The sequence below is a fragment of the Staurois parvus genome, unplaced genomic scaffold, assembly GCF_062004578.1.
Source record: "Staurois parvus isolate SC_StPar_1 unplaced genomic scaffold, SC_StPar_1.0 ptg000151l, whole genome shotgun sequence".
Lineage (NCBI taxonomy): Eukaryota > Metazoa > Chordata > Amphibia > Anura > Ranidae > Staurois > Staurois parvus.
In genome coordinates, this window is record NW_028317947.1 from 16,947,039 (window position 1) to 17,019,127 (window position 72,089).

The following is a 72,089-nucleotide window of genomic DNA, read 5'->3' on the forward strand; positions in this document are numbered from 1 at the left end:
AAGCCTCAATAAAGTGAAGTGTGGTCAGGTGCTGGGGAGTGGGGAGGTTATACATGAAACTAGAAACATCAAAACACAAAGCAGATATGTTACATACAAAAAATACAAAATTCCCCTTTTAAGAGCAACCCAGCTTTCATATACTCATATAATGTAATTTGAAAATGGAAAACCATTTGATTTGGATGGAGGAATCCTCCACTGAGCTATTGTATTCTGACAACAGGTTGACCTCTCCGCCATCAGAGTACACTGATCAGTGTTTCAGGCTATAGCCGGCAGTGCTGATCAGGGAAGTAAAAATCCGACAGGGGGGTTGTACAGATGTCAATTGGTAAATTGTGCCATGTAGTGCCCAAACGTGAATCGAAATTCAGCTGGTTTCTGCTGAACCAGCTGAATTTTGCTCCATGGACAGCCAGATTAAGGGGTTCTTTACATGGGTAGGCAGGCTTCTGATCATGTGATCACTAACTGGCTATCACAGTGGTCAAATGTTTGGTCACAAAGCTGGAAATGCTGAGTGAGCATGCTCCTGGCACAGAAGAGTGATGCCAGTTGTATACATGCATGTGGCAGCTTGATGCTAAAGCCCACTAATGTGCTGCCACATATACAGTATGTGTACAGCCAGTGACATCAGGTTAATAAAATACTTGATTTAATCTTTTTTTTTAATTCACTGTCCCATCTCAGTGCTGCTGATCCCCTGCAGCCACTTTCCTTCTAAAAACACACCAACAATGGCTGCACAGTAATTCTCAAAGTGTTGAGAAGTGATGGTGACACCAGAGGACAGGGGCGGACAACTCATGGGGCCCCCGGGCAATAGGGGATCATAGGGCCCCTGTATCCTTGCCCAAACTCAAAAAAGCCTATGAAAAAGGTACCAGGGGCATCTCATGGGGCCCCCTACTGACCCCGGGCCCTCGGGCAGTGCCCGAGTTTCCAAATGGTCAGTCCGCCCCTGCCAGAGGACCATGTCTAATGTGTTATGAAGTGGCCACTTGTAGTCTTCATTGGAAGCTCATGTAACAGGCTGACAATGCATTTGGTAGTTAGAACCCTGGAAAAAGAAAAATAATAATTATTTCTGAGATTTTTTAAAAATAACATCAGTGTAACATCATGGGCGCATTCAGATGCAAAGAGCACTTAGTTGTGTTCTATCTCCTCTGCTAATGAGCTTATCCAGAATTAGTTGTCAATACAGATGCTTCATAGTTCATGTCTGCCAGCATTTTGTAAAGCAGATTTCCTGGCAAGAAGATATATCAATTGACCCCACTGTCCTAGAAGTGTCTACAGGCATAACCTGCTCTCTTCCAGATCATCCCAGTAGTTCCCAGTAGTCTCTAAATCCAAGGAGCTGCAATACGCAAATACCATCTTCATCCAGCTACTTCAGCTCAATGCCTCCCAAGGCTTGCTATTGGCTGTTAAAGATCATGAGTGCTCTGACTGACCTATTACAAGGTCAGAAAAGTAGAAGTAAAAGGGGACAGTTGAGCTGCTCTGGAAGAAAACCAACTCTGAATTTAAAATCCAGATGCTAGCTTACCATACTCAGTCCGAGGATACAGGTACACTTCTTCAGGGAACTTTCTAAAAAGTCAGTCTTCCTTATACCCAGGCAGTTCTTTGTCTTCTAAGCAGATTTATTTAAGCTTTTTTTTAGAAATAAAATAATAATACAATGACAAGTCTTTTTTTTCACATTATATAAAGATTTGTATGGGCAAAAAGTATTGCACAAAAGATAGAAAGACAATATTGTACAAATGACTATGTTTAGCAATAAACACTGTACGTTGTGACCCAAAAAAGGCAAGCAGGAGGAAAGGCAGACAGAGGAAAAAGGACTAGTCCTCAGTATTACATGTGGTCTCCCTGCAGATGATCTTTTCCCCATTACAAGCTTTCCATGCCTTGTTCTGCACTGTGTCTTCATATGGAGGTGGCCATCCTGGTAGGGGCAGGGTGTTGCTTCCTCACATCAGAACCTCCGGTAAGGAGAACTATGAGCATGGTAGTGACATCACCAATCCTCACTCCAGATCTCTTGAAACTAGAAGTCAGAGGCAGCAGTGTCGTAGATCTCGCACCGCAGATATACAGCATTTAGGCTGTAGGCACAGGAGTGTCTAGGCATCGTCACATCCCAAGAAATTCACTGCTGTTTTTCTGGAGGAAATAAAGACAAAGGATCAGTTACTGGTACTAGTTAGGTATAATTAACACTTCTAAATGTTCCCTATAGCATAGCAAATCTTCATTTTTTTGAGTGCTAGTTCAGCTACACAGGTTCAGTTACCCAGAAGACCTTCTCAGGTACTATATAATACCTCTACTGCTCCAGCCTGTCTTGACCCACCTTTACAAGCCCCAAGACAAAACCCAAATATCCAAGTGTAGGGCAACTCTCCAGATTTCCTCCCTGCCTGAGAAACCTCTTGCCTTGCCCAAGCAGAGTCACCTAGTAGGATGTACCTAATCATACGCAAATTCTGGGTTTCAAAAGAGTCAGTATTTGCATAGCACCTTTGGGGATAGCAGGCAGAATCCCAAAGTTACTTTGAGACACCTGAGAATGCCTGCTGTGCACTTTGCCTTGTGTGACCTCATGGCATGGCTATTTGAAAAATGAAAATGTCATATATACAGTGGGGAAAATAATTATTTGATCCCCTGCAGATTTTGTAAATTTGCCCACTTACAAAGAAATTAGGGGTCTATAATATTTTATCATAGGTGTATTTTAAATGATAGAGACAGAATATCAACCAAAAATCCAGAAAAAACGCATGATACAAATGTTAGAAATGGAGTTGGAGTTCAGTGAGTAAAATAAGTATTTGATCCCCAAGCAAAACATGACTTAGTATTTGGCGGAGAAACCCTTGTTGGCAAGAACAGAGGTAAGATGTTTCTTGTAGTTGGTTACCAGGTTTGCACACATCTCAGGTGGGATTTTGGTCTACTCTTCTATACAGATCTTCTCTAAATCCTTAAGGTTTCTTGGCTGTTGCTTGGCAAATTGAAGTTTTAGTTCCCTCCATAAATTTTCTATAGGATTAAGGTCTGGAGACTGGCTAGGCAACTGTATCACCTTAATGTGCTTCTTCTTGAGCTTGAGAAGCTTGAGCTTCTTTGTTGCCTTGGTGGTATGTTTTTTGGTCATTGTCATACTGGAAGACCCATCCACTACCCATCTTCAGTGTCCTGGCTGAGGAAAGAAGGTTCTCATCCAAGATTTTACAATGCATGGGCCCGTCTATTGGCCCTTCAATGCAGCAAAGGGACCTGTACCTTTAGCAGAGAAAGAGCCCCAAAGTAAAATGTTTCCACCACCATGCTTGACTGTAGGGATGGTGTTCTTAGGTTCATAGTCAGCGCTTTTCTTCCTCCAAATAAAGCGAGTCGAGTTAATGCAAAAGAGCTCACTTTTGGTCTTATCTGAGCACAGCAATTTTTCCCACCGATCCCATTGATACCAACAGTAGGGCACTATTCCTCCCACTAAAGCTAATGATGGGGCACTATTCCTCCCACTAAAGCTAATGATGGGGCACTATTCCTCCCACTAAAGCTAATGATGGGGCACTATTCCTCCCACTGATACCAATGATGGGGCACTATTCCTCCCACTGACACCAATGATGGGGCACTATTCCTCCCACTGATACCAATGATGGGGCACTATTCCTCCCACTGATACCAATGATGGGGCACTATTCCTCCCACTGATACCAATGATGGGGCACTATTCCTCCCACTGATACCAATGATGGGGCACTCTTCCTCCCACTGATACCATTGATAGGGCACTATTCCTCCCACTGATACCAATGATGGGGCACTATTCCTCCCACTGATACCAATGATGGGGCACTGTTCCTCCCACTGATAACAATGATGGGGCACTCTTCCTCCCACTGATACCATTGATAGGGCACTATTCCTCCCACTGATACCAATGATGGGGCACTATTCCTCCCACTGACAGCAATGATGGGGCATTGTTTATTCCCACTGACGCTGGGGCATTTTCTACTCCCACTGGTCACTGTCTGGTCCCCTTAAAACTTAAAGGGCAGTAAACTGCCCCTTTGTTTAGAAAGTTTGGAGACCCCTGACTTAGGTGAATGATATGTACCTGGGGATGGCCCAAACTTTTTTTTCTTTAAAAAAAAAGGTAATAAATTGATTAATTAAAACAGTGCTATTTCAGGAGAGGAGGATAGAACTAAAGGTTGCCTGGAGAGTAAACACTCCAAGATGAAATTTGTGATTCTTGGAGAATTCATTTAAAACCAAACGTTCAGCAAATGGGTTGAATTTGCTGGGACAGCCAGTCTTGTATAAATTAGCAGTTGTATGAAATCAACGCCACTTGTAGATTATTTTCTTTACTGATTGATTTTAAATCATTGGCAATCTTTTTTAAATTCCTTACCAGAATCATAGACATCCACAATTTTCTTGCTGAGGGCCTTAGAGGGCTATGTTGATCTTGGTATGAAGACATCACATACCTCAATAGCAAAGAGAACACCAGACCAGGGGCAGACTGACAACTCATGGGGCCCCCGGGCAATAGGGGATCATGGGGCCCCTGTGTCCTTGCCCACACTCAAAGCACACCCAAAAAAGCCTATAAAAGGTACCAGGGGCATTTCATGGGGCCCCCTACTGACCCCGGGCCCTCGGGCAGTGCCCGAGTGATCAAATGGTCAGTCCGCCCCTGCACCAGACCCTAGGGGGTTTATTTACTAAAGCTGGAGAGTCCAAAATCAGACTCCTTTCTGCATAGAAACCAATCAGCTTCTAACCTCAGCTTGTTCAATGAAGCTTTGGCAATAAAACCTGGAAGCTGATTGGTTTCTATGCAGAAGTGAGTCTGATTTTGCACTCTCCAGCTTTAGTAAATAAACCCTTAGATGTCTGAAGTTTAAATACCCCCTAAGGAGGTTCTAAACATCGGCACATATCTAGAACACCGTATTCTAATTTTATGGATTTGAAGGTGATGGTAATTGTAGAGCTGTACGTTCGTTATGCCCAATCTACACTTTTGTTAATTTTTGATCATTGTTCTCTAGGCACTGTTCGAATCAAGATCTGTTGTTCAAATATGTTGAAAAAGTCAACAATTTCCATGGGTTGTGCTTACATTTTCCTACGACTAAAGAACTGGCCTTTGAAGCAGGGTACTACATCTCCCAGCATGCACAGCAGACCAGCTGGAATGGCAAGGATGGTGGGTGGGCTATGGTAGACGGAAGGGTTAGTGGGGTGGGGGTGGATGACTCTGCTCTGTGTTGCATGGTAACAGGTTTGTAAGCAGAGCTGACAGCAGGAAAATGAGAGCCGAGGCACTTCGGGAGAATTGCACGCGCGTGTCTTCGCTGCATGTTGAGCACTCTGCAGTGTAGGTGTAGGAACATGCCTACTCCTTAAAGGAAAACAACAACGTAAATACGGCGACTTAATCAGGGAACGGAATTATTGCAAGGGGGGGGGGTTGCTTCAACGATGGGATGACTTCACAACATTGCATTTAAAAGAATAACAGCGCAGAGATGCTCGCCATTCTATTATTCTGCCATCACATGGCATCTTGTTATTTTATTGTTTTTCATTTTCTACTGTTTCAAAGGCTGAAAGATATCATCCACTTTCTTCATTTTTGTAGTGATCTGATGGCCCCAGAAATGTAGCGTGGAAATGGAGTTTGGGTACAGCCACAGGCTATGTTAAGAAGAATATTAGGCAGGAACGCGTAGCAGCCAATCAGAAACCAGTCTAGCATAGCCAAAGCAATTAAAGCTGATATCTTATTGGTTGGTTACTCTCGGTAGCTTTATAACTGTCACTGATTCCAGTCATTAACCTCTCTAGCGGTCTGATTATGTCAATATTTCTGTGCTCAAAGCGGTACTTTTTTTGCATGGAAATATGTTGTTTTTTTATTGTAGGCCTGTAATTTTTAGTAATAACTCACTGAAATCTGTCCAAACAAGAGTCTAGTAAACATCCCGGGTATTATAAAATTTGAAACACGAAATCATAAATTATAATATAATAAATGATCATAAAAAATATTATAATCATAATAAATGTAATTCAATAATATAATCAAACCAAAAACACTGAAATTTGAAATATAGCGCCAAGTTTGCACATCACTGAGCAAAGTCACAGAATCGTTTTCAGTGTCTGATGACGAATTTCCCCCACGAATCATTATCACTCAATTCTGCAAGTGGTTCTGATTTACTATCGCTGTTCTCTAGCTGGTCTAAAACCACTTTTGACCTAAAGGGACGCTTTTTGGATGCCACGGACGTTTCTCAGTTTCCAGGCAGAAAGAACAGTAAAAGTGCAGGCAGGGCACAGGACAAAGCACTCGGGACAAAATGTATGTGAAATGGTTTGATACAGGAATGTTTTACTATGTGATTTTAGTGTATTTTAGTGATTAAATAGTATCCACTTGAAACCATGAAAGGTGCTTTGCTTGTGAATTCCAATGCGTTTCGTGGGACTCAGCTCACTTCTTCAGGGAACAAAACAAAACATAAATTCCTACAATATACCAAAACAGAGCCAAAAACATATAAACAATAAGTAATCATAAATAAATGATACAAAACTAAATAAATAAAATAACAGCAATTACCAGCTGATGATACCGGCACATTCTCAGATAGCTCCTGCTAGATATAAATCAGTAGTATCTGGATGAACAAGGAGGGGCCTCCAGCAACCATAAGAAATGATCATCGATCAAGAAAGAGTCCAAGTACATTTGAAGACTTGTGGAACACACTCTCATCATTCTAGGGGATCACAAAACACAATTGATCAAAAAAAGAAAATAGTAAAAAGTCACCCCCCATACACAATACCAACTACACCCCTACTCCCCATATTCAATATACTATACATATTATTGGCTCACAGTGCAGACACTCCCACTCTCAGCCTGATTTCTGATGTTCAAAAGATTACAGGGAGCTAATATAAAGACAGGTATTAGATAGTTATATTTGCAGCATTTATTTATTGTAAATTAATTATTTGTTGGACTAAAAGAAGCTTTTTATCATGTTTGCTTGGAGTTTCTTCTGTCCATGTCTGTAGCCACGTACCCTTGAGGTTCTCCTCCCCATATTGAATCTTTCTAAGTAATGCCACCAGCACAATCTAATTTTCATACTACAGGCTCCTATACACACCCCACAGGCGGTTCATTCAAAAGTTAATTAACCTCAAGTATGTGGGAAGAAATCAGCGCAGATCAAATTAATCAGACAAGACACAGGCTCACAGGACACACAAACATACAGACAACAGCTCATTTCACAAAGAAAAAGCTACAACAAAGAAGCACCAAACCCAAAGAACTGTAATATACAGCAAACCCAATCCTGATCTTCTTCCAGTAAAAAAACAAAACACAAAACAGTGAACCTGCTCTTTGTACATGCTGAATAAAGCGACAGGATCACTGAAAGCCTAGCCCTAGCCATGTTTTAAAATAGAGTGGGGAAGAGATAAAGTTGAACTTTAGCCAGAAAAAATTTCATTTAAATTTATTCCACAATAACTGTAGAGCAGTGGTTCTCAACCTTCCTAATGCCGCGACCCCTTAATACAGTTCCTCATTTTGTGGTGACCCCCAACCATAAAATTATTTTCGTTGCTACTTCATAACTGTAATTTTGCTACTATTATGAATCGTAATGTAATATCTTACCTCCAATACTGCTGCTTTCAACACAGTAGCTGCTTTTAAGAGAGTAGCTGCTTTCAACACAGTAGCTGCTCTTTACACATGTGTGACTGGTCCACATAAGTACATTACGGCGCCAACCCTGTTAATACACCTGTATTTGTATGGGGTGTATGCGATGGGGTTGGCGCAATGATGTCATCATGCCGGGTACTCGTATGTGGGCATATCTGCACGTGGGTGGACCCGCCTTGAGACGGATAGAGGAGCGGTGTCTCGGTTCCTAAGACCATCGGAAATATGTGTTTTCCGATGGTTTTAGGTGACCCCTCTGAAAGGGTCGTACGACCCCCAAAGGGGTCGCGACCCACAGGTTGAGAACCGCTGCTGTAGAGGATATAAATCCACTTTATGTGCACCAAATGCAAACTTAGATATTACCTTGTAAATGTAGCAGTGACATCATCATTGAAGTGTATATACTCTCTGCAGAGAGCAGAACTGTAGGAGGGGCCCAGCAGGCTCCACCCACTACAAGTTGTCTGTACAAAACTACAGGATAAGGATATTCTTTTACAGTATAGTGCATTGTACTGTATATTATTTATAGAATAGTGCATTGTATACCTTTAGTTCATTGTATATTATTTGTAGAATAGTGCATTGTATACCTTTAGTTCATTGTATATTATTTGTAGAATAGTGCATTGTATACCTTTAGTTCATTGTATATTATTTGTAGAATAGTGCATTGTATACCTTTATTTAGTGCATTGTATATTATTTGTAGAATAGTGCATTGTATACCTTTATTTAGTGCATTGTATATTATTTGTAGTATAATGCATTGTATACCTTTATTTAGTGCATTGTATATTATTTGTAGTATAATGCATTGTATACCTTTAGTTCATTGTATATTATTTGTAGAATAGTGCATTGTATACCTTTATTTAGTGCATTGTATATTATTTGTAGTATAATGCATTGTATACCTTTATTTAGTGCATTGTATATTATTTGTAGAATAGTGCATTGTATACCTTTATTTAGTGCATTGTATATTATTTGTAGTATAATGCATTGTATACCTTTACAGTGGGGAAAATAATGATTTGATCTCCTGCAGATTTTGTAGGTTTGCCCACTTACATAGAAATGAAGGCTCTATAATTTTTTAATCATAGATGTTTTTTAAATGATATAGACAGAATATCAACCAAAAATCCAGAAACAACGCATGATACAAATGTTATAAATTGAGTTGCAGTCCAGTGAGTAAAATAAGTATTTGATCCCCAAGCAAAACATGACTTAGTACTTGGTGGAGGAACCCTTGTTGGCAAGCAAAGAGGTAAGATGTTTCTTTTAATTAGTTCCCAGGTTTGCACACATCTCAGGAGGGATTTTGGTCCTCTCTTCTTTACAGATCTTCCCTAAATCCTTAAGGTTTCTTAGCTGTTGCTTGGCAACTTGAAGTTTCAGCTTCCTCCCTAAATAATTTTTAGGATTAAGCTCTGGAAACTGGCTAGGCCACTCCATGACCTTATTGTGCTTCTTCTTGAGCACATTTCCGTTGTTGCTTTGGAGATATGTCTTGGGTCATTGTCATGCTGGAAGACCCATCCACAACCTATCTTCAGTGTTCTGGCTGAGGGAAGAAGGTTCTCATCCAAAATTTTATAATGCATGGCCCCATTCATTGGCCCCTCAATGCGGCAAAGTAGGCCTATACCTTTAGCAAAGAAACAGTCCCAAAGCATAATGTTTCCACCTCTGTGTTTGACTATAGGGATGATGTTCTTAGGGTCATAGTCAGCATTTTTCTTCCTCCAAACGCGGCGAGTCAAGTTAATGCCAAAGAGCTCAACTATGGTACCACAGCACTTTCTCCCAATCCTGCTCTGAATCATTTCGATGTTCATTGGCAAACTTCAGACAGGCCTGTACATGTGCCTTCTTGAGGAAGGGGACCTTGCATGTGCTGAAGGATTTAAATTCATGGCGGTGTATTGTGTTACCAATGGTTTGTTTGGTGACTGTGGTCCCAACTGCCTTGAGATCATTCACAAGCTCCTCCCATGTAGTTCTGGGCTGAATCCTCACTGTTCTCATGATCATCCTTACTCCATGAGGCAAAATCTTGCATGGAACTCCAGACCGAAGGCGATTGATGGTTATTTTGTATTTCTTCCATTTGCGAATAATGGCTCCAACAGTTGTCTCCTTCTCACCAAGCTTCTTGCTGATGGTCTTGTAGCCTATTCCAGCCTTGTGCAGGTCTACAATCCTGTCCCTGATGTCCTTTGACAGCTCTTTGGTCTTGCCCATGTTGGTGAGGAAGAATTCAATTCTGTGGACAGGTGTCTTTTATACACATAACGAGTTGTCATTAGGAGCACCTTCCTAAATTGACAGGACTAATCTGTGTACCACATGAGCACATCGCCAGTCTGTGAGAGACAGGATTATTGTTGGTTGGTATGGGATCAAATATTTATTTTACTCACTGAACTGCAACTCAATTTATAACATTTGTATCATGTGTTTTTTTTTAATTTTTGGTTGATATTCTGTCTCTATCATTTAAAATACACCTATGATAAAAATTATAGACCCTTCATTTCTTTGTAAGTGGGCAAACTTACAAGATCTGCAGAGGATCAAATAAATATTTTCTCCACTGTTTATAGTGTATTACATAATATTTATAGTATGGAGCATTGTATACCTTTTCATAATGCATTGTATATTATTCACAGTATAGTGTATTCTGTAACCTTATATAGTGTTTTGTATGTCCTTGTACAGTATAATGCATTGTATATCCTCTTATAGTATGTTGCACATCTTTATAAAGTGCTTGTATATCTTTATACAATATAGTGCATTGTATATTATGTACAATATAGTTAATTGTATATCCTCATACAGTTTAGTACATTGTATATCTTTATATTGTGCTTGTATATATAGTGTATTGTATACCTTTATATAGTGCATTTTATACATTTATATAGTGCATTATATATTCATTACAGTTTAGTACATTGTATATCCTTATAAAGTGCATGTATAACCTTATACAGTACAGTGGATTGAATACATTTATGTAATGAATTGCATATTCTTTACGGTATAGTACATTGTATATCTATATACAGTATAGTGCTTTGTATATCTTTATATAGTGATTGTATACCCTTATACAGTATAGTGCTTTGTGTATCTTTATATAGTGCTTGTATGCCCGTTTACAGTATAGTGCTTTGTATATCTTTATATAGTGATTGTATACCCTTATACAGTATAGTGCTTTGTGTATCTTTATATAGTGCATTGTATACCATTATACAGTATAGTGCTTTGTATATCTTTATATAGTGATTGTATACCCTTATACAGTATAGTGCTTTGTGTATCTTTATATAGTGCATTGTATACCCTTATACAGTATAGTGCTTTGTATATCTTTATATAGTGATTGTATACCCTTATACAGTATAGTGCTTTGTATATCTTTATATAGTGATTGTATACCCTTATACAGTATAGTGCTTTGTATATCTTTATATAGTGATTGTATACCCTTATACAGTATAGTGCTTTGTGTATCTTTATATAGTGCTTGTATACCATTATACAGTATAGTGCTTTGTATATCTTTATATAGTGCATTGTATACCCTTATACAGTATAGTGCTTTGTATATCTTTATATAGTGCATTGTATACCCTTATACAGTATAGTGCTTTGTATATCTTTATATAGTGCTTGTATACAGTTATACAGTATAGTGCATTTTGTATCTTTATATATTGCATTGTATACCCTTAGGCTGGCCATACACTATACAATTTTCTAACAATTTTCTGCCCAATTTCCTTTAGATTTACGTTCAACTATGTAGAGCAAGGGCCTGTCTAATTGGATACAATTGAAAGTGTTATTTATTTTTGACCTCATATTATATGGTTTTTGGTAAATCTAAAGCAAAAATCTCAAGAAAATTGTATAATGTATGGCCAGCCTTATACAGTATAGTGCTTTGTGTATCTTTATATAGTGCTTGTAGACCCTTATACAGTATAGTGCTTTATATATCTTTATACAGTATAGTGCTTTATATATCTTTATACAGTATAGTGCTTTTTATATCTTTATACAGTATAATGCTTTGTATATCTTTATATGGTGCATTGTATACCCTTATACAGTATAGTGCTTTGTGTATCTTTATATAGTGCTTGTATACCTTTATACAGTATAGTGCTTTGTATATCTTTATATAGTGCATTGTATACCATTATACAGTATACTGCTTTGTGTATCTTTATATAGTGCTTGTATACCTTTATACAGTATAGTGCTTTGTATATCTTTATATAGTGCATTGTATACCATTATACAGTATACTGCTTTGTGTATCTTTATATAGTGCTTGTATGCCCTTATACAGTATAGTGCTTTATATATCTTTATACAGTATAGTGCTTTATATATCTTTATACAGTATATTGCTTTGTATATCTTTATATAGTGCATTGTATACCCTTATACAGTATACTGCTTTGTGTATCTTTATATAGTGCTTGTATGCCCTTATACAGTATAGTGCTTTGTGTATCTTTATATAGTGCATCGCATACCCTTATACAGTATAGTGCTTTGTGTATCTTTATATAGTGCTTGTATACCATTATACAGTATAGTGCTTTGTGTATCTTTATATAGTGCTGTATGCCCTTATACAGTATAGTGCTTTATATATCTTTATATAGTGCATCGCATACCCTTATACAGTATAGTGCTTTGTATATCTTTATATAGTGCATTGTATACCCTTATGCAGTATAGTGCATTGTATATCTTTATATAGTGCTTGTATACCCTTATACAATATAGTGCTTTGTGTATCTTTAAATAGTACATTGTATACCATTATACAGTATAGTGCTTTGTGTATCTTTATATAGTGCATTGTATACCCTTATACAGTATAGTGCTTTATATATCTTTATATAGTGCATTGTATACCATTATACAGTATAGTGCTTTGTGTATCTTTATATAGTGCATTGTATACCCTTATACAGTATAGTGCTTTATATATCTTTATATAGTGCATCGCATACCCTTATACAGTATAGTGCTTTGTGTATCTTTATATAGTGCATCGCATACCCTTATACAGTATAGTGCTTTGTGTATCTTTATATAGTGCTTGTATACCCTTATACAGTATAGTGCATTGTGTATCTTTATATAGTGCTTGTATACCCTTATACAGTATAGTGCTTTGTATATCTTTATATAGTGCTTGTATACCCTTATACAGTATAGTGCTTTGTATATCTTTATATAGTGCATCGCATACCCTTATACAGTATAGTGCTTTGTGTATCTTTATATAGTGCTTGTATACCCTTATACAGTATAGTGCATTGTGTATCTTTATATAGTGCTTGTATACCCTTATACAGTATAGTGCTTTGTATATCTTTATATAGTGCTTGTATACCCTTATACAGTATAGTGCTTTGTATATCTTTATATAGTGCATTGTATACCCTTATACAGTATAGTGCTTTGTGTATCTTTATATAGTGCATTGTATACCATTATACAGTATAGTGCTTTGTATATCTTTATATAGTGCATTGTATACCCTTATACAGTATAGTGCTTTGTATATCTTTATATAGTGCATCGCATACCCTTATACAGTATAGTGCATTGTATTTCGTTATGTAGTGCATTGTACATTCTCATCCAGTATACTGCATTGACATCATATACTGATATACAACAGAGTCCATTGTATGGCCTTATTGTTGAATAGTATGAGTTATGGTTAAACCCCCTGTGTTTTGTTTATTTTTTCTCAGCCTGTGCCCTGTTGGAGAGATTTCCCTCCACTTGTGCAGCCACAACAGGAAATGAGAGCAAATCTCCCCCTTGTGAGGGTAAATCGGAGAGGTGACAACCCCCGCACCAGTGGGGGGTCTTAGGTGCATATGTGACATTTCCTGGTTTAGCAGCATTCTGTAATTCTCTGTCCTCGCTGTCAGCAGAGGATTACTCAGCTCTGTAATAATTAGTCATGGCTCAATCCCTGTTCACAGCACAATCACAGCTCTGTTTAATTGTGTAATGCCTTCACTGCAATTAGGATGAAAAGTAAGAGTTCTAGGTCAAGTCAGTACACCATCTTCACGAGACTGGGCTGTACGCAGTTTTCTACTTAGCAATGTTCCCCCTTTTAAAGGATCAGTCTGCCCAAAAATAATATTTAAGTTATAGGTGGAGTCTGTTGCTATGAGTAATCCCCTAGTGTCTTATATATCTTGGATATTCCAAGAGGGGGATCTCTGTTCCCTAATTCCCAACTTTTCCTGTCCACCTGGGAGTTTGGCATTTTAGGGGGATGGACTCATGATCCAAACCCAAGCGATCATCTTACTCTCTGACATCATCAGGAACTGGCTGTCTCTTCCTGGTTCTTGCAGCTGGCCCCCTGATGGCATACATGCGCCTTGGAGCACTGTCAGGGGACCGACTGCAAGGACAAGGAAGGAAAATCTAGCCCCATGCAAAGACACATGCACATTTCTCATTGTTGACACAAAGCCTACTTGGATGCGTGGCAAATAACTCAGGAGGCCATGGGAGCTTGAGGTTTTTTTTCCGCAATTCTGTGAAAGCAGGGTAGGAGGGTGACATGCATGGTGGCATATTATTAGTGGGCTGGCTGCAAGGACAAGGAAGACAAAGCCAGCCCCATGCAAAGACACATGCACATTTTTAATTGTTGACCCTCAACCTACTTGGATACATGACTAGTATCCCAGAAGGCCATGGGAGGCCATCATCCAAACCCAAGCGACCATTGTACTCTCTGACATCATCAGGAGCTGGCTGTCTCTTCCTGGTTCTTGCAGCTGGCCCCCTGATGGCATGAATGCACCTTAGAGCACTATTAGGGGGTGGGCTGCAAGGACAAGGAAAGAGAAAGCTAGCCCCATGCAAAGACACATGCACATTTTTAATTGCTGACCCTCAACCTACTTGGATGCATGACTAGTGTCCCAGAAGGCCATGGGAGGCCAGCATCCAAACCCAAGCGACCACTGTACTCTCTGACATCATCAGGAGCTGGCTGTCTCTTCCTGGTTCTTGCAGCTGGCCCCCTGATGGCATGCATGCACCTTGGAGCACTATCAGGGGGCCAGCTGCAAGGACAAGGAAGGAAAAGGCAGCCCCGTGCAAAGACCTATGCACATTTTTCATTGTTGACCCAAAGCCTACTTGCATGCTTGACAACTTGACAAATAACTCAGGAAGCCATGGGAGATTGAGTTTTTTTTCCACAATTCTGTGAATGGAGGGTAGGAGGATGACATGCATGCGTGTTGGCACATTATTAGTGGGCTGGCTGCAAGGACAAGGAAGAGAAACCCAGACCCATGCAAAGACACATGCACATTTTTAATTGCTGACCTTCAACCTACTTGGATGCATGACAAGTATCCCAGGAGGCCATGGGAGGCCATCATCCAAACCCAAGCTACCACTGTACTCTCTGACATGATCAGGAGCTGACTGTCTCTTCCTGGTTCTTGCAACTGTCCCCCTGATGGCATGCATGGAGCACTATCAGGGCGCCTGCTGCAAGGACAAGGAAGGAAAAGCCACCCCCATGCAAAGACACATGCACATTTTTGATTATTGACCCAAAGCCTACTTGGATGCTTAACTGGAGGCTGTGGGAGCTTGAGGTTTTTTTTTTGTAATTCTGTGATAGGAGGGTAGTAGGATGACATTCATGCACATCATTAGTGGGCCGGCTGCAAGGACAAGGAAGACAAAGCCAACCCCATGCAAAAACACATGCACATTTTTGATTGCTGACCCAGATTGTACTTGGATACATGACAAGTATCCCAGGAGGCCATGGAAGCTTGAAGGGTTTTTTTTGCTGTGAAAGAAGGATGGAAGGATTCATATTAGGGAATGTAGGTTTGGGGAGTGAGGGTCTGCTTTAAGGGATGGTTCACACCAGAACGTGGTGTGGGAAAGGCGCATTCCATGCTCATTCCCGCTGCGTCTTCAAAATGCACTTCCTTTGCAATCTGCTGTGGGTGCCAATACATTATTCTATGCATAAAAGTAAAAAAACCTTCTGTGTGCTGCTCCCCCCACACAGCCCAACCCAATACTCACCTAAGCCCCCTCTCGATCCAGCGGTGTGCATGGGAGCCTCAGCTGTCCCAGGACTCTCTCTCCTCATTGGCTGAAACAACAGCAGGAACCATTGGCTCCCACTGCTGTTAATCACAGCCAGGGAGACAATGATTAGAGAGCAGGGAGTGAGTGGGGCTCTGGAGCGAGCACGCACCAGTTTCCTCTTAGCAGGGGTGTGACGATCACGGCATCAGACCCCTGCCCTTCTCACCAAACTCGTGACTGAAAGACTAGCCAATCTAAAACCGTGCTGTCACGTGCGTAACAATGCCACGCCCTGCTGCACCCTGCACACAGATTTTCCAGCTAATGGACCACAGTCTGTGTAGCGGCAGCCTGGAAGCGATTGTTACTGGGTCAGGTTAATTATGCAATTAACCCTTCACACTGCCACCACCTCCTTTTTATACAGAGAAAGAGGAAACTCAGCAATATCAGCAATAACACTATGATGGTTGAAATAATCGTCTGTATACCACTGTCACTGCAGGCATGTTATACAGAGGGTTAAACACACACAGTAGCGCTCTTCAGCGGCAGGAATTCGTAGTTTGCATTAAAGGCGTTAGAAACAGTTCAACACTTTCAGAACGTAAGATTTATTACTAAAAGGTCAAAAGGGTGCAATAAAAAATTAGTTACAGAAAAAGATGTAGCCAATATATATATATAAATATACAGGGAACAATAGCACAGCAAAGAGATAACAGAAAGGAATTTAGAGGGTTAAAGTACTTGCCAGTCAGCCTTGGTGTAAGCAGCTTCAAGTTTCATAAGTCAAAAGGATTTCTTGTCTCTACTGTCAGTTTCGATGTTAAACAGGAGACTCTTCTTTTCTCTCTCACACACACCAAGCATAACAGCCTTTTTCTAGGATCTCAGCAGGACTTCTCCCTGGAGCAGTGAAACCAATCATCTCCTTTGGGGAGGGAAGTGTAGATGGAGCCCTAAGTTATGACTAGAAACTCTCATAACTCATTCTCGGGGCATTTTCCAGCCTGGGCACTAGTATATTAATACTCAGCCGCATCTGCGGAATGGTTAGAGATGAAACATCTCATATCTACTTGAATGGTTCAGGAGATATAATTTTCTGCTCTCTTGTCAGATAAGGGGTGCAACATACCAGGAGAATGGTCTCAAATTGAGCCGTCCGAATATGGGCTCCATGTTTAGGTAATTATGTCCTATGTGCAGACATCAACTTATATGAAAAAGTGAGTTTTTAAAAGTAAGTTTGTTTTTACGACCCCTTGGAAGGTCTTTTGAAGTTCAGTGAGGGACTTGGTTTACACTTTTACGATATCCCAGATTGCACAGCTAACAGACAGCTAGGCACCTGTTGGTGAGGTTTTATAGCCAGGATGCCCTCCCACTGGGTTTCGATGCCTTTTTGAACTCTGCATCAAACAGACCACATGCCACTCAACAGAGAGGGAGGGGGATGAGGAAAGAGGGAGAGAGCGATATGATTGTACAAGATGGACGGTCCTTTGCCAAAATGGAGGTTCATATCGGTCTCTGTGATTGCTACAAGGGGGACTTGCTATTGGGGGCACTGGTCAAAGGGGAGGAGCCAGGAGTGCCTTTGGGGGACCCGAGAAGAAGAGGATTGGAGCTGCTCTGTGCAAAACCACTACACAGAGCAGGTAAGCATGACATGTTTGTTATTAAAAAAGACAAACACACAAATCTTTAATATCACTGTAAGTGCCCATTCATGCTGATGCAGATGCAGTATGGCTTGTTCACAGATCCACACCACTCAACCATGACCTAGTAAGGAGCTGGAATAGCTGGTGCCCACACTTCAGTGTCTCCACACTTCAATGGGGTTATAGGCGCATTGAATAAAGAAGCTTGACAAAGGAGAGCGCATGTCCATTCAGGACCTCACGCTTGCTCTGAAACGTGTTGCAGCCCTGGTGACGTCACAACACAGATGCTTGTGGTCCACGGTGCATTCCATCTTCTGGCCTCCAGTGACAGAGGCGCTTTAGCGCAGCAAACTTTAATGCGCAAAAAAATGTTACGTTACATCCGTTTATGCGACGAGTCGTGTGAATAGGCCTTCAAAGAGCGCGATTTTGAATCTCTCGCACCTCTCGGTAGTTACATTCTATTATTGCATAGTACTTTATATTCTGATGCAGAATAGAGTCTGATTTCTCTGTATGCTAATGATCCTTAAAATGATGGATATTATAGTATATACCTTTAAATTGTACCCAGCCACACTACGCTGTACACACCCTCCCTTCTGCTCTTTGTTTAATGCATAGTCATTACTGTCCCCCCCCCCATCTTCACATTTATCCTCACTGGCTGTCAGGTCACATGCAGGTTAATGTCACTTTGCCTGGGGACATTGTAGTTGTCAAGTGACTGTGTGCCTTGTCCTCTGCAGGGGGTGCTGATAATCAGGGAGAGAGGGGAGCAATCGGAGGGAAGCCAGGGAAGTAATGGTGGAGAGCATCTTAGAGGGCAGCGGCAGATTTTAACCGCTTGCCCTCCAGAGGATTTACCCTCCTTCCTGACCAGGCCATTTTTTGTGATACTGCGCTGCATTACTTTGACAATTGCGCGGTCATGCAACGCTACACCCAAATGAAATTTACGTCCTTTTTTCCCACAAATGGAGCTTTCTTTTGGTGGTATTTATTATTATTATTATTCAGGATTTATATAGCGCCAACAGTTTGCTCAGCGCTTTACAATATAACGGGACACAATACAGCAACAATACAGATCAATACAAGAGGGATAGGAGAGCCCTGAAGCTTACTTGATGACCTCTGCGTTCTTTTTTTTGTGCTATAAACAAAAAAGACCAACAATTTTGAAAAAAAACAACAATATTTTTTACTTTTTGCTATAAAACATGTCCAATAAAAACATTTTAAAATGGCCAAAATGTATTTAGTTCCATGTCTTTGCTAAAAAAAATCCCAATACGTGTAAATTTATTGGTTTACGTGAAGGTTACAGTGTCTACAAATGGCGGTATAGATACTGGATTTTTATTTTTATTTTTTTATACTAGTAATGGCAGAAATCAGTGGGACTGTGGAACTGTGGTGGGCATGCTGACACTGGGTGGGAACTAATTGCCACTGACATCCCCAGTGACACCAATACAAGGATCAGTGCTAATAAAAAGCACTGACACTGTATAATGGCACTGGGCAGGAAGGGGTTAACATGTGGGGCGATCAAAGGGTTAACTGTGTGCTGTGTATCTTAGGAGACATGCTGCTTTGTAACCCTCTGCTGTGCAGAGAGATACGTTTAATGCCCGCACCAGTCCCACAGTCCCGCTATAAGACGCTGATTGCCGCCATTGCTAGTAGAAAAAAAAAATCATATATACATAAATATATATACCGCCATACACCAGGGGCGGCTGACCATTTGGGAACTTGAGCACTGCCCAAGAGCCCGGGGTCAGTAGGGGGCCCCATGAGATGCCTCTGGTACCTTTCATAGGATTTTTTGGGTGTGGTTTGAGTGTGGGTGAGGACACAGGGGCCGCATGATCCCCTATTGCCTGGGGGCCCCATGAGTTGTCAATCCGCCCCTGCCATACACATTAGCTTTCTCGGCTACGATTAAGGCTGAAACGCGTTAGTGGACTGCAGCTCTTTTAAAGTGTGCGGCAATTTTAAAATACAGCATTTTGGAACAGAACATTGGGAACAGAACATTGGAAACTCGGGCACTGCCCGAGGGCCCGGGGTCAGTAGGGGGCCCCATGAGATGCCCCTGGTACCTTTTTCATAGGCTTTTTTGAGTTTGGGCAAGGACACAGGGGCCCCATGATCCCCTATTGCCCGGGGGCCCCATGAGTTGTCAATCGGTCCCTGCTGGGAGCATTATATATATATGTTTAACAATGGTTCTTCTATGCAAGCACCCCTTCCCTACCATGGTGTCGATTTAACAACCAAGTTGAGCAGGTTTCCTTCTATTCTTTCTGAATGAGAGTAATCATTTGATTCCCCGATCTACACTAAACAGCGTGGATGGAAGAATCTCACCTGCTGGTTACTGTATTGAGACAGCCACAGCACCCACCGCTGCCTGAATACCCAAACAGTGATGCGATTTTTTAATCGACCTTTGTGCAGTCAGGTGGTGCCAAAAGGATCACCCACAGCCAGGGACGGACTGACCATTTGGAAACTCGGGCACTGCCCGAGGGCCCGGGGTCAGTAGGGGGCCCCATGAGATGCCCCTGGTACCTTTTTCATAGGCTTTTTTGAGTTTGGGCAAGGAAACAGGGGCCCCATGATCCCCTATTGCCCGGGGGCCCCGTGAGTTGTCAGTCCGCCCCTGCCCACAGCTCAAATTTTAGGCCCTTTCAGTGGCTGATGTATCTTTTAAGTCCCATTCCTAGCTTTGCATAGTGTTCCCCCTATGCGATTTTCATAAAGCGATTTTCTGCAAATCATATGGGGCCAGCCCATTCCAGTAAATAGGCTGGCCCTATGCGTGTTTTTCGCCAAAAAAAAGAAGCTCCTATGCAGTTAATAAAGGCAGGTTTTTGCCACAATTGTTGCGCGATCCTGCCATGTGGCAATCATGGCAAAATTGCATTGCATTTGGAGTTCCGTTAGGCCTGCGTTCGCATACATGCGGTGCGGTATATAGCATGTGATTCGCACTGGAACCGCACTACATTCCTGTGCAAATCACATGCGATTTGTGTGCGGTGCGATTGGAGCCGTACATTTTGTATGGCTCTAATCGCACTGCACCCGCACCAAAAACATGCAGGACCCTTTTTTGGTCCGCACTAGAATCAGATCGCATGGGTATTCACACCTATGTGATCCGATTCTGCACATCGCACGCATTTTGTGGACCGCTAACATACACACTAACAGCAATTCACATGAATGGGGTGCTATTCTGATGCGGTGCGGAATTTGCACTGAAAACGCTGAGAATTCCGCACCGCGTCAGTGTGAACCAGGGCTAAAGGATAATGGCACCCAAATGCACATCACATGTGCATTTTGCAGCGATTGCCACGTGATTTGGAATCGCAGGCAGAATCAAGGCGATTCTGCCTGTGATTCCAAATCGGGAAGTGTGAATAGGGCCTTAATCCTTTCCTGTGTTTCAGTTTAGGCTGGTGCCATGACTGCTGTGCCAAGTGTCCTGTTTCAGGGTGGCTCCTTTCTCTTTCAGCATTCCGTGGAGCCACAGTTACATGCAGGGACTAGAGTTGTATCTCCCTACACTGTGTGCGTCAATAGAAACACACAGCCCTGTAGTGTAATGGAAACTATGGGAATACCAGGTAAAACTCCGGACACGAACTTGAAGAACACAAACCTTTTATTTACCAGCACTGGTTGACTTAGCAAGAACACGTGTCTGCAAGCTAAGTGTCTTGAAAAAGCATCTTGTAGGGTATACATATCAGCAATTATGTCACAATGCATATATTTCCTCTTTCACTTTCTGTACATTTAAAAGACTTTCTAAGCAGCGCAGAATATGCCCTTGCTAGATAAATTATCTTCACCTGAAAATAAGGGTACCAGCAGGGGCGGACTGACAACTCATGGGGCCCCCGGGCAATAGGGAATCATGGGGCCCCTGTACCCAAACTCAAAAAAGCTTATGAAAAAGGTACCAGGGGCATCTCATGGGGCCCCCTACTGACCCCGGGCCCTCGGGCAGTGCCCAAGTTTCCAAATGGTCAGTCCACCCCTGGGTACCAGCTACAGACTGAAACACATTATTCCGCAGGAAATAAGGGAGGGGGGAAGTAAGCTGATGACCTTGGTTTTCAAACAGATGCTGTTAGAAATGTTAAAACTTAAGGGGAACTCTGCAATATTTGGGTGCTGCCACAGTAGCCTAGGATGGCAAGACCTCCTCTGCTCCTCCCTTCTCTTCTCCCCTCCTTTCTCCAAGCTAATAGACTGACTGTAGACTGCGCTGTCCACTGTTAAAGTATAAATAAAGGCAAAACTTTTTTTTATGTTTTGGATAGAGTGGAGAGGGATTAGAATAATTGTCAGTTTCTATTGCTGTCTGTTCCCCCATTAAGGAGATTCACCCTCCCCATTTGTCCTGTTTACCATTATCATTGGAAGGGAAAGTAAAAGAAAATCCCGAATTTTGGGCTGTCCCCCAAAAAGTAATAGAGGGAAAATCCTCCAATGAGGACACTGGTTCTGGTGACCTGGAAAAACCTTAGTTTGCAGAGATTTCCTCTCACTTCCTGTTTGGCTATGGGACAGGAAGTGAAGGAAAATCTCAGCTATGGGACACAGATGGTGAAAAAAAAATCTGACAGGGGTTACAACCCTCCCTTACTCCATGCAAAATGGAAAAAAAAAGCTTTGCCAATAGTTATGCTTTAACTCTTTCCTGTGAAGACTGGATGTTCAGGGAAGCAGCACTGACAGAGCAGGATCCAGCAGCATTGAAAGTTGTAAACTGCTAGTGTCAGGGTAAAAATTTTACCAGTTTACTGGAGAATTTTTCTTTTATTGTGCTCAGTGCGTTGGATTAAAAACAACTGACGTTTACCACTACTTGAAAAATGATTTCTTTTCCTGTTTGGAGCTTTCTGTAACATTATACATTCTGTATGGTATAGTTAGGTGCCCGGGGTCAGTAGAGGGCCCCATGAGATGCTCATGGTACCTTTTTTGGGTGTGGTTTGAGTGTGGGAGAGGACACAGGGGCCCCATTGTTATCTATTGCCCGGGGGGCCCCATGAGCTGTCAGTCCGCCCCTGGGTATAGTATATCACTGTTTACCAGCAGTTGTTTTATTTTGCTTTTTGTGTTTTTTTTCCTATGTAGACTTTATTCAATTCAATAGTGATCCTTGGAGTAGATACTGCACATCCTATAGGGAAACAGACAGTGATACAACAGGCAGGATATTGAGCAGAGCTATGGCACACAGGAAACGCAGGAAAAGTTACAAATGAATGATCTGACAGCTGTCAGTGGGACTGCTCATGTGACATTTTTCATTTCATAATGTACCAATTACTGACACATTGGGCTGATATCTTAGTCACTCTGTGACCTTCACTGGTTACAGCAATGTCACTGCTTGTTCCAGGAGGAAAAATGGATTTCTTTCAAGAAATAATATCCGCCTAGACCAAACTACGGACCATGGGCCACTACAAGATTGTATCATTTTTAGAGTGGTATATCCTCTATTTGCACAGATTGAGGATTCGTGTCAGCAGAGGTTGCCTATTATCTTTGCTTCTCCCCCAAACAACCCCCCCCCGCTATCTTCGTCATTAGTTGCTAGGACTGCAGGCATCCTAGCAACCAATGTTGCGCTTGACCTAGGATTCGCAGGTGGACAGAACTCCCCCTGTCCAACCTACTCCACCTCCTGCTCTGCTGCTGTACCCATGCTGTACGCTTTACAGTGACTCTGATGGGGACAATGATGTAAGAGTGGGACCATAATCAGGATCCTGATGTAAGGGGAGGGTCTTATACCAATGATAATGGTAAACAGGACAAATGGGGAGGGTGAATCTCCTTAATGGGGGAACAGACAGCAATAGAAACTGACAATTATTCTAATCCCTCTCCACTCTATCCAAAACATAAAAAAAAGTTTTGCCTTTATTTATACTTTAACAGTGGACAGTGCAGTCTACAGTCAGTCTATTAGCTTGGAGAAAGGAGGGGAGAAGAGAAGGGAGGAGCAGAGGAGGTCTTGCCATCCTAGGCTACTGTGGCAGCACCCAAATATTGCAGAGTTCCCCTTAAGTTTTAACATTTCTAACAGCATCTGTTTGAAATCCAAGGTCATCAGCTTACTTCCCCCCTCCCTTATTTCCTGCAGAATAATGTGTTCCAGTCTGTAGCTGGTACCCAGGGGTGGACTGACCATTTGGAAACTCAGGCACTGCCCGAGGTCCCAGGGTCAGTAGGGGGCCCCATGAGATGCCCCTGGTACCTTTTTCATAGGCTTTTTTGAGTTTGGGCAAGGACACAGGGGCCCCATGATCCCCTATTGCCCGGGAGCCCCATGAGTTGTCAGTCCGCCCCTGGTCATCAGTCATTATTACTAAGGAATGGAGGACAGTTGAACTTTTAAAAAAAAATCAAAAAAGAAACGTACTTATGTATTTAATGAACATTTAACATCCAAGTGTCTCAATCTGTCCTGATTAGATTGTAAGCTCCATGAGCAGGGCCCTCCTATTCCTTCTGTACTGAAATGAATACAGGCGTACTTCGAAAATGAACGCCTCGGTTAACGTCATTTTTGGATTACGAATGAAAATCCATTAAAAATAATGTCTCGGAATTTTTTTCGCAATACGAACAGATTAATTGGTTTTCAATGCATTTACAATTTTTTTAATCATGTCCCTGTACAGTAGTTATGCCTTTAAAGTGCACTTTATAAAGAGTTTTGAACAGATAAGACTTTTTTTTACTTTTTTTCTGACCTCCGGAACGGATTAATTGGTTTTCAATGCATTTACGTATTTTTTTTAATCATGCCCCTTTATGCCTTTAAAGTACACTTTATAAAGAGTTTTGAACAGATAAGACTTTTTTTTTACTTTTTTCTGACTTCCGGAACAGATTAATTGGTTTTCAATGCATTTATTTATTTATTTTAGGTACTTATATAATGCTGTCAATTTACACAGTGCTTTACATATATATTGTACATTCACATCAGTCCCCAACCCTCAAGGGGCATACAATCTAAGGTCCCTAACTCACATTCATATACAATGGCCAAATTAGGCAGGATCCAATTAACCTACCAGCATATCTTTGGAGTATGGGAGGAAACCAGAGCTCCCAGAGGAAACCCACACAGGCACAGGGAGAACATGTGAACTCCAAGCAGGAGGTGCCATGGCTGGGATTCAAACCAACAACCTTAGTACTGCCAAGTAGAAGTGCTAACCATTTAGCCACTGTGCATTTACATTTTTTTTTAATCATGTCCCTTTATGCCTTTAAAGTGCACTTTATAAAGAGTTTTGAACAGATAAAACTTTTTTTGACTTTTTTCTGACCCATGGAACGGATTAATTGGTTTTCAATGCATTTACTAATTAATTTTTAATCATGTCCCTGTACAGTATTTATGCCTTTAAAATGCTCTATATAAAGAGTTTTGAACAGATAAAAGACTTTTTTTTACTTTTTTCTGACCTCCAGAACGGATTAATTGGTTTTCAATGCATTCCTATGGGAAACCGTGTTTCTGTTTACAAATTGTTCGCGATACGAAAAGTCCCGAGGTATGCCTGTATTGTAATTGTCCTGTCTTCCTTTATATTGTAAAGCGCTGCACAAACTGTTGGCGCTATATAAATCCTGTATTATAAGAATAATAATAGCAGCTTTCTGTACTGATTAGTGAGGGCAGGGCTGGGAGCCAATCAGGCATTGGTGCAGTGAACAGGTACTGCCAGGGGAAATGAGCAGGGGGGTGACCTCATCTGACCCCCTGCAACACTTTTCCACCACTTCCTGTCTAGGTGACACCACAAGAAGTAAGGATACCCTCCCAGTAAGGACACAGACCACAATCAAACTCTGTCCAAGGTTCTTACTAATCAACATAAGTGGCAATCCGTAGTTTTCCTCCATAACTTCTAGCTCTAAATTCATTCAATCCATAAGTCCCGGTTCTGCTAGGTGCAATGGCTAAACCTGGTGACATTTCCACAAAATGGACCACAGCAGTCCTGCTCAACTTGTGTAGGAGACAGGTACACTTTAGGGGGGGCAGCAATATGTTGTGGTTAGAAAGTGGCATGCCACTATCACTGTGTCACCGGCGTCCAGCTCTCTCCTCCCCTCCCCTCCCCTACCCAGCTGCCATTGTCACTCTGCCCCTTCCATCCCCTCCGCAGTCACAGCAAATATGGCATCTGGGAGAGTGACTCTAATAACAGGCATGGGACGTCTATACTGAGTGTTTGTATATGTTTGTCTGCATGGTGCTCCTACCCCACCCTGAGGGTCCCGTCACCCTGCTATGTCTGCATGGCCCCCAATCTCTATATGTTTGTCTGCATGGTGCTCCTACCCCACCCTGAGGGTCCCGTCACCCTGCTATGTCTGCATGGCCCCAATCTCTATATGTTTGTCTGCATGGTGCTCCTACCCCAACCTGAGAGTCCCGTCACCCTGCTATGTCTGCATGGCCCCCAATCTCTATATGTTTGTCTGCATGGTGCTCCTACCCCACCCTGAGGGCCCCGTCACCCTGCTATGTCTGCATGGCCCCCAATCTCTATATGTTTGTCTGCATGGTGCTCCTACCCCACCCTGAGGGCCCCGTCACCCTGCTATGTCTGCATGGCCCCCAATCTCTATATGTTTGTCTGCATGGTGCTCCTACCCCACCCTGAGGGCCCCGTCACCCTGCTATGTCTGCATGGCCCCAAAACTCTATATGTTTGTCTGCATGGTGCTCCTACCCCACCCTGAGAGTCCCGTCACCCTGCTATGTCTGCATGGCCCCCAATCTCTATATGTTTGTCTGCATGGTGCTCCTACCCCACCCTGAGGGCCCCGTCACCCTGCTATGTCTGCATGGCCCCCAATCTCTATATGTTTGTCTGCATGGTGCTCCTACCCCACCCTGAGGGTCCCGTCACACTGCTATGTCTGCATGGCCCCCAATCTCCTCTCTGAACACTTTCCTTCATCCTCCTTGTCCACTGATATGTACTATTCTTATTACCCTGTCTCTCTTTTCCACCCTACTCACTCTTTTCTGTCTCCCTCTCGCTCTGTTTCATTCCCTCTCTCATTTATCTCTCTCTTTCTTCTGCTCTCTTTGTCCTTTTTTTTCTACAATTTACATATTCTCCCCCCTCCATTCTCTTCCCCCCTTCTCCCCTATCATTCTCCCCTTTCTTCCCCCTCTCTCTCCCCCAGTCTCACTCTCTTTCTCGTCTCCCCCTTTCTTCCCCTGTCTTTCTCCCCCCACTCTCTCTCATTCCCCCCCCTTTCTCCCTTGTCTCTCTCCCCCCACTCTATCTCTCCCCCTTCTCCCCTATCTCTCTCCCCCACTCTCACTTTCTTTCTCATCTCCCCCTTCTCTCCCCTCTCTCTCTCTATCCTCCCCTTCTCTGCTGTCTCTCTCCTGTCACTCACTCTCTCCTCCCACTCTTTCTCCCCCCCATTCTTCCCCTGTCTCTCTCCCCCCACTCTCACTCTCTTTATCATCTCCCCCCGCTCTCCCCCTCTCTTTATCTTTCTCTCTTTTTTCCACTGTCTCTCTCCCCCACTCTCTCTCTTTCTCCCGTCCCCTCTCTTTATCTTTCTCCCTTTCTTCCCACGCCTCTCCCCTCCCCTCCCCCCTTTCCTCCCTGTTTCTCTCCCCCACTGTCATTTACTCATCTCCCCCTCTCTCTCTTTCTCCCCCTTTCTTCTCCTGCCCCCCCTCTCTCTACCACACTCTCACTCTCTTTCTCATCCCTCCCTCTCTCTCCTCCTTTTTCCCCGTCTCCCCCCTCTCTATCTCTCCCCCTTCCCCCCTTTCTTCCCTATCTCTCTCCCCCACTCTCACTCTCTTTTTCATCTCCCCCTCTCTCTCCCCTTTTCTTCCCCTGTCTCTCCCCCCCAATCTCTCTCTTCCCCCCTTCTCCCCTATCTCTCTCCCCCCACCCTCTCTCCCCCCATTCTCACTCTCTTTCTCATCTCGCTCCCTCTCTCTCCTCCTTTCTTCACCGTCTCCCCCCCCCCACTCTCTCCCTTCCTTCTCCGGTGCCTCTCTCCTCCCAATCTCTCTCTCTCTCTCTCCTCCACTCCCACTCTCTTTTTCATCTCTCCCTCTCTCCCCTTTTCTTCCCCTTTCTTTCTCCCCCCACTCTCTCTCTTCCCCCCTTCTCCCCTATATCTCTTCCCCCACACTCTCTCCCCCTTCCCCCCTCTCCCCCCCCCACTCTCACTCTCTTTCTCATCTCCCTCCCTCTCTCTCCTCCTTTCTTCACCGTCTCTCTCCCCCCACTCTCTCTCCCTTCCTTCTCCGCTGCCTCTCTCCTCCCAATTTCTCTCTCGCTCCCTCAGTCTCACTCTCTTTTTTATCTCCCCCTCTCTCTCCTCCTTTCTTCACCGTCTCTTTCCCCCCACTCTCTCTCTCCCTTCCTTCTCCGCTTCCTCTCTCCTCCCAATCTCTCTCTCTCCCCCAGTCTCACTTTCTCATTTCCCCCTCTCTCCCCCCCTTTCTTTCCATCTCTCTACCCCACTCTTTCTCCCCCTGTCCCCTCCCCTCTCCCTCACCCCCCCTTTCCACCATTTCTCTCCCTCACTCTCTCTCCCCCCCTTCTCCCCTGTCTCTCCCCCCACTCCCCCCTTCTCCCTCATCTCTCCCCCCACTACCCCCCCACTCTCTCTTGCTCCCCCCTTTCTCCCCTGTCTCTCTCCCCCCACTCTCTCTCTCTCTCTCTCCTTTTCCCCTCTTTCTCCCCACACTCCTTCTCTGTCTCCCCCCCTTCTCCCCTCTCTCTCCCCCACTCTCACTCTTTCTCCTCTCCCCCTCTATTTATCTCTCTCCCCTTTCTTCTTCTCTCTCTCCCCCACTCTCTCCTGCTTCCCATTCTGTATTTCAGTTTTTTTCCCCCCTATGTCTGTGATTTGACAGTTCAGCTCTATATATATACATCAGAGATATAAATACATGGCAGTGTGTGTGTGGGTGAGTGTGTATATTTATAAGTATCTGTAGGAGAACCTTTTTTTGGTCTCAATCAATTATAAATGTGTCCTACGTGTGGAATGTCATGCTTTTGTATCAATGTGGCTGGTGGACTCCAGGTTTCTCTGCATATGTTACAGCGGTATAGATGGAAATGTGTGTATACATCACCCAATCATCTGCTGTCTGAGTCATCTGTAGCACATTCCACTGGAAGGTCTAATAGCGAGGCAAGACCCCCAGAGGCTGCAGCGGGCCTGGGGCTACAGATCTTCTATTTGACAGCACTGGTGCCTCGTGTTTGGGCAGAATAGGAGTCCAAAGCCTTGTGTGGGTCAGTTTGGAGCCAACACAGGGGTTTCTTTCCCTGGCCCTGGCCAAACAGATTGGTGCAGGAGCTAGGAAAAGTGAGAGATGGTGCGAAAGAGAGAGAGAGAAGGGAAAGATAGGTCGAAGAAACAGAGTGAGGGGGAGAGAAACCAAAGAGAAATTAAGAGAAGGGATATCCAGTAAGAAAAATGTCACTGGGCTAGTTCTGTCACTGGTCACCAGCGATGGTGGTCAATGGCTAGGGGCTGCAAAATGGGCAATACCTGCAACCTCATGAGGAACGGAGGTGCACTTTGGCCTTTTCTCCTTGGATGCTAAAGAACCTTGTCCCAGCACATTTCTGCACCCCCAAAATTCATACCATCATTTTTTTTTCAATCCACACCTGCCTGTGGAAAGAGGACCAAGTGCTCATATTATGGAATGTTCAGATATAATGGAGTTCTTTAAAAAAAAAAAAAAGCCAAAAAACTGCCGTATCAACAAAATATATATAATATAGCAATAAAGTTTTCAATAAACATGGTTGACGCGACAGTTCTTTGGTCTATTATTTGAAAATGTCTTAAGCTAGGTCATTGACAATATGCCTTCGGAAATAGAGTGTGGATATAATGGAGCTGCGTGAACCTGTTGTGTAGACATAATAGAGTTGCGTGATGGCAGCTTGAGGAACGCTGCTTATGATAGACAGTCTACACTAAGGGGACAAATCCAGGGCCAGATCTTCTACTATAAACCTCCAGGAGGTTATCTCTGTCATTGGCTTCTCATCTGTCATGTTCACACTCGGTGATTTTTTATTGTCTTATATTCTGTGAAATGTCACAAAAGTCTAATAGCATAAAGAAGAACTCTGATCTGGTACAAACAGGAGAGCTGCTGAAATGCAACCGATTAACCATTTTATCTCCTATTCCCGTAATACCAGAGCTTATAATATGCAGCCTACCACCAGTAACCCTGGCAAATTTTGCTTCCACCCCCATATGCTACATCATGCCGACTGACCAGTTCAGCTGTGTGACATACTGGGTAAGAGCGGCCACATACAGGCCCCATATTTTTAATCCTTCCTTATGTAGCTTTACAGAGCTGGCAAGTCACTAGAGCGGGGGATCTTCAAACATTCGAAACAAAGGACTAGTTTACTGTTCTTCAGACCTTAGGGGGCCACAATATGACCAGTGGGGAATAGGAAATGTCCCAGGATTAGTGGGAGTAGACAGTCTTAAGCTTGGTAGTCAGTTGGAGTACAAAAAAAATTTTGGCGCCTGTGGTCAGTAGGAGGAACAGTGCCCCATCAATTGGTATTAGTGGGAGGAATAGTGCCCCATCAATTGGTATTAGTGGGAGGAACAGTGTCCCATCAATTGCTATTAATGGGGGCAACAGTGCCCCATCAGTTGGTATTAGTGGGAGGAATAGTCCCATCAATTGGAATTAGTAGGAGGAATTGTGCCCCATCAATTGGTATTAGTGGGAAGAATAATACCCAATCAGTTGGTATTAGTGGGAGGAATAGTGCCCCATCAATTGGAATTAGTAGGAGGAATTGTGCTCCATCAATTGGTATTAGTGGGGGCAGTAGTGCCCCATCATTGGTATTAGTGGGAGGAATAGCCCCCACCAATTGGAATTAGTAGGAGGAATTGTACCCCATCAGTTGGTATTAGTGGGAAGAATAGAGCCCCATCATTGGTATTAGTAGGAGCACTAGTGCCTAGTCATTTATATCTGTGGAAGGCAGGGGCGGACTGACCATTTGGAAACTCCGGCACTGCCTGAGGGCCCGGGGTCAGTAGGGGGCCCCATGAGATGCCCCTGGTACCTTTTTCATAGGCTTTTTTGAGTTTGGGCAAGGAGTCTTCCACTGATATAAATGACTACGCACTATTCCTCCTACTAATACCAATGATGGGGCACTATTCTTCCCACTAATACCAATTGATGGGGTACAATTCCTCCTACTAATTCCAATTGATGGGGGCCGAGTTCCCAAATGGTCAGTCTGCCCCTGGCAAGGACACAGGGGCCCCATGATCCCCTATTGCCCGGGGTCCCCATGAGTTGTCAGTCCGCCCCTGGTGGAAGGAACTATGCCCCATTGTTGGTGTCAGTAGGAAGAATAGTGCCCAATTGCTGGTGTCAGTGTGGAAACAGTGTATCGAGGGCAGGATAAAGGCATGAAAACCACCAAATCCAGCCTGTGGGCCACAGTTTGAAGACCACTACACTACAGAAATCAATCTTTTGATTCCTTTTTTGGCAAAGTCTAAAAGCAATCGAAGACATACAATTATGCATTATTGACTGCAAGTGGATGTGCTTGAAATTGGGCCACTCGAACCTAATGGAAAAATCCAACTGCTTTCAATGAAATTGCAATTATTTTAACTTTTTTTCTATTAGATCTGTTCATAAATGTTATTGTAGCTGTTAATATATTTCCCAGTTTCAATTTCATAATCATCCAAATTCTGATGTTCGATCGAAGTCTTAGTAGGTAGATTGCTTTGTTTCTGACAATTACAGTTCATATACAGTATATATATGCATTTCCATGGTGTACCTAGCTGTTTGTCTGGAGTCCACCTTTAAAGGAATTATTTATAATTCAGCATTTTTCCTGATTTGGCATTATGCTTTTCCCCATTCAGTATTTTTCTGGCTGTGTTTGTTTGGAGGCCTTTGTGATCAGAATGTCTATCCTAAAGTGGGCACCCTCTTTGTGCACAAGCTGGATGCTGAGGATTACCAACAACAATTCCTGAATAAATCAGGTAAGTGCTGACTATTGATATAAGTTGGCTTTCAGATGTATTTCTAACCCTTTATCGGAAATGTTAAGTGTAACCCACCCCCCCCCCCATATGTAAATTTTCAGTATAAAATTTGTGATACCTGTAACACACACTCTACAAAGAAAGACACCATCCACCAGGAGATCACTCTATTTAAAACTCTATTCAAATTATCGGAGATAATAATTTTTCTTCTGGAATTCTGGTTCTTGGGAAATGGTCTGGTTCTTGCTCTGAAGGGTATTGGCAAGGAAAGCAAACCCTCTAAAAATTAGCACAAAAAGCAGACAGTAACAAACAGTGGCATAACCCAACTCTTCTTCGCTTCGGTAACAACAACCTACCTCTACAGATCCATAGTTCAGCTTAAGACTCGCCTCTCTTATACATGGACAGTCTGGATGCTGGCCACCACAGTCTCCACTCTCCATTAAAAATATGAAAGAACATCAGCCACATTTTGCTTAGCTCCTTTTACCATATTATTTAATAGTCAATAAGTTGACTGCAAAAAACAATGTCTCCACCTAAGAACCAACCTTCCCTGACTGGTTTCAGCTCTCCTGGCTTATTCACAGTAAGATGTTCTTTCATATATTCAACAATCTACCTCTACTTTAGGCAGTTGAGGGTCTTCTTGCTCAGTGTTCTCACCACTCACACCTTGAGCATAGGCGGTCCTTGCCCTTAGGCAGTCCTCAATCTGCCCGTGTTTTCATCTTACCAAGGCAGAAAATTACCCTGAACAGTTCATGCATACCATTAGAGAGGGCATCAGATAACTTGCTGACTTAACACAAAATGCCTACTGACTCCAAGAAAAGCTACAAACATTCAGTATCATGACACTTAACATAATTAATTTTGTCTAATTGCCCCTAGATCTGATGCCAGCCCATCTAAGAAATACTTGGTACTTCCAAGTAAAGAGGAAAACATGACATTCCTCTGCCTCCGAACAATGTGACCTCTGGTGCCTTAGTGGCCAGTGCTCGAGCTCTATTAAATGGCAGTTGTGGGAGCATGCACAACCACTATGTAAGTATCAGCTTGCGTGGCCCAGGAATTTTGGAGAACCTGGTAGCCCATCAGAGCAGCAGGAAAATGACTAAAATATAAAAATGTGCTTCTTATACACAAAGTGAATTTATTACTTTGTCTAAAATGGGCAAAGTACAGGTTTAGGCATTGGGTAGGTGCTTAACACACATGACCATACATAGCTAGAGCTAGATATAATGCTCAAGCTCAACGTTTACATTTCAACCACCTACGTTAAAATAATCCTATTTCTTCTTCTACTCAATGTTGTGTTCTCCATCTCCAGGTAATGAGCGAATTCAACCTATCTCTGTTCATGCTAACTTGGAAGGGTTCCCAGACTTGCCTGGATGGCTGCGTTATACCCAGCGTTCCCCATGGCACAGTGGATATCTATATGGCTCCCCAACTAACCCAGGGAAACAAGTCATAGAAGTATGTTTATATTATAGAATCGCATCTTCTTCACAGCCCGTATAAATTGGTCATCTGCATCATTTTTATCTGTTTTTTTAGATCAAAGTGTATAATAAACACACATTTGAAATGCTTCGAGAAAAGATCATTTTCCATATCCGTTCTGCAGATGGTAGGTGGTTTATAATACTCTTTCATGTGTAAGCCAACAATTTCATTTCCTATAGTAATGGGGTGTTCCTGTGTCCCAACTGAAGAATACATATCTGTCCAAGACTATACAATATTGATACATTGCTATGCTTTGTTCCCTGTCTTTTCATGTTCTCTGGAGTGCCTGCATTTGAAGAGAGCAGTGGGAAGAATGGGGTTTGCAAGATATCATTCAATTAAATCAGCCATTGTACCTTGGCTACTTCAGACGATATTATTTCATATGGCAGTATTGGAGCGTTGCCATGGCCTTGGCCAACACTGTGTAAATTGAGAGCACCCTTTTTCTTTTTGAAAATATATAACAATATTGAAGCATGATATTGTACTCGTCTTCTACCGTACTAACAGTAATGAACTTGGTGTAGAGCTATTCCCCCTGAGGTCATCACAGAGGACAAGGGGGCACTCTTCACGTCTGGAGGAAAAGAAATTTAATCTCCAAACACGGAAAGGTTTCTTCACAGTGAGAGCTGTGAAAATGTGGAATAGACTCCCTCAAGAGTTGGTTCTGGCCAGCTCAGTGGATTGCTTTAACCACTTCCCGTCCGGCCTATGTAGATAAATGGCCAGACGGGAGCAGTGTAGGAGCGGGTGGGCATTTATAAATGGGTTCTGCATTCACTGCCTGAGCTCGCTCCCTGGGAGTGCATGGCACCGCGATCTGGTGCCCACTGTGACCGATCGCTGTACGGGACCTCTGTGTGAGGTCCCGATTCATGTGGTCACTGATTGGCTAATCAGTGATCACAGGAACAGTAGTAAGCAAGATGTCACTTCCTGACATCATTGCTTACTACATGTGAAATCTGTGAATGATCACAGAGATCACATGGTACAAAGCTATTCACAACAGCTTTGTACCATGTGACAGGCTGTGACCAATCACAGTTCACACGGTATTTCTCAATGGCTGCAAGAATGCAGCCAGAGAGAAGGAGAAATGATTGCTTTTACAGCCCAGTGGAGTCCCGAGGCAGATGCGTGGGGTTCGCGCCGCACCGGGTGACACCTACCACATGGGGTGACTCCAGACCAGCTCCACGAAAAAAGGTAAGTTGTAAAGCAAGCCGGTGTCATCCCGTATTGGTTGCATGCCGACGATCCCTACAGGATGGATCGGATCTGCGGATTGGGGAGCATAATGGATCAGACTCCGATCCAATATGCTCAATCCGCACATCCGATCCATTCTACGGGGATCGTCGGAGGGGATGTCACCAAGTGTTATCGCACCGGGTGACACCAACCCTAGGGAGGCCCCTGTTACAACCTTTATGGGTGTAAAAGCAAACAGTGTAAAAAAAGAAAAAAAAACCTTTCTCACCCCCCCACAAGTATGGTCACTGTGGGGGGGTGAGAAAGTGGTGACACTGTACTGCTAGGATGACGGAATGTTAAAAAAAAACATAATAATATAAAAAAATAAAATAAAAATGTAAAAAACATTTTTGAAAAATTATAATTTTTGGTTATAAACTAATTTTGGTTACTATTTTTTAATAAAAAGATAGATGAATACATTTTGGGCAAGATTTATGAAGAATATTATTATTTATTTGCAAAATTTTATAAGAACAACAATTTTTTGTCATTTATATAGCAAGAAAATAAAAATCCCAACGGTGAATAAATGCCACCAAAATAAAGTTTTATCTGTCTCAAAAAAGTTCTAAAAAATTCAAATGGGTACAGTGTTGCATGACCGTGCAATTGTCATTCAAAGTGTGATAGCACTGAAAGCTTAAAATTGGCCTGGACAGGAAGGGGTGAAAGTGTCCGGACTTGAAGTGGTTAAAAAGAGTCCTGGATTCTTTCTTAGATACACAGAATATAACTGGATACTAACATTTATAGGTAAAGTCAGGGGCGGACTAACCATTTGGGAACTCGGGCACTGCCCGAGGGCCCGGGGTCAGTAGGGGGCCTCATGAGATGCCCCTGGTACCTTTTTCATAGGATTTTTTGAGTTTGGGCAAGGACACAGGTGCCCCATGATCCCCTATTGCCCGGGGGCCCCATGAGTTGTCACTCCACCCCTGGGTAAAGTTGATCCAGCGAATATCTGATTGCCTCTTGGGGGATCAGGAAGGAATATTTTGGATCATGCTTTGCTGGGTTTTTTGCCTTCCTCTGGATCAACTGTGGGTATAGGATTATAACTTTTTTTTTTTTTTATGGTTGAACTGGATGGACTTTTGTCTTTTTTCAGCCAGACTAACTATGTAACTAACAGGCAGTAGCAGAGTACTAGTATTAGGTGTACACAGCACAGTCTAACGCAGCTAACCAGTTAACTACAGCATAGGCTAAATGATTTACTAAGCAAACAACAGAATTATTAGTCAGTTACAGATAACTGGTTCAATAGGCAGCTGATATGGGGAACATCTGTGTACTGATATCTCTTTGATAAAATGGGGATTTTTGGCGCTGTTATGGTGGTAGGGTGCTTTAGAAGCAGGCACTTGGCACTGAAATTTTTGATACTTGATGATCAGAAGAATATACAGATTAGAAGGAGTTAACATAGTGGTTAGGCTATACAGGTAGGGTTTGAGCATACAGTAACTATACCCAAAACCAAAACTAAACTAAATCTTACACCCTAAATTAACCCTTCCCATTTTCTAACATTTGCCCTGAAGGTACCCCTCAACCGTGCCCTATCATTTCACCCGTAACCTAAAGGAATCCCAAAAGGTAAACCCTACAGAAAACTTTTTATGTGCCCATACAGCTCACTTTTCTGCTGGTCTCTGAACACAGTGATGAGGGACTAAAGAGAAGGTCAGTATAAGCATCTTAGTGGTGTCACTTGAAGAAAACTTGTTGCGTTGCATTGCATGGGCAAAAAACAGGTTCAAGTTAACCTCACTTTATTCTTGAACCTTTTTTTAACCCTAAAAGTTAACTCTGAAGGCCATGTCACATTGCTAAGAGTCCACTTGCCTATGGTGTCTCTCTCACTGGCTGGACCAGCAAGATGTCACTTCATGGGTGGTCCATTAGTTAAAGTTGCTGGTGGCAGAAATGTTAGTGTGACATTCACTTTAGGGTCAGTCTAACCCAGCGATTCTCAAACAGGGTTTCTCCAGAAGTTGCTAGAGGTTCCTTGACCTCCCTTTTGATGGTGCCACCATAGTTGCAGGTCCAATGCCACTGGGCAGAGTCAGCAGCATGACACCCATGATCTTTTTAGCTGTTTGTAGGGGTGGCATTTTAGGGTCACTCTAACCCATCCATTCTCAACCAGGGTTTTTCCAGAGTTTGCTAGAGGTTCCTTGAGAAGTAGCTGCTTGATCTCCCATTTGATGGTGCCACCATAGTTCAAAGTCCAATGCCACTGGGCAGAGTCAGCAGCATTACACCCATGATATTTTAGCTGTTTGTAGTGGAGGCATTTTAGGGTCAATCTAACCCATCCATTCTCAACCAGGGTTTTTCCAGAGTTTGCTAGGGGTTCCTTGAGAAGTAGCTGCTTGACCTCCCATTTGATGGTGCATCCATAGTTCCAGGACCAACACCACTTGGCAGAGTCAGCATCATGAAACCCATGATCTTTTTAGTTGTTTGTAGGGGTGGCATTTTAGGGTCAATCTAACCCATCCATTCTCAATAAGTGTTTTTCCAGAGTTTGCTAGAGGTCCTTTGAGATGTAGCTGCTTGATCTCCCATTTGATGGTGCCACCATAGTTCCAAGTCCAATGCCACTTGGCAGAGTCAGCAGCATGACACCCATGATATTTTTAGCTGTTTGTAGCGGCATTGTGGCATTCTGACCACTACAGTAAGGAGGACATTCTTCCAGCTGGTCATCAATGTCAGAGGCATCGTACCAATGATGAAGGTTGAGAAAGGCTGGTCTGATCATAGAGCTTGGTGAGATAACTTTACTTTCTCAAATGTTTTATGACAATGAACCCAACTCAGAGAACAAACAGGTAGCAGGGTTTCTGTACCAAATACTAACATACCTTTCTTTTTGGGTGGAACATCTCATGACAGCCAGATTAGCCCCTTTGTTATCTTTTGTATATAATTTCCTCAAAAACATTGTATTTGTGGAAGAGCCATTCCCGTTTTGAGACCTGAAAATTATTTTAAGGGTCCTTCTGGGGTAAAAGGGTTGAGAAAGCATGGTCTGACCATAGGACTAGTTGAGATCACTTTACTTTCTCATCTGTTTTTGGTAATGAATCTAGCTCCAAGAATTACCAGGTATCAGGTTCTCCTTACCAAATTCTTCTGTACCTTTCTTTTTGGGTGGAACATCTCATGACTTAGCCAGATTAGCCCTTATGTGTATTTTTCTCTAAAATGTATTTGTGAAAGAGCCACCCCATTTGGAGGCCTAATGGACCTTTTTGGGTGGAACATCTCATGACTTCACTTTACTTTCTCAACTGTTTTTGGTAAAGAACCCATCTTGGAAAATTACCAGGTGTCAGATATCCTTATCAAATACTAAAGTACCTTTCTTTTGGGTGGAACATCAGATTTCCAGTTCATTAGCCAAATACTTGTATGTACCTTCTTTTTGGGTGGAAGATCTCATGACTGAGCTAGATTAGTCCCTTTGTTATCTCATATATGTATTTTCCTCTAAAACTTTGTATTTGTAGAAGCGCCACCCCCGTTCCGAGCTGAGTTTTTGGTTGAAAACATGGACGTGGAGGAGATGCTGCCACCAGAAGCTCAGCACAACTTTCAGGTTCCCCTACTGGCGGTTTGGGATACCCAGAGACTGTCTATCATTAATATCACATCAGCATTGGACAAAGGAGGAAGGGTACCTCTCCCACTTCCAGGACTTAAAGAAGGGTAATTGATATGCTCCTACTTTTCTCATCTCACCGTTTTCTTTGTTCTTAAAAAGATTTACACTTTTAGGTAACAAAAAACCTGGGGGTCTTCATTAAAATGGAGATAGTTTTCCCAAAAGACTTCTGGTTGTTGATTGGTTTCAAAGGATTAGCCATCTGTAATAGAGAAATGAAGATACTCTTTGTGTTGAAAGCAGATCTGTGAAGTTTTCCATTGTTAACCTTTCTTTCTGAAAATGCTAGTTGCCTTCTCATGCTGATCTAAAGGATTTAATAATTCAATAATAATTGAATTTCTGATGCTCAGACTTGAAACACACTGAGGTGTAGTCAGAAACAGCCAGAGGGAACTAGTTGTAGAAGAAGGTCAGCAATGGTAATCTTTGTATTCTCTCTGTACGGGTTTCCTTTAATTCTAATGACATTTTCTAATAACCACCTGTTTTCATTATATAACTTTTTTTTAGACCTTGTGATGTCATCACTGGGTCTCATTGCTTCTCTCTGTCTTCGTAAACCTCCCAAGAGCCCTCAGCCCTAATTCAATCAGTGGAAGAGTTATGCAAATATCAAAATGCCTTGATTCCTGTATTTCAGTCTGGAGGAGGGCATTAGGACCATGCATTTGCATGCAGGACACCAAGGTAATGCCCACATCCACATCATGCCTCCCCAATTGAAAGAACTAGAGGAGGAAGCTTGGGTGAAGAGTGCTAGATGATGTTGGATGTCCTCCAACTAGGTAATGAGGTGGGCAGTGCAATCAGACTAAGCGGTCTCAGTACGGGAGAGGAGGCTGGAGTTCAGCATGAAAATTTTTTTTGAGCTATACTGACACCCTAATGGGTTTTTTTCAGCGTGAATGCGGCACCTCCAGCTCTGATAGTATGTAATGTCAAGTGGTGCTGGGATCTAGTGGAGGGTCAATTGTTCCTGGCTGCTGGGGGATCTATGGCTGTAAGCAAAGGAGGGGGGGGGGAGTCAGTGGTTGCTGGGGAGGCCAATTGTTGCTTGTAGGGATCTACTGTTGCTGGGGTCTTATGTTGCTGGAGGGGGGCTCAATTGTTGCTTGGATCTATGGTTGATGACTTGGTGACTTCTGGAGGGTTTATTGAGGCTGGCTGCTGAAAGATCTATTGTTGCTGGTGGGGTCTATTGGTTCTGGGCGCATCTATTGTTGTTGGTGGGATCTATTGGTCCTGGGGCGGATCTATTATTGCTGTGGTAAATTGCTGCTGGGAGGGAACTACTGTTGAGGGAAGGGTCTATTGTTACAGAGGGGTCAATGGTTGCTGGATAGGTTTATTGTGACTGTTACTCTGAGGGATCTGCTATTGATGCAGGGTCTATTGTTGCGCAATGGAAGGGGGAATCAGTGGTTGCTGGAGAGGTCTATAGCTGCTGGTGGGGGATCTACTGTTGCTGGAGGGGTTTTGTGATGCTGGAGGAGGGTCAATTGTTGCTGGGAAGGATCTATTGTTAACATCTTCTGGAGTGTTTATTGATGCTGGCTGCTGAGAGATCTATTGTTGCTGGTGGGATCTATTGTTGCTGGGGGTAAATTGTTGCTGGATGGATCTATTGTTGAGGGAGGGGTCTATTGTTGTGGAGGGGTCAATGGTTGCTGGAGAGGTTTATTGTTACTGTTACTCTGAGGGATCTGCTGTTGATGCAGGGTCTATTGTTGTGCAATGGAAGATGGAATCAGTGGTTGCTGGAGAGTTCTATAGCTGCTGGTGGGGGTCTACCATTGCTGGAGGGGTCTTGTGTTGCTGGGGTCTTGTGATGTTGATGCGATGGATCTACTGTTAAGGAGGGGTCTATTGTTGCTCGCTGCTGGATGGTCTATTGATGCTAGCTGCTGAGTGAATTATTATTGCTGGAAGGGGTCTATTGCTGCTGGGGGGGATTTGTTATGGTTGGTGGTCTGTTGTTGCTGCAATGGATCTATTTTACTGCTTTACTTGTTATCATTTACAAATTTCTATACAAATGAATTAGTACCACAAAATGATACTTACTTCTGTATTCTCTAACAGGGGTGGTACTGGGAGGTCAGTAGGGGTGGTACTGGGAGGTCAGTAGGGGTTGGTACTGGGAGGGCAGTAGGGGGTGGTACTGGGAGGTCAGTAGGGGGTGGTACTGGGAGGTCAGTAGGGGATGGTACTGGGAGGTCAGTAGGGGGTGGTACTGGGAGGTCAGTAGGGGATGGTACTGGGAGGTCAGTAGGGGGTGGTACTGGGAGGTCAGTAGGGGTTGGTACTGGGAGGGCAGTAGGGGGTGGTACTGGGAGGTCAGTAGGGGGTGGTACTGGGAGGGCAGTAGGGGGTGGTACTGGGAGGGCAGTAGGGGGTGGTACTGGGAGGTCAGTAGGGGGTGATACTGGGAGGGCAGTAAGGGGTGGTACTGGGAGGTCAGTAGGGGGTGGTACCAAGGGACGGTGCGCTTTAAAGTAAATCAAGCCACAGTTGACAGCCATTTATTAGAAATTCACTGGTTCCATGTACTGCTCAGGGATTAGCCTCACTGTCTTGCAGATGTGCATGCTCTGCTTTTCTCCCGCTAGACAGAACTTACTGGCATCTGGTTGGCTTTCACCCAAAATTGGTGCTACAATATCCTGTGTGCTTTTAAGTGTAGCAAGGACATTGTACTGTTATCTCTTTCAGTAACAGGGACCAATGCCCATGTTTTAACATTTCCTTTATAGCACTATTAATTATATTTTTTATATAATTAGCTACAATTAATGTTTTAAATATTATATGTTATTATAATATTATTATGAATAAGAACAACAATAGTAATAATAATAATTTATGTCATAATAATTATAATTATATAAGTATATAATATTTATATAATATATGAAAAATAATGGTTTAAATATCATATATTATTATAAGTATTATTATTATTCTTATAATAAAATTAATAATAACAATAATAATAATTATTATTATTATTTAATTATGTATAATAATAATTATTATTAAAATAGTTATATTAAATTAAGTATTATTAATGTTGTTGTATTTTATGATAACATTATAATATAAAATAATAAAAAATATATTTTGCTATGCTGCTCTACAGTATGAAAATTTGCTAGAAAATAGAAATAGTATTTCTACACTACCTGCCAATAAAAAAGCAAGCTTCTAGTCTCCACTATAGAATTAGGGGAAGATTTCATTATGGAAAGGGTGGTAACTGGTGGTAAATGCAGCAGAGGATTAGTTGCTGGAAACAGAAAAACATTATTGCAGCACAGATGTTGTTGATGTAAGGATTAAGTTGGCATCCTCCTGTTCTATTAACCTCTTGCATTGTCTGTTACCGTATCTGCGGTGGAATCAGAGGCTATCTGAGGTCAAGGCTACAATTTTTAAAGCCAAGGCAAACAGCTAATGTATTTATATATTCATTTTAGTCTTACCTGTCCCAAATAATCCTCACTAATTTCTGCTAGGCACTTCACAAGGTCCTGACCATGTACATTCCCCTAGAGCAGCACAGCATCCTCTGAACTGTGATTGAATAATAAAGGAGCAGCAGCCTACTGATGAAGTTGTCTCTCTGATCTCTCCTAAAGTCAGTGAGCCCCCCTTGTTAGATTCACAGTACTGTACAGTGCAAAAAAAACTATGGTTGATTACAGTGGTGCCCCTCCCTCTCCCCGGATGTGCAAAGGTTTACAGGAAGGCTAGAGGAGAGGTAGATTTGGATATTATTAATCAAAGTATTTTATTTTAATTTATTTTATATTATTTAATTGAAGTATTTTATTTAATTTATTTTATATGATAAAATTGAAGAAAAATATATTTTAAATATAGTGTAAAAATATTCTTTATTGACATATATTTGAAATACTACAATTTTTTTTTTCACAATATATATTGAAGTATTTTATTTAATTTATTTTATATGATAAAATTGAAGAAAAATATATTTTAAATATAGTGTCAAAATATTCTTTATTGACATATATTTGAAATACTACAATTTAGATTTTTTTTTCACAATATATTTCAATATATATATATAAATATATATATATATATACACATATATATATATATATATATATATATATATATATATATATACAATCTCCTAGATTGTAAGCTCGAAAGAGCAGGGCCCTCAATCCCCTCGTGTTTTGCATTGTATTGGTATTGTTCTGTCACATGTACTGTCCCCCTCTGTAATGTACAGTGCTGAGCGAACTATTGGCGCTTTATAAATACTGTATAATAATAATAATATATATATATATATATACACTGTATGTTGAAATGTGTTTTTATTACAAAATATATGAAAAATGTGTTTAAAAATAAATTTTCAATTATACTGTGTGTCTTTAAAAATACATTTAATCTACATTTTTGGAATGCATTCACAAATAGATGCCAAAATATATGTTAAAATTACTTTTTATTTGTAAAATGAAGAATATATTTTCAAAAAATATATATTTAAAAATATTTTTCATCTATTTTGACTTTCTGGACTTCTAGGAAACAACATACCTATATGGTGTAAATTTTAAAAAGTAGATTTCTAGCCTTACAAAGGAAAAAAAAAATATTTACAACTCTCGGACGTCTTTTCTTCTTTTTCTTTGCAGGGTCTTTGTAAATGTGGGATCTGTTGTCCCTTTTCCAAAGTGCTTTACAGACGCCCAAAGTCCCGAGATCCGACAGAAGTGCCAGCAGGGACAGAAGCCGATGTTCTGCCAGGAACTTCTACGAAACGACTTTGTCATAGACTGGTGCAATGTGAGCTTGGTGAGTAGCAGATGTACTACCAGAACTGAACAGCAGGTGGCATAAGTAGCCATGATAATGCAATGGTTGACCCGCTGAACAGCAGCTGCCATGTGCACACATTTATGTCATTGTCATGTTTTGCTCAAATTCGATGAATTTGATTGAATCTGCTGAAGGATACGGTTACCGATGCTCAATATTGTCCTATAACCGATTAATAAACAATGCAAACAAGACCCGATCTGGATCCTGAAATCATTGGCCGCTGGAGACGTTGGGATTTGTTGTCCAATGTTTTAGTAAAGGATAGTTGTACATTTAAATTGCATTTACGCTTTGAATATATATTCTGCTCTCAAATGCTGGTTTATGCATAGACATACCTCCTTAGACCCAGTCTACCCAGATAGTATAGTCTCCTGCTTACTTGCACCATCCACAGGCAGCTTTACTCTTCAGCAAGAATTTAGAATATAAAGCCAGCCGTAAATGAGGCGAAAAGGGAACGTTCTGTCAATCAAAAAACGAATATAGCTCATCCGATTGTGTCATCATATGTCTTTGTTTTTTTAAAAAAAAACCCAAAACAGCATGTTGGATCGGGCACTTTCCATAGCGGCAAAAAAATAGCGTGGTACACTAATGATGTGAAAAACTAATGACTCGAAGATCTGCACGGGTTTTCAACTCATCTATGGCCGGCTTAACACTGAGCAGGGCTAAGCTGGTTGCAATGACTTTGATTTGGTTCACATCAACATTCGCAATTTGCAAACTTGTTTCACACTTTTCAAATTGAACACACACAGGTCGATTTCCAAAAAAATTTTCTTTAGAAAATCGGAAAGTTCGTGCATTTTTGTAACCCGATGGTGCCACCATTGATTCAACCAAACAAGCCTTCAATTGCACCCCTTGTTGCTCCAGAAAAGAATTTTCATGGCCAAGAATTTTCTTTTCTTTCCAGTTCACAGCTCACCCTCATTTCTTTTTCGTTTATATTTCCCGCACAATTCTCCCATCATTGATTCGAAATTCGTTTGTTTTTCAAAAAATTTCCAATATGCCCAATCACTCAAATTTGACCAACAATGGGGCACAGTTCATCCCAATGATACCAAGAATGGGGCCCAATCACACCAATGATGGGGCACAATTCCCACCAATGACACCAACAATGGGGCACAGTTCATCCCAATGATACCAAGAACGGGGCCCAATCACACCAATGACGGGGCACAATTCCCACCAATGACACCAACAATGGCGCACAGTTCATCTCAAAGATACCAAGAATGGGACCCAATCACACCAATGATGGGACACAATTCCCACGAATGACACCAACAATGGGGCACAGTTCATCTCAAAGATACCAAGAATGGGGCCCAATCACATCAATGATGGGGCACAATTCCCACTAATGACACCAACAGTGGGGCACAGTTCATCCCAATGATACCAAGAATGGGGCCCAATCACACCAATGATGGGGCACAATTCCCACCAATGACACCAACAATGGGGCACAGTTCATTTCAATGATACCAAGCATGGGGCCCAATCACACCAATGATGGGGCACAATTCCCACCAATGACACCAACAATGGGGCAGAGTTCATCCCAATGATACCAAGAATGGGGCCCAATCACACCAATGACGGGGCACAATTCCCACCAATGACACCAACAATGGGCACAGTTAATCTCAATGATACCAAGAATGGGGCCCAATCACACCGATGATGGGGCACAATTCCCACCAATGACACCAACAATGGGGCACAGTTCATCCCAAAGATACCAAGAATGAGGCCCAATTACACCAATGATGGGGCACAATTCCCACCAATGACATCAACAATGGGGATGAACTGGTGTGATTGGGCCCCATTCTTGGTATCATTGGGATGAACTCTGCCCCATTGCAAAAACACTGCAAAAATCATCCGATGCCATTGCCCCACTAACAGTGTGAAAATTTTGAACGAAAAATCGGCCAATGAACGAACCGTCTATTGCCTGCATTAGTCTGGCTGAAAAAAAGACAAAAGTCCATCCAGTTCAACCATAGAAAATAAAAAAAAGGAGGTATCTTTTCTCAGTCTCCCCCCCCCCCCCCCCGGTGATCACTCAGACTGTACACTGTAACTTGGCAGCAATTTACAAGGTAAGAGGCTACAGCAGGGTCTGATCTGTGTCAGACTTTTGTGTACCCTGCCACAAAGCATACAGGATTTACATGACTGTGAGTCTGCATCTCAGTCCAGAAAGTAGGTGGGGACTCTGGATAATGCCAGAACAAAATGGCCCCCTCCTGCAGTGAAAAAGATAGAAGACATTTTCAAAGGCAGGCATATTACATACATGGATTTGGGGGTTAGCATACACTTTAAATAATACATCTCTCTATAGGTCTGTGGACAGTGCAAAACTTAGGTTTACATTCAGTATTCGGATACATTCAAAAAAAAAGGAAGGGTAATGTATTTTGCAGTATCAGTGCTGGCTCCCTCTGAATTCACACTGCTGGCTCCATGATGTTTCAGGACTGCTCAGTAGTGAATATATAGGGCCCTCCTTTGTCTGATGAGGTGAATATATAGGGCCCTCCTCTGTCTGATGGGGTGAATATATAGGGTCCTCCTTTGTCTGATGGGGTGAATATGTAGGGCCCTCCTCTGTCTGATGGGGTGTATATGTAGGGCCCTCCTTTGTCTGATGGAGTGAATATGTAGGGCCCTCCTTTGTCTGATGGGGTGAATATATAGGGCCCTCCTTTGTCTGATGGGGTGAATATGTAGGGCCCTCCTTTGTCTGATGGGGTGTATATGTAGGGCCCTCCTTTGTCTGATGGGGTGTATATATAAGGCCCTCCTCTGTCTGATGGGGTGAATATGTAGGGCCCTCCTTTGTCTGATGGGGTGAATATATAGGGCCCTCCTTTGTCTGATGGGGTGGTTATGTAGGGCCCTCCTCTGTCTGATGGGGTGTATATGTAGGGCCCTCCTTTGTCTGATGGGGTGTATATATAAGGCCCTCCTCTGTCTGATGGGGTGAATATGTAAGGCCCTCCTCTGTCTGATGGGGTGAATATGTAGGGCCCTCCTTTGTCTGATGGGGTGAATATATAGGGCCCTCCTTTGTCTGATGGGGTGGTTATGTAGGGCCCTCCTCTGTCTGATGGGGTGTATATGTAGGGCCCTCCTTTGTCTGATGGGGTGTATATATAAGGCCCTCCTCTGTCTCATGGGGTGAATATGTAGGGCCCTCCTTTGTCTGATGGGGTGAATATGTAGGGCCCTCCTTTGTCTGATGGGGTGAATATGTAGGGCCCTCCTTTGTCTGATGGGGTGAATATGTAGGGCCCTCCTTTGTCTGATGGGGTGAATATGTAGGGCCCTCCTTTGTCTGATGGGGTGAATATGTAGGGCCCTCCTTTGTCTGATGGGGTGAATATATAGGGCACTCCTTTGTCTGATGGGGTGAATATATAGGGCACTCCTTTGTCTGATGGGGTGAATATATAGGGCCCTCCTTTGTCTGATGGGGTGAATATGTAGGGCCCTCCTTTGTCTGATGGGGTGAATATGTAGGGCCCTCCTTTGTCTGATGGGGAAGTCACATGCTGCACTTGGGGAGTATGTGTCAATTTTTCCATTGTGTCTATGCCGGCTGGAACCTGGGGATCTAATGTCTGCCTTGTGAGGCCATCTAGTGGATAAATATGTATTTGCAGAGAGGTTGGCTGACAGCAAGATTCACAAGGAGGGATCTTCCTTCCCTGAGGCTGTAGGGGTGTTTGCTTTGTGTCAGAATTCATTCATCAGTCATTTAGATGTTCAGACTTGCATGGCAACCCTAGATAAAGGCTGCTCTAAAAAAAAAAAGAAAAAAAAGAAATGACTTCCTATTTAAGGATTAAGATTTAATAAAATGCCAAGCACTATCATAGGGATTAGGTTATCTCTTAGATTGTAAGCTCCAAGGATCAGGCCCTCCTATCCCTCTTGTATTGAACTGTATTGTTGCTGTATTGTCTCCCGTTATATTGTAAAGTGCTGAGCAAACTGTTGGCGCTATATAAATCCTGTATAAGAATTATTATTATTATTGTTATTAGTGTTATTATTACTGTTCTTATTATTATTATTATTATTTTTATTATTACTGTTATTATTATTATTATTTTTTTATTATTGTTATTATTACTGTTATTATTATTATTATTATTACTGTTATTATTATTATTGTTAATATTACTGTTATTATTGTTATTATTATTATTGTTATTATACAGGATTTATATATATATTAACAGTTTGCTCAGCGCTTTACAATATAAAGGGAGACAATACAGCAACAATACAGTTCAATACAAGAGGGATAGGAGGGCCTGATCTTTGGAGCTTACAATCTAGGAGGGAGGGGCTAGTGGTACAAAAGGTAGTAACTGTGGGGGATGTACTGGTTGGAAGAGTAGAAGATTCAAGTCTTAGCTGAGGGCAGGATAGGCTTCCCTGAAGAGATAGGTTTTCAGAGACTATTATTATTGTTATTATTGTTATTACTGTTATTATTATTATTGTTATTATTGTTGTTGTTATTGCTGTTATTGTTGTTATTATTGTTATTATTATTCCAGGTAACCAGTGAAACCAGTCATAATAATAATAATAATGTCTTATGGGGTGAGGGAAGGCTAAGGGTGACATCATTAAATATATAAAGGAGTGGAAGATAGAGACAAAAATTGCTCTCCATATCCTTGTGAACAGGGTATTACTGGTGCCACACCCCTAATGAGAAATGTATTGAATAAGACGCTAACCAAGAAAAACTAATGCGGCTACCAGATCATATACATTTTCTTCAACGGTGTTCAATTTTATTAATTGTCTGTATATATTTATGTATAATCAATCTTGATTATATGGTTTGGTACCCTAAAAGCCCCATTAGTTTTTCTTGGTTAGGGTCTTATTCAATACGGGTCAAATCATGTTGGGGGATATTCTTTTTTTTTTTGAACACTGAGAAGCCATGCCAAATATTTCCTGCGCCATATTCTCAGCACCAAAACATAAATCAAAGGCAAATAGACTGTGCACTTTTTATTTAACTTTTTTTCAGGTACTTACTGTATATATGTGAAAGTACAGTATATCCACTGAATACCAAGGATGGGGCACAATTCCCACTAATGACACCAACAATGGGGCACAGTTGATACCAAGGATGGGGCACAATTCCCACTAATGACACCAACAATGGGGCACAGTTGATACCAAGGATGGGGCACAATTCCCACTAATGACACCAACAATGGGGCACAGATGATACCAAGCCATCAATTTTTGCAGTGCCCCATTCTTGGTGTCATTGGTGAGAATTGTGCCCCATCCTTGGTATCAACTGTGCCCCATTAGTGGGAATTATGCCCTGTCATTTGTCATTGGTATCAACTGTGCCCCATTGTTGGTGTCATTAGTGGGAATTGTGCCCCATCCTTGGTATCAACTGTGCCCCATTGTTGGTGTCATTAGTGGGAATTGTGCCCTATCATTGGTATTCAGTGGATATAATGTACTTTCATATCAGTCCCTAACCCTCAAGGGGCATACAATCTAAGGTCCCTAACTTACATTCATATACATACTAGGGTCAATTTGGACAGGAACCAATTAACTCACCAGCATGTCTTTGGAGTGTGGGAGGAAATTGAAGTTCCCAGAGAAAACCCGCACAGGGAAAACATTTAAACTGCAGGCAGGTGGTGCCGTGGTTGGGATTTGAACCAATAACCCCAGTACTGCAAGGTGGAAGTGCTAACCATTTAGCCACTGTGCTGGAGTTGCTCCAGTGCTTAATAAATGAGATGAAGCTTCACTTTGTGAAATATCCAATCACAGGAAAATGTAAAAAAAAAAATTTTTTGCTTGCTCATGATTAGATGATGGATATCAGCAGAGCTTGCCCTCGTTTACTAAGCTCTGGAGAAACTGCACTTGCAAAGTGTACAATTAGGGTGGCCGAAATGTTTCAGCCGAAAACACCCCTTTTGGCCATTGGCCAAAATGAAAAAAAAAAACACTGATAAAAAAAAAAAAGTTTAAAGGGTCTCCATCCCCACATAGTGGTGAACGCATACGTAGGCCATGCCCACATATGTAAACGGTGTTTAAACCACATGTATTTTAGATGTGCAAGAAGAATCCAAAGATCGGGGCCGGGGTGCATACTCTGGCATGTCCACCTTGACTACCCAACAATGTCCTACAACTGAGTAGACTAGTTCATGTTTCGATCTCAACTTTAGTTGTTATCTAGAGTTTCCATTTCAATCGGCCATGTTCATTCAAGGCAATGTTCATCACCTCCCCTTGTGGTCGATTATAAACACCATTTCATGTCTGCGACCGCTGTGAGATTTGGAACAAGATTTCAATTGTTCTATTGAATTTCCAAATGTTTGGCCAGCTTGAACCTGTCATCAGATGCAGCAAGCTATGTAATGCTATGTCTACACCTTGTATCAACCTTGTAGCTGTATATATTTTAGATGTGCAAGAAGAATCCAAAGATTGGGGCCGGGGTGCGTACTCTGGCATGTCCACCTTGACTACCCAACGATGTCCTACAACTGAGTAGACTAGTTCATGTTTCGATCTCAACTTTAGTTGTTATCTAGAGTTTCCATTTCAGTCGCCATTGTTCATTCAAGGCAATGTTGATCACGTCCCCTTGTGGTCGATTATAAACACCATTTCATGTCTGCGACGGCTGTGCGAATTGGAACAAGATTTCAATTGTTCTATTGAATTTACAAATGTTTGGCCAGCTTGAACCTTTCATCAGGTGCAGCAAGCTATGTAATGCTATGTCTACACCTTGTATCAACCTTGTAGCTGTATATTTTACATGTGCAAGAAGAACCCAAAGATCGGGGCCGGGGTGCGTACTCTGGCATGTCCATCTTGACTACCCAATGATGTTGTCCTACAACTGGGTAGACTAGTTCATGTCTGCATCTCAACTTTAGCTGTTATCTAGAGTTTCCATTTCAGTCGCCATTGTTAATTCAAGGCAATGTTGATCACGTCCCCTTGTGGTCGATTATAAACACCATTTCATGTCTGCGACCGCTGTGCGATTTGGAACAAGATATCAATTGTCCTATTGAATTTCCAAATGTTTGGCCAGCTTGAACCTGTCATCAGGTGCAGCAAGCTAAGTAATGTGTCAGGCCTCATTCACACTAACTGAACATGGTGCTGCAAGTATACATGTGGCCAGGATCCCAGGTGAACAAAGGGCTTCCTTGTGCATACGGCATCAACACACCTTTGTCAGGCCAATTGACTTACTGACCTGAAATACGTATGCAGCTCAGAAGTCCTAAAACTTCTCTGGCTAGTGACTTCCAAATCTGCAAAGGCAGCTCCCATATTTCCAATCTGGTAAGTTCCCTTTAAAAATAGGTCTTAATTTATTTATTACAGGTACTTATATAACACCATCAATTTACGCAGCACTTTACATATATATTGTACATTCACATCAATCCCTAACCCTCAAGGGGCATACAATCTAAGGTCCCTAACTCACATTCATACACATACTAGGACCAATTTAGACAGGAGCCAATTCACCTACCAGCATGTCTTTGGAGTGTGGGAGGAAACCAGAGTACCCAGAGGAAACCTATGCAGGTACAGGGAGAACATGCAAACTCCAGGGAGGTGGTGCTGTGGCTGGGATTCAAACCAGCACCCTGAGCACTGCCAGGTGGAAGTGCTAACCATTTAGCCACTGTACTGCAATAAGTGGATTGTTCTTGTATGATGATTTTGTGATTGCTATATTTCGTCCTCAGACACAGATTAGATGAGACTCCTTATTTCTTGTTGCAGGTTGATAAATTGGAGCCATCTCCCTCTCCTCCTATCTATAAAGCCCTGGAATTCGAAGGAGACTTTAATCCGCCTCCTGACACCCTGGAGGAAATCAACTACCTCCCTGCTTACCTGCTCACCCTTTTACTTCCCACGCTGATCGCTCTGCTGCTGTGTCTGCTGCTCTCTTACATCATGTGCTGCCGTAGAGAGGGGGTGTAAGTATTACACAGATATGGCGTTCACCTAAATCCTGGAAATCAAATTCCTTTTGGCCACTGTGAGTTTGTCCGTAGCACTTAAACTAGCTCTGTTTATTGAAACCGGTTGTAGGTCCTGAGTTCTCTGCTCGTTTGAACAAGTTTGCGTTTCTGGATGATTAAGAATAGGGGTGAGCAAATCCATTGAGGTTTCAGTCACCAAGGTTTCGTCAAATTCATACCAAAATATGTGAACCGCAAATTCTGCTGCAAACCTCATTATAGTCAATGGGAGGTGAATTTTATTGAGAAATCATGACCCACTGTAGGGCTGCTCGGCAAGATATTGCCAAACAAATGCCATAGGGAGGCTGACACTGCTGTGGGGGATCTGAGCCAATGCAAAAAAATAAATTTACACAGAGAAGAGGGCCTATCTATTTGGCTTTGAGGGCACCATGGTAAATGCCATAAAGTTGTACATGGTGTTTCGGGACAACTCGATTTTCATAGACCTCCTCAATAATAGAGTAATTTGGCAGGCACATGTGAATCTGACTCTTGCACGTTTTTTGCGAAACCATGGTTGGTGCAAATCTGAACTTCATCCCTAAATTAAGAACATGATATTTAGGACATTGACTCTGAATGTGTTATTTAGTGATGTAGATTACACTATGTTATTTTTTTTACCTAAAGAGAGAAGAGAGATGCCAATACAGCTGAGTAAGTTCCAAAACCTGTGTGTCCAACTTTTGCATTGCATGTGCACATTGTACTGGTAGTGTTTTTCCTGTTGTTCCTTCGTTTATAATTCTCAGTAGTGTACATCTGGACTGTGGGCCTAGATATGCCAAACGTTTAACTCTACTCAAAACTTTGGTTTTGAGTGAATGTTGGCAGTAGTGAATTATGACCACTAGAACTCCAAGGACTGCTGATGGGTCACCCCTCACACCCAAAGTCCCTTTTTCTTACTTGTTTCTGGTCAGTGAATCCAAGTATTTTGATGTCAGAAGGCCTGCATAACAATCAGGCCATGTGCAGAAGAAGAGGCCAATAAAGGCAACCTGCTAGCTGCCTTGATGCCTAAATCGGTATGGCTGCCGATGTGCTCAATTTTTAAATAACAAATTTGAGTTTTCAAAAACGCAGTATTCCCTGTCTCCGAGCTCTGGCTTCCATAGCACCCAGAGAGACAGTAATCACTGTCTCAGAGCTCTTCCCTTTTGTAAATGCCAAAGAAGTCAGTAATCCATAAGTCTCAGCTCTGCCTTTGGTAGATTCCAAACAGAGTCAGTATTTCCTCTCTCTGAACACTGCCCTTGGTAAATCCCAAAGAGAGTCAATATTCCCTGCCATTGGTAGATCCCAAAGAGAGTCATTATTCCTTGTCTCTATGTTTTGCCCTTGGTAGAGCTCAAAAAAAGCCAGCATTCCCTGTCTCTCAACACTGCCATTGGTAGATCCCAAAGAAAGTCAGTACTTCCTGTCTCTGAGCTGTGTTCTTGGTAGATCCCAAAGATGTCAGCAATCCCTGTCTCAGAGTTCTGCCCTTGGTAGATCCCAAAGAGAGTCGGTATTTCCTGTCTCTAAGCCCTGTCCTTGGAGGATCCCAAAGAGAGTCTGTATTCCCTGTCCTTGGTAGATCCCAAAGAGAGTCATTATTCCCTGCCATTGGTAGACCCAAAGAGAATCAATATTCCTTATCTCTGAGTACTGCGATTGGTAGACCTGAAGAGAATCAATATTCTCTGTCTCTGAGCTCAGCCCTTGCTAGATCCCAAAGAGTGTCATTTCTTGTTTCTAAGCCCTGGCTTTATTAGGTTCCAAAGAGTCAGCATTCCCTTTCTCTCTGCACTGCAGTTGAAAATGCAAAAGAGCGTTGGTATTCCTGTCTCTGAGCTCTTGCCTTGGTAAATCCCAAAAAGAGTGAGAATTCCATACCCCTGGTAGATTCAAAAGAAAATCATTATTCCATGTCTCTAAGCCCTAACTTTGGTAGATTTCCAAGAGAGCCATTACTCCTTGTCTCAGCACTGCCAGAGAGAGTCAGTATTTCCTGTCTCTGAACCCTGCCCTTGGTAGATCCCAAAGAGAGTCATTATTTCCTGTCTCTGAGCCCTGCTCTTGGTAGATCCCAAATAGAGTCAGTATTTCCTGTCTCTGAGCCTTGCTCTTGGTAGACCCGAAGAGAATCAATATTCCTTGTCTCTGAGTACAGCCATTGGTAGACCCGAAGACAATCAATATTCTCTGTCTCTGAGCTTGGCCATTGGTAGATCCCAAAGAGAGTCAGTATTTCCTGTCTCTGAGCCTTGCTCTTGGTAGACCCGAAGAGAATCAATATTCCTTGTCTCTGAGTACTGCCATTGATAGACCAGAAGAGAATCAATATTCTCTGTCTCTGAGCTCGACCATTGGTAGATCCTAAAGAAAGTCATTAGGTCCTGTCTCTGAGCTATAATCTTGGTAAATCCCAAAGAAGTCAGTAATCCCTGTCTCTGAGTTATGCCCTTGGTAGGTCCCAAAGAAAGTCAGTATTTCCTGTCTGAGTCCTGCCCTTGGTAGACCCGAAGAGAATCAATATTCCTTGTCTCTGAGTCCTGCCTTGGTAGACCCAAAGAGAATCAATATTCCTTGTCTCTGAGTACAGCCATTGGTAGACCCGAAGACAATCAATATTCTCTGTCTCTGAGCTCGGCCATTGGTAGATCCCAAAGAGAGTCAGTATTTCCTGTCTCTGAGTCCTGCTCTTGGTAGACCCAAAGAGAATCAATATTCCTTGTCTCTGAGTACTGCCATTGATAGACCAGAAGAGAATCAATATTCTCTGTCTCTGAGCTCGGCCATCGGTAGATCCTAAAGAAAGTCATTAGGTCCTGTCTCTGAGCTATAATCTTGGTAAATCCCAAAGAAGTCAGTAATCCCTGTCTCTGAGTTCTGCCCTTACTAGATCCCAAAGACAGTATTCCCTGCACTTGGCAGACCCAATGAGAGTCAATATTTCCTGTCTCTCAATTCTGCCTGTGGTAGATCCCAAAAGAAAATCATTATTTTCTGTCTCTGAGCTCAGCCCTTGGTAGATCCCAGATAGAGTCAGCATTCCCTGTTTCTGATCTGTGTCCTTGGGCTGCTTCTGCACCCAGCTGGACATTGTCAGAGGAATGGGAAAGAGTCCCACAATACAAACAAATGAGCAAAGTATAGGTTCATTTTAATGGCTTTCAAAGTCTCTGTGAAATGGGACATGTGAAAGCATTAAAAAAAAATTTGGAGCTGTGAGGGGCCTCTCCTAATTTATATATCATCAGCGTTTGCAGCATCAGAAACTTTAATAGGTGTAGAGATCTAAATGCAGCCTTGACATTACAATCCATGGAAGTGTTATGGCTTAGGCTGCCATTCTACTTTGAGATAAATGAAATGCACTGACTTTAGCATGTCTGCAGATTTTACTGATGTACGAGCAGCTTCCTGGCTGATTGTTCTTGCTGTCTGTAGTCATTCTTTCCTGTTTGTATTTGATCTGGCTGATTACCTATTTTTTTTATGTTTTTAGGTACAGAGTGTGAATTCTATGTTTGCATGGTGATTGCTATATGCTATACAGGGGCGGACTGACCATTTGGAAACTCGGGCACTGCCCCAGGACCCGGGGTCAGTAGGGGGCCCCATGAGATGGCCCTGGTACCTTTTTCATAGGCTTTTTTGAGTTTGGGCAAGGACACAGGGGCCCCATGATCCCCTATTGCCCGGGGGCTCCTTGAGTTGTCAGTCCGCCCCTGATGCTATATTTGCTTGTTATAGCATGCTATGTTCTCTATTACAACACAGTATGATGGATGTCTCTTGTCTCAAGACAAAATCACAACATTTTATATAGATAGAGAAATTGCATTAAAAGCCATGGACATGTCACCAAGAGAATCTGCAGAGCTTTGCAGGTACGGGCTAGAATAACATTAACCTCTTATTGTCCACGTAATGCATTTGTGTGGCGGCAAAGATGGTGGGCTTTAATGCCCACACACCCCACATAGGCATTCATGGACAGCCGAGGTTCCTCTGCTGACAGTGCGCTCAGTGCAAGCTCTCAGCACAGTGACTGAGCTGTCATAGACAGCTGTCAGTCTCTATGATCAGGAGTGGAGTCTCTATGATCAGGAGGGGAGGGACAGGCTCCTGATCATGTGATCACTTTGACAGCCAATCACAATGGTCATGTGATTGGGAAGTTTGTCCCACCCCCTTGGCATAAAGACCCATTTAAAAAGATGCCAGTGCTGGGCAGGAAGGGGTTAAGATATTGAAGCCATGAGCTTATAATTAGCAAGAATGCTGATGACAGTGTCTGTTCAAGCTGAAATTTAATCAGTTTATTTTTGCCTTCCCTGGTCCCCTTTCTCCGCCTTATCAGTGTGCTAATGACATTTTTAAGTGAAACACTTTCTTTTTCATTACATACCTTATTTTAGACCCAGTGACATCATCACTGGGTTTCTGTGCTTCCCTAAGCAATGTAGGCAGATCATGGCTGGTGGGAGGGGCCATCAGGGTGCTGTACACAGGATTCTGAAAACACCATAGCACCCTGCCTCTGTACTACTTTCAAGGGCTAGTAGTGGACCAACTCTTGAAGGAGCTATGTAAGTATCTAAATTCCGTGATGGGTAGAAGTCAGTCTGGAGGATTGGGTGTTTCTAGGTAGGCTGTGTTTGCATGCAGACTAAAGCTCACATATGATGCTGGGCCTCCATAATTGAAACTGGAATCCACTGAATGTAAGGGGTGGGCCCAGGATATTAAGGCTGGGGAGGAAAGAGCTAGATGATGGACACCCAGGAACTGAAGTGGACCCTGCTGGACCTTCTAATGCACAGAAGCTTATCAAAATAAGCAATTTCAGTACAGGAGAGGAGCCTGAAGACTGAAGGTAAGGATGGAGTTTAGCTTTAATTGCCTCCCACCCAGTTTATACTCACTCCTTCCCTACCCAGAAAGTTATTGTTTTGAGCATCACCACTGGGCCTGTGCATATGCATCACACTTTCCATGCAATCCTATGTAGAACTTGTACTGGAATATGGAGTACAAATCTTTCTATAGCAGCCATTCTCAACTATGGTTCTTCCAGAGGTTGCTAGGGGTCCCTTGAGCTCTGGTTGATTGACCTCCCATCTGATGGTTCCTTCATAGTTCCAGGGTCAATGCCACCAACGCAGAGCCAGCCTATATGACACCATCTTTTAGGTGTCACTAGGGGTGGCATTCTTTCCACTGGCCATAACCGTAAGGGGCAACTTTCTCAATGACCCCCAATGAATTGGTTTTAGCAGGAATTCCCAAGACCTGAAAATTATGTATTGGGTTCCTCATGGGTTAAAAGTTTGAGAAAGGCTTCACTATAGGAATAAATGGAGAGTGCAAGCCAGGCAAAGATTATTATTATTATTACAGGATTTATATAGCGCCAACAGTTTGAGCAGCACTTTACAAAATAACGGGAGACATTACAGTTACAATACAATTTGGTACCAGAGGAAACAGAGGGCCTGGCTCCTTAGAGATCTTGACAAGCTGCTATATGAAGCTAACAAAGCCAATTGAGGGCAGTGTAATAACTGGGAGGTGGGTAGGAGATGACTTTGGGCCCATGTGGATGGCATCAGTTTGACATTAACTTTAAAAGCTTCTGGGATCATTCAGCATTCATTGGCAGGTGCATTTGACAATCACTTGACCTTCTTCTAGCCAGCTTCGTAGATTTGTATGGGAATGCAAAAAATAAAGGGAACAAAAGCCTATCAACACAGACCTTTAAGAAAACCTGCCAAAAGCGGCAGCCATTGCTGAGTCCTTTTTTGAAATTGCTAGTTACCTGGGCATCGCGCTGACCCTCTTTCTCCAACACTTTGGTTCAATGCTCAAGTACATGTATGAAGATAAAGCATGACTGTTCTTGAACTTTCTTGATCTGCTAGCCGATCCCAGTTCAATGACTCCGAAAATACCGAAGCCAAAGGGTCAGCATAACAACCAGTCAAAATACATTTTCAGGAGGTCAACAGTCGAACTGGGATCAGCTAGCAGATCAAGAAAGTCCAAGAACAGTCACGCCTTATCTTCATACTTGTTCTTGAACATTGAATCAAAGTGTTGGGGAAAGAGGGTCAACGTGATGCCCAAATTGCTAGTTACCTGGGTATCGCGCTGACCCTCTTCTCCCAACACTTTGTTTCAATGCTCAAGAACAAGTATGAAGATAAGGCGTGACTGTTCTTGGACTTTCTTGATCTGCTAGCCGATCCTAGTTCAATGACTTATAAAATACCGAAGCCAAAGGGTCAGCATAACAACCAGTCAAAATACATTTTCAGGAGGTCAACAGTCGAACTGGGATCAGCTAGCAGATCAAGAAAGTCCAAGAACAGTCACGCCTTATCTTCATACTTGTTCTTGAGCATTGAATCAAAGTGTTGGGGAAAGAGGGTCAACATGATGCCCAAATTGCTAGTTACCTGGGCATCGCGCTGACCCTCTTCTCCCAACACTTTGGTTCAATGCTCAAGAACAAGTATGAAGATAAGGCGTGACTGTTCTTGGACTTTTTTGAGCTGCTAGCCGATCCCAGTTCAATGACTCCGAAAATACTGAAGCCAAAGGGTCAGCATAACAACCAGTCAAATGGCATTTTCAGGAGGTCAACAGTCGCAGCCCCCATCCAATAGTATTGCCTATGCCAGCTTGTGTCAGCAATGGCAGCCTTTATGTTCTTTTCTGGGAGGTCTACTTTGAAATAGGACTGCTCTGTACTGTAATGCTATCTTGCAGCACGTTCCTGATGGGTGACAAGATACCTGCAGTGTGGTGTAATGGATGGTTGGAAGTCATTTTTATATATTACAACACACCTCTTTTGTCTCACAGGCTCCAGTTGGTTCATCAGCAGTCCATCTTCTCCAACACGGAAGAACTTCGGAAGATGGCTGCCAATCGGGATGTTCCACGACCACTCTCCACATTGCCAATGTTTAATGCTCGAACTGGTCAGAGGACATCTCCAATGGATATATCAGGTGACAGTGCCCGCGTGCCTCTTATCCTGTCCCAGCAGTAAAGGTACTTACCTTACCTCCACACAATAAGGTATGTAGACTCTGAATAAATGTAATTTATTGGAAGTGAATGTACTCTAAAATGATACATGCAACATTATTCACATTGGGTTCCTATTGGAGTTTTCATGTGTTAACACAAAGCATAGTGTGAATGTATTCAAAAATTTACTCTTGCCTTTTCTTTACATTCTAGTACATATATTCCCCGTCAGTAATTTAGGTTTATTTTTCAGGAAGAAGACTTGTTATGGATCCGGGAACCAGAGATGGGGGACGAGTTGTAGCACAATTGCAGTTCTTACATGTATGATATGTAAAGGAAAATTCTTTGCACTGCGTGGTGTAATCTTATGATGGTATACGGCTGAGTAAACAAATTCCTATAATATTCTCATTGAACCTGAACATCTTCTACTGCCGTTACCTCATACTTTGGAACCCTGCAGTCATTTATGTATACAAGATGTTAGCAAGGAACTGATCTCTGAAAGCTGCACCAGGCAGAGGGCAAAGGACTAGTCATCAGTATTGCCTGTGGTCTTCCTCCAGCTTTTCTCCATTAATGGCTTACTATGCCTTGTTCTGCACTGTGTGTCTTGATGGAGGTGGCCATCTTGGTAGAGGCAGGGCTTGGCTTCCTCATGACAGAACCTCCAGCAAGGAGAACAGTGAGCAGCATGATGGTAACATCACCAAATCTTACTCCAGATCTCCTGAGACTAGCAGTCAAAGTCATGGTGCCTTGGTTCTCACACTGCAGCTATGAGGCTGTAGACATCTTTCCTTTTTGGGTTATTTTCCACCTTAATTCAAGCTGTATGAGTTATTTTAAGGATGATGGTACTTGTAAAAAACATAACCCAACAGCCCCCCATTATCCTCCCTGCTGTTCCTTCTCCTCTACATACCAAGACAGGGAAGCCATGGCCTATGGCAAGGTGGTGCTCCCATCTTTCTCAGGGCAAGCAGAACAGAACGCTACTGCACTTGACCGGCCTTCCTCTATAGGCCCCATCAGGAAGGCTGTCTCCCTACAGGCTTAAAAGTATAGAAAATCTCCAAGGGGGGCCTATGGAGAACAGAGTATGTTGACTTGGAGAAGGATAGGATGGAATGACACCTGGTCCTGTCCCAGCATAGGTCACGGCTCCTAGTACGGGTCACGGGCTGATCTAAAACTTGTAGAAGATGTTATATATAACAGAATGGGGGGAGCTGATAGAGTTAAGTTTTTTAAAAGTACTCTCATCCTATAATTGTGTTCATTATTCAAATTCTGGTAATTTACTCAATAAAACTGCTCGTCTGCCTAAATATCATTGTTATCTCTTTGTACGAAGTAGATATTTAACCATTAATGAATGATTGCAAAAGTTTACTTCTTATGAATTGGTATGTTATCTTCAACCTTGAAAGCCCCTGATTTTCTGCCCTCCTGTTATTGGTTGCTAGTATTTTATCGGCCAGAGCACACAGTATCATTGGTTGCCAGGATGCTAATGACTGGGGCACAAAGTATCAATGGTTGCTAGGATTTTTGAGGCCAGGCAACACAATATCATTAGTTGCTAAGTTGCTGACAGCCAGGGCATACAGCTTCATTTGTTACTAGGATGTTGGCAGCCAGGCCACACAGAATCATTGGTTGCTAGGATGCTAACGGCTGGGGCACAAATCTTCAGTGGTTGCTAGGATTTTGGTGGCCAGGCAACACAGTATTATTAGTTGCTAAGATACTGACAGCCAGGGCATACAGCATCATTTGTTACTAGGATGTTGGCAGCCAGGCCACACAGTATCATTGGTTACTAGGATGCTAACGGCTGGGGCACAAATCTTCAGTGGTTGCTAGGATTTTGGTGGCCAGGCAACACAGTATTATTAGTTGTTAAGATGCTGACAGCCAGGGCATACAGCTTCATTTGTTACTAGGATGTTGACAGCCAGGCCACACAGTATCATTGGTTGCTAGGATGCTAACGGCTGGGGCAGAAATCTTCAGTGGTTGCTAGGATTTTGGTGGCCAGGCAACACAGTATTATTAGTTGCTAAGATGCTGACAGCCAGGGCATACAGCTTCATTTGTTACTAGGATGTTGACAGCCAGGCCACACAGTAACATTGGTTGCTAGGATGCGAACGGCTGGGGCACAAACCTTCAGTGGTTGCTAGGACTTTGGTGGCCAGGCAACACAGTATTATTAGTTGCTAAGATTCTGACAGCCATGGCATACAGCTTCATTTGTTACTAGGATGTTGACAGCCAGGCCACACAGTATCATTGGTTGCTAGGATGCTAATGGATGAGGCACAAAGCTTCATTGGTTGCTAGGATTTTGGTGGTCAGGCAGTGCAGTATCATTAGTTGCTAAAATGCTGACAGCCAGGGCATAATACAGCTTCATTGGTTACTAAGATGTTGGTGGCCGGACCACACAGAATCATTGGTTGCTAGGATGCTAACGGGTGGGGCACAAAGCTTCATTGGTTGCTAGGATTTTGGTGGCCAGGCAGCGCAGTATCATTAGTTGCTAAAATGCTGACAGCCAGGGCATACAGCTTCATTGGTTACTAGATGTTGGTGGCCAGGCCACAGTTTCCATACTTTTAATTAGGCCATTGTACCATGTGATACCATGTGGGTGTCAGTGGAATGCTGGGAGTGAATAGGGAGTACAATATATATACACAGGGAAAGACACAAATAAATCAAGTTTTGTTTTTATTTTATCCCAATCATATATTGCAGTTCCCGGATCCACATCAAACATGCTGCTCAAAGGTGAGTGGGCACAGACCACAAGATCACTGTGGTCTGAGTTGATATGTAAGACAGAAGAATTCCGGATGTACTCCCAATAATAGATCCAAAAACACCTTTATTTAATTGATCCATAGAATACACACAGGTGTACAAGCAAGGGAGGATAGAGGCTAACGCGTTTCACAGAAAAACTGTACTTTGACAATTATTGAACAGATTTATTTATTTCAGTTACTTATATAGCGCTGTCAGTTTACATATATATTGTACATTCACATCAGTCCCTAACCATCAAGGAGTGTACAATCTAAGGTCCCTAACTCACATCCATACATACACATACTAGGGCCAATTTAGACAGGAACCAATTCACCTACCAGCATGTCTTTGGAAGGAAACCAGAGTACCTGGAGGAAACCCACACAGGCACAGGGAGAACATGCAAACTCCAGGCAGGTGGTGTCGTGGTTGGGATTTGAACTAATGACCCTAGTACTACCAGGTGGAAGTGCTAACCATTTAGCCACTGTGCTGCCCCAGATATAACATAAATGCTAATTTGCTTAACAGGGGACAACTCATGGGGCCCCCGGGCCATAGGGGATCATGGGGCCCCTGTGTCCTTGCCCAAACTCAAAAAAGCCTATGAAAAAGGTACTAGGGGCATCTCATGGGGCCCCCTACTGACCCCGGGCCCTCGGGCAGTGCCCGAGTTTCCAAATGGTCAGTCCGCCCCTGATGCTTAACAGAACAAAAGGAAGCACATACAAAAGTCAAGGGTTAGGTTTTACATTTGAAGTAACACAGTCCTAACTGGCCCCCATCCTCTTTACTATTGGTCATATTACATTTTTGCAACAAAGGAAATCAGTGTTGCAGCAAATCCGTATCCTGCCATTGCGGAACTCCTTCTGAAAATGCTCATTGCCTGGCAGTCATACTGATTAGGGTTCCAGAATAATACAAAGCAAGAATGTCAGAACTCCTAATCTGTGTGTTTACTCCAGAAAATGTTGCAGCAAGGGGAATGGAATGGCAGCCAGGCGATGAGCATTGTTCAGGAAGAGGACAGCAAAGGCAACCAACATTAGAGATCTCCTTTAAAGGAGGTTTTTGGTCTGTAGTTAATGCGTATCTATTTGCTGGTATGAGCTCTTCTGCAGCTTTTGTTAAATACAATCTTTTCTATTACTTGCCTAATTATATGCTCTTAGGCTATGTATTTATATACTCAAGCAGATGTTACAGTGTTTGTTGTTTCGGGATAGGACACAAAGCTGCTCTGCATTCAGCACAATCGTGGGGAGAAGACACAGCGTGGGGCAATGGAAATAAACAATTGTGTCTCTACATGGAAATTAGTAAAGGAAGACAAGAAGATGCTGCAAATAAAAGGCATTGTGTTTAATTAAAGTGGAACATACATGTAATCTAACGGAGAGAGCCTTGTATGCAAAATCAAAAATGACATATTGTATATGATGCATTCTGTCAGCAGCATTATCACCCCAGTTTCTGATTTCTGAGCCCACCTGTAACAGAGTATTATTACTGGTTGTTCCTGGCAGGACATTCATTATTTTCCACTTCCTGCATCAGGGTGACAACACTGTTTGTTGTGCAGTGAAATCGCACGACAGTGTTGTCACTCTTATATGGATAGCTTTTAAAGCAACCAACAAATTAAAGCTCTCCTTCAGCTATCAATACTTTTTAAGCAGATACAGAGATGGGTTTAACATTTTATACTATGTGAATAAACATAGACTGTTGTTTGCACGTTTGGACACAGTGGAGGTGGAGGGGGTAGATTGGTGGTGAGTGGACACAGTGGAAGTGAGAGATGGGTGGTGAGTGGAAACAGTGGAGGTTGGTGGAAGGAAATGAGTGGTGAGTATAGACGGTGGAGGGGAGAGATGGGTGGTGAGTGGAAACAGTGGAGGTCGAGGGGAGAGATGGGTGGTGAGTAGAAAGAGTGGAGATAGAGGGGGTAGATAGGTGGTGAGTGGACATGGTGGAAGTGGAGGGGGTAGATAGCTGGTGTATGGACACAATGGAATTGAGAGATCAGTGATAGATGGATACAGTGAATGTTGGTAGAAGGAAATGGGTGGTGAGTGTACACAGTGAAGGTTGGTGGAAGGAAATGGGTGGTGAATGTACACAGTGGAGGTGGAGGGGAGAGATGGGTAGCGAGTAGAAACAGTGGAGATAGAGGGGGTAGATAGGTGGTGAGTGGACACAATGGAAGTGAGAGATGGCTGATAAGTGGACACAGTGAAGGTTGGAGGAAGGAAATGGTTGGTGAGTGGATACAGCAGAGTAGCAAGATGGGTGGTGAGTGGATGCAGTGGAGGTGGAGTTGGTGGGTTGGTGGTGAGTGGATATGGTGGAAGTGGAGGGGGAGCTAGGTGGTGAATGGACACAATGGAGGTGAGAGATGGGTGATGGGTAGACACAGTGAAGGTTGGAGGAAGGAAATGTTTGGTGAGTGGATACAGCAGAGTAGCAAGATGGGTGGTGAGTGGATGCAGTAGAAGTGTAGAGGGGAAATGGTTTTTGAGTGGATATGGTGGGGGTAGAAAATGGGTGTTGAGTGGATAAAGTGAAGATGAAAGATGGGTAGAAAGTGGACACAGTGGTGGTGAGAGATGGTTGTTGGGTAGACACAGTGGAAGTGGAGGCGAGAGATGGGTGATGTGTGGCCACAGTAGATGTGGAGGGGGGAGATAGATGGTAAGTGGACTCAGTGGAGGTGAGAGATAGGTGGTGGACATATGGGCTGTGGAGGTGGAAGATGGGTGGTGAATGGACACTGTGGAGGTAGAGGGGAGAGATGGGTGGTAATCAGACATAGTGGTGGTGGTGGTGGGAAGTGATGGGTGGTGAGTAGACACAGAGGAGGTGGAAAGGGGATATAGGTAGTGATTGGACAGAGTGAAGGTGAGATACAGTATGGCTGGTGAGTGGACACACTGAAGGTACAGGGAAGAAACAGGTAGTGAGTGGACATAGTGGAGGTGAAAAATGAATGCTGTGTGGACACAGTGAAGGTGTAGAGAAGAGATAGGTGGTAAGTGGAGGTGGGAGATGGATCGTGGATGAACACATTGGATATGGAAGGGGGAGACAGGTAATGAGTGGAAACCATGGAGGTGGAGGGAAGAGATGGCTGTATAGTGGACACAGTGGAGGTACTTGGGGGAAGATGGCTGTTGAGTGGACACAGTGGAGGTACTTGGGGGGAGATGGCTGTTGAGTGGACACAGTGAAGGTACTTGGGGGGAGATGGCTATTGAGTGGACACAGTGGAGGTACTTGGGGGGAGATGACTGTTAAATGGACACAGTGGAGGTACTTGGGGGGAGATGGCTGTTGAGTGGACACAGTGAAAGTACTTGGGGGGAGATGGCTGTTGAGTGGACACAGTGGAGGTACTTGGGGGGAGATGGCTGTTGAGTGGACACAGGGGAGGTACTTGGGGGGAGATAGCTGTTGAGTGGAGACAGTGGAGGTACTTGGGGGGAGATGGGTGGTGAGTAGACACAGTGGAGGTACTTGGGGGGAGATGGGCGGTGAGTGGACGTGGTGGTGGAGTTGAGAAATGGGTGAAGAGTGGATATAATTGAAGGGAATTACAAGACCTTTTAATGTTCCCTTTAATTTCCATACAAAATACATACATAAATTACTGTGATCATCCTAATATAATCTTAAAATGTGTTTATGTTTTAAAAACTAATAATATAAGTTTTATTGATAAATGAATCAGAGAGCCATAGTTTCACCTTATATATGCAGGTAGTGCTTTATAGTGACTGTACTCCTAGTTTTTAGTACTGGCTTTGCTTATATCAATGCTCATCTATGGGCGAGCTCAAAACAATAATTTATTTACTTTACAGAAAGGATTTCAGTCCCTACTCCCTAAGGTCCTATAATTGAATGTTCCTAGAGCAGTCATACGTGTACTAGGACCATTTTGAGCGGAAGCCAATGAATATACAAGCATTGGATTTTGGATTGAAACCCACCTAAATATATAGAGTCAATGTCAGCATCCAGCTCTCTCCTTAAATGTTGGACCCCAACACTGAGATTCTAGCATGCTACTAACTGGAAACAAAGCACTTCCCTGGGAGCCTTATTCTGTAATTGATCTTATCTCAACAGGGATTCTAAATTATATTATATTTAGATAGGATATTATTACAAGGAAGATCTGTTAAATAGGTATCATCATGGAAATCTAACAACGCACAAGTAAAAATATAAAAGTAAAATTAAAGATTACTTTTAAAAATACAGCTCCAATCCTTTTTGGATTTTATCAAGCAAACCCATGTACCCAGTATATGGATTATTATTATTATTATTATTATGCCATTTCACAGAATATCTTCAAATTGTTAAAGAAAAACTGTCTTGACAGCAATATGCAGGCTGCCATCACTAATTGTACCTGCAAATGCTAACTGCCTGGTTATCAGGCTGATCCTCTGCCTTCAACGCTGGTTGAGTCGCAGCCCTTGGTTGCATGCATGTTTCAAATCATTAACTTAAAAATTATTTAACACAGAGACATCCAGGAACCTGGCATCTTCAAAAAGAGGTTAGTAATGGCAGCCCCCATGCATCTTAACTTTTATCCCTTTTAGTTTTCTCTTTTATCTATCTATATACAGAATATATATATATATATATATATATATATATATATATATATATATATATATGCTATAAATATATTTACTATGAGAACACAACAGACCAATCAGCAGACATCAGACAAACTTACAGCATCAGACGTTTACATAACGGACAAATAGAATGATATGTAATCAGTCTGTATTTTAATCCCATATTTCTGTAGCGTCATAGTTATCTGCATGCAATCTGAAGTCACCTCTAAAACAACCTGAAATAAATGGGTTGCAGTGGGCTCCCCTTGGTACTGTCTTTCTAGATCAGCCAGTATGTTCTTCCAATATCCATCCTTGCACTGATCTGTGCTCAGCATCTTGTCTGGTTGCCCATGGGTCTCTCATTGTGAATGGAGCTCTTGGCCAGACGGGTCCTCTCAGTATCTCTTAGCCCAGTGGCATTCTTATATTGTCCCTTGTCTTGGTCATTCCATTTCTTCCTTCAATTTGCTTGTCTGTAATCTGTTTACTAAATTCCTTGTGCATAGGATCCAGCTTTCTGTAGTCCCCTGTTGCTCTGGTCTGTGCACATCTGAAGCCTTTGCTTTAAGCCTCCTATATAGAGGCCCCCTTCTGTGCCCCTTTTCTGTACCCCCCCCCCCCCCATATACTTCCTGTTACTCTTGCTCTCTCCTCCTGTTTCTGCTTGTTTATCCTGTTCCTTCCCTCATCCTTTTCTCAGCCTCTCTAACATTTCATGATCTGTAGAACTTATTTCCTTCTATGTCTATGTGTATTTTACCATTGCTGTCATCTGAACAGAACCCATATTGCCCCATCCCATTCATGGATTACTCAGACTGCTGTCTGTGACTTGTCAAACAAGACGTCCTCTAATATCCTTTCCCGAACTCTGCGTAAACACCTCCTAAATCCTACGCTTGTGAGTTTACGTCCATGTAAACTTTGTTGGAATCTTCGTAGACCCTATTAGAGTGTATGTTGGTGTAAAGACCTTGTATAATTTGTGTCTACAGTTACAGTGTGTACTATGAATGGATGGAGTGAACTGTATGGTGACAGGTTGGCTTTGTTGGAGTGTGTGCAGACCATATTAGAGGTTCTGATGATACATAAACCTGGAATGAGTATATGGTGAAGTGTAGACCTTGTTACGTTCTATGCCGCTGTGTAGACAGTGTGATGATGTGCACACCCAGTTAAAGAGTATGCTGATATTTAAAACACAAGAGAAAGCCATGATATGTCAAAGTAAAGACTGGAACACAGACCCAGATTTGTAAATGGATAATGTTGGACACTGCATAAAGAGGTTAGGATGAAGTGTTAGTTGATAGAGTTAATACGGTGGAGTTAAGGCACTGATTTGTTAACATTTCTTCCTCAGAGGAACCCTTGAAGTCATTTCCAGGTTTAAGTGCAAAATAAATTTATTAGAGGTCAGTAGGAAAAATGCCCCTTACATTAGTGGCCAGTAGGAAGAATACCATCCTTACAATGGTGGTCAGAATGTCACCCTTACAGTGATGGTCAAAATGTTACCCTTACAGTGGTGGTCAGAATGCCACCCTTACAGTGATGGTCAGAATGCCACCCTTACAGTGGTGGTGAGAATGTCATACTTACAGTGATGGTCAGAATGCCACCCTTACAGTGATGGTCAGAATGCCACCCTTACAGTGGTGGTGAGAATGTCATCCTTACAGTGGTGGTCAGAATGTCACCCTTACAGTGATGGTCAGAATGCCACCCTTACAGTGGTGGTCAGAATGTCACCCTTACAGTGATGGTCAGAATGCCACCCGTACAGTGATGGTCAGAATGCCACCCTTACAGTGATGGTCAGAATGCCACCCTTACAGTGATGGTCAGAATGTCACCCTTACAGTGATGGTCAGAATGTCACCCTTACAGTGATGGTCAGAATGCCGCCCTTACAGTGATGGTCAGAATGCCACCCTTACAGTGGTGGTCAGAATGCCACCCTTACAGTGATGGTCAGAATGCCACCCTTACAGTGGTGGTGAGAATGTCACCCTTACAGTGATGGTCAGAATGCCACCCTTACAATGATGGTCAGAATGCCACCCTTACAATGATGGTCAGAATGCCACCCTTACAGTGGTGGTCAGAATGTCACCCTTACAGTGATGGTCAGAATGCCACCCTTACAGTGGTGGTCAGAATGCCGCCCTTACAGTGGTGGTCAGATTGCCACCCGTACAGTGATGGTCAGAATGCCACCCGTACAGTGATGGTCAGAATGCCACCCTTACAGACAGTAAAGGTAGAATTCATGTAATGCTGTTGCCTTTGCCAGGTGCTGTTGGCCTTGGAACTATGTAAGCATCAACAAATGGGAGGTAGACCAACAACAGCTCAAAGAATCCCTAACAACATCTGAAGGAACCTTGGTTGGACCAATTTTAACAGATTTTGTTCATATTTCTCCATAGATGTCTTTTCTCCAGTTTCTATAGCTCAATGTTGCCATCTGTACTTTAAGCTGTTGAAAAAAGTTCAATGTTCTACTTGTTGATAAACACTTGTGGTCTACCGTCAGAGGCATAGCTTGAAGCTTGTGGGTCCCGATGCAAAAGTTGACCTGGCGTCCCCCCTATCTAACACCGTGCGCCAAGATGCTCCCACTGCATGCCAAGATATGATAGCTGTATGGTGGCTGTCTCTCTCTTCTCTCTCTCCTGTTGCCATCTGCACATGCACACAAGATGGGGGCAGACAGGCCACACTCTGAGCTGTCGGGTGTAAATGGTAGGTTTGTATGTAAAAGAGGAAACTCAGCAGGCCCTCTGACTTCCAGATCCACATAGAAGCCCACTGCTTTCACCCAGCAGCTCACAGTATGGCCTGTCTGCCCCCACCTTGTGCGCACGAGCAGGGGCAGGAGGTGGGTAATGTACTGGGCTGGGTGCGGGGCTGATCAGAGAGTGTGCCACTGCAGATATCACACCTTTTTTTTTTTTTTTTTTAAACACCTTTCTTTTATATGTTATTAAACAGCACCCAATTACCTCTCTCATGGCCAGGCTGCAGTGATATGGAGGTGCAGGATATTAGGGAGAACTAACACCCCCTTTCCTGGTAATGACACATGCCCTCCTGCCTCCTCTTAGTATTGACAGATGACCCCTTCTTCAAGAGCCCCTCACTTCAGCTTATCATAGATGACACCCTCCTCCTGTAAAGACAGATGACGTCCCCTTCTGGTAATGACACGTGTCCCCCCTCCAGATAATGACAGATTACCCCCTCCCCCCACCAGGTCAGGAGAGGTGCCCCCCCCCCTCACCAGGTAATGACAGGTGACCTTCCTCCCACCAGGTAATGACAGATTACCCCCTCCCCCCATCAAGTCATGACAGATTCCCCCCCCCCGCAGGTAATGACAGATGACACTTTCCCCGCCAGGTAATGAACCCCACCTTCAGGTGCCCTACTCCAAGTACTGACACATGGCCCCCAAGGAATTACTGATTACCCCCTCCACCACCATCCTGGTAATGTCACATTACCCCCCCCCCCCCTTCTGTGCTGACAATGACAGATTCCCCATCGAGCTCCCCCTTTGTTCATCCTGCTCAAACTGATACAGTAAAATCTGTATCCTCTGGAGCCCGCAGTCCCTCAGGGGCCCCGCAGGAGGTGTTACTGGGTTTTGTGAGAATTTTTGTGTGAGTGTTAGCAGGAGTTGTCGGGAGGGGTGGGGCAGTGTGTGTCTGTTCTCTGCACGGATCCCACCGGTATCTTTTTACCTCCCCAATGACAGCAGTACCAGCTCCTGGACAGTGCTCTCCTCCTCCCTCTCTCAGCCCGGTGACCGCTTGGTGTCCATCTCCGCTTGGTTGTCAGCACTGACACTTTCCCATCCAGCAGGGCTGGAATCACCCCGTCCTTCCTCCGCTACTCTCCAGCTCAGGACTTGAAAATGGAGCCAAAAGCTCAGAGCCCAGAGCTTCCACTTTGCTCTGGATTCTGCTTTGCATATCATAGTAACAGGGAGGTAGCAGGGACCCCCAGGAGCATGAACGGGTCACAATTGTGACCCCTGATGCTACACTCATGCCTACCATGTCTCATTTTAGTCTTTTGTCTCCCTATCGTCTCCCATTATCATTTCAGACTTCTCTCCCCCTGTGGCTTTTGATACTTACTCCCCCCTATTCCTTTCTTTCTCTAGCTGTGCTGATTGCCCAATATCATCTTTCTTCTTCAGGAACTCTCCAATATCTCTGTTCAATACTGTCTGTCCAAAGTCTCCCTAGAGCAGGGTTTCTCAACCAGGGTTCCATAGAACCCTTGGGTTCCTCCAGAGGTTGCTAGGGGTTCCTTGATCAAATGACAAATTTCTACCTTTCCCACTGTTCCCACTGACACCATTGATCTTTTTAGCTATCTGTAAGGGGGTCATTCTTCCCAATGACCACAAGTGTAAGGAGCATTCTTCCTACTGACCGTCATACTAATGTAGCATGAGTTGTAGATATAGTCATTTTAGCAGGGGTTCCCTGTGACCCGACAGTTATTTCAAGAGTTTCTGTGTTTAAAAGCTTGAGAAAGGCTACCCTAGAGTATCTATTCTTCTTGTCTCTAAAATTCATCCTTGTCTTTTTAAGGTCTCTATTATATCTTGTCTCTAAAGGGTCTATCTTCTCTCTGCTTCTCCATAGTTTCCCTTCTCTCCATATTTCCAGAACTTCTGTTCTAGAGCCTCTCTGTCTCCAAATTCTTCCTGTTTCTCCAGAACTTTTCTTCCCCTTATTTCTCTAAATCAGTCTTTATTAACATTTTTAATATAGAGGAACCCTTGAAACACCTTTTTAGGTCTCAGGGAACCCCTGCTAATAATTACTACAGTTGTGCTCAAAAGTTTACATACCCTGGCAGAAATTGTGAAATGTTGGCATTGATATTGAAAATATGACTGATCATGCCAAAAAATGCTCTTTTATTGAAGGATGATGATCATATGAAGCCATTTATTATCAAATAGTTGTTTGGCTCCTTTATAAATCATAATGATAACAGAAATCACCCAAATGGCCATCAATGACACAAAAAGGACTGGTTAGGCATGTCAAGGTGTTGTCAGGTAACCGGGCTTTTTTGTGGCATTGGTGCAGTAAAAGCTTCTTTCTGGCATCTCGACCCAACAGCTCATTTTTGTTCCAGTATCACCGTATTGTACTCCTTAAAAACAACCACGCCATCTTTTTCCATAGCAGCCTGTATTTCTTTTGAGGTTGCCTGTGGGTTTTACTTTGAATCCCAGACAATTCTTCTGTCAGTTATGGCTGCAATCTTTCTTGGTCTACCTGACCTTGGCTTGGTATCAAGAGATCCTCGAACTTTCCACTTCTTAATAGGTGATTTAACAGTACTGATTGGCATATTCAAGGCTTTGGACATCTTTTTATGTCCTTTTCCATCTTTATAAAGTTCCATTACTTTGTTACGCAGGACTTTTGACAGTTCTTTTCTGATCCCCATGGCTCCATATCTAGCCTAGTCAGTGCTTCTGCGTAAGAGCTAACAAACCCATTGACTATTTATACACTGATACTAATTGAAATTTAAAAAGCCACAGATGTGGGACATTAACATCTAATTGGCATTTTAACCCGTGTGTGTCACCTTGTGTGTCTGTACCAAGGCCAGACATTCCAGGGTATGTAAACTTTTGATGATGGCCATTTGGGTGATTTCTGTTATCATTATGATTTAAAAAGGAGCCAAACAACTATTTGATAATAAATGGCTTCATATGATCATCATCCTTCAATGAAAGAGCATTTTTTTACATGATCAGTCATATTTTCAATATCAATGCCAAAATTTCACAATTTCTGCCAGGGTATGTAAACATTTGAGCACAACTATATATCTACAGCTCACAGTACATTAGCCTAATGGACAATAGGAAAATGCTTCTTACATTTGTGGTCATTGAGAAGAATACCCTACTAATAAACACAGGAAAGATCCTCCTTGCATTTGTGATCAGTGAAAAGAATACTCTTCCAACAGATAGCTAAAAAGATCATTGCTGTCCATGGTTACTGATCTGAGAGGAAGAAATGGCTCATTGCTCAAAGATCCCTTAGCAACCTCTGAAGACATCTTAGGGTTCCACAGAACCCTGCTTGAGAAAGGTGCTCTAGAGCCTCCCTGATTCTCCATAGTCTCCCTTCTCTCCATTTCCCAAGAGCACCTCTTCTCCCTGTTCCCCAGAATCTCCTTTCTCCCTGTCTCCAGAGTCTCCCTTCTCCTGGAGTCTCCCTGGTTTCTCCTTCTCCCTATCTCCCCAGTGTTTCCCATCTTCTTTCTCTCCAGGTTCCTTTCTTTGTTTCT

General features: G+C 42.8%; 1 protein-coding gene across 1 annotated transcript; it reads left to right on the forward strand.

Annotated features, from left to right (window-relative positions):
* Positions 1 to 25,808: 25,808 nt before the first annotated feature.
* On the forward strand, positions 25,809 to 59,606 carry SGCA (sarcoglycan alpha). Its single transcript, XM_089674536.1, has 10 exons — positions 25,809 to 25,913; positions 31,657 to 31,779; positions 33,128 to 33,276; positions 33,358 to 33,430; positions 38,097 to 38,295; positions 42,934 to 43,093; positions 50,990 to 51,189; positions 51,871 to 51,897; positions 58,102 to 58,320; positions 58,526 to 59,606. Exons 1-9 carry the CDS (start codon positions 25,883 to 25,885, stop codon positions 58,289 to 58,291), a joined length of 1,152 nt encoding a protein of 383 aa, XP_089530662.1. The 5' UTR covers positions 25,809 to 25,882; the 3' UTR covers positions 58,292 to 58,320; positions 58,526 to 59,606.
* The last annotated feature ends 12,483 nt before the right edge of the window (positions 59,607 to 72,089 follow it).

Excerpts from the sequence above, each read along its gene's own strand:
- SGCA (XM_089674536.1), top strand. The coding sequence starts at position 25,883 with ATGGCATCTGGGAGAGTGACTCTAATAACAG. Across the intron at positions 33,431-38,096 it reads CCATATCCGTTCTGCAGATG|AAGCGCCACCCCCGTTCCGA; the intron begins GTAGGTGGTTTA and ends TTGTATTTGTAG. Across the intron at positions 43,094-50,989 it reads ACTGGTGCAATGTGAGCTTG|GTTGATAAATTGGAGCCATC; the intron begins GTGAGTAGCAGA and ends TTCTTGTTGCAG.